The sequence below is a fragment of the Erithacus rubecula genome (assembly GCF_903797595.1).
Source record: "Erithacus rubecula genome assembly, chromosome: Z".
Lineage (NCBI taxonomy): Eukaryota > Metazoa > Chordata > Aves > Passeriformes > Muscicapidae > Erithacus > Erithacus rubecula.
Window position 1 is genome coordinate 13,944,055 of NC_136661.1, and position 72,089 is coordinate 14,016,143.

Below are 72,089 nucleotides of genomic sequence, written 5' to 3' on the forward strand. Positions count from 1 at the left end.
CTTGTTTGCTTTGGGCTAACAGAACACACACTAGCTAGCTATTAGAAATCAGATGTTCATTTAGAGAAAGTAGTTCTTCCAGTGAGTGAAACACTTAGAAATAAGTGAGGGACAAAGCCTTCCACAGCTTTGGTTTCATTCATTATTTGGTTTAAGGGTTCAATAATTTCATCACTAATTAAGCCATTTGTGCATCAATTTATTTTTCAGTTTATATGTTTGAAAGATACAATGTGATTTACTAATAGATGCCTTTCTGCTTTGCTTACCCATAAATTAAAGAGTCCTTGAGTGTCATTCGTGCACACACACACAAAAAAAGTTTTGTCTTCATGCTCAGGCAATCACAAGAACTATGCCATTAAACTACTCAGGTAGAAGGTTTTGGACTGATCAGCCTTGGGAGAAATAGTAAGATAGCACTTAAGTAATGCAAATTCAGTGAAATTCCCAACTGTTTGACATAAAAGAACAAATTGTTTTAAAATAAACATTGTGATATCTCCACTGATCTGCTTCTGCTTAAAGGACAGTCAAAATCCAACAGAGCACCAGGATAAAATCACTGCCATACAGTGTCATGGCATGCATCCAGAAAATTGTGGTCTGGACAATGCAAGGTGAAATGATTAACAAGGTGAATGCTAATCAGCTGTCTGCAGATTGGTCAGATGGGTTCTTCCTTAATATTTCTCAAAGATTTTTTACTGTCTTGTCAGATACTTTTCACTCTCATATCTGAAATCAATACTGGTGTTCCTGATCCCACTACCAATCATCCCAGGGCCTGAAGTCTCTTCTGATTGTCCTGAGACTTGTGTTTGTTATTTCACTGCTGGCAGTTTAAACAGCCAATAACAGGTAGTAATCAAAAGGCCTTACTAGACTGGAAAGTTTTTCAGTAATGTCCCTTACCTCACCTCCTGGGGGACATAAGACTTTCTTGTGAGTTGGGTCTGGCCTCCATTCCCCTTAGCAGGGAGATTTCTATAACAGCTACCCCTCTTTTCCTTTTAACAAAGGAGGCCTCAATGCAGGGTATGGGTAGTGTTGTTCCTTGAGAGTACAGCTGGTGTTGTTGTGGGACACCCCACTGTCTCAGGGTTGCTGCAGAATTCTCTGTTGATACTGTGAGAGAAATGAGATTGGGTACTGCTCACATGGGAAATTTGGAGGTTTTTTATGCTTCTTCCTAGAGGATTCTTGCTTTAGCAAAGGGAGTCAGCACAACCTAAGCTCCTGCTGTTCCTGCATAGCAGGAGGCCAGCAGGAGCAATGATGCTGGAATGTGACAGCAGTGGGAGCATTCAGAGGAGACACAGCCTGAAGTGCAGAGTAAAGCCCCTCCAACAGTCCATTGTAATGGGCTGTCACATTGCTGAATTGTCTTGAATCTGCATCTGCTTCTCCAAACAAAGACTCTGGACTTATTTCTATAGTATATAAATATGGAGTAACTCCATGCCTCTCAGTGGAGTTATTCCTCACTTACCCTTCTTCCATAGAAAAAAAGAGTTTGACCCAGATAAACAGGTGAAAAAGCAAAAAGATTGGCAATAGGTTGTCACACTCCATCACTCCATATGGAACGTGACCTTCTCATTAATTAAAAAATGCAACAGTTGATTAGCTCTAATTTGATTCCATGCTTAACTCCCTTCTGCAGGAAAGAGAATTCGGGTAGGAAAAAGTGAGAGTAAAGGAGATATTGTTCTGTGTGGAAGTTCCATCTGTTATGGATGTTCTGTGTTCTATTTTTAACTGTATAAGGACAAACCTGCCCAGGCAGTGACATCTGCCCCAGGATGTTAAATTTTTTAAAATGCAGAATAAAAACCATAAAACATCAAGAAGGAAGATCTAATGTACCTCAAAGAGATTTTTCCATTTAATCTACATGAAGAATTTCATCTTCTCCCTAGGCAATCTATTTTTCTACAGTTCTCAAACTAGCAGGAAATCGTGTCTCTAGTTTTACCATATTATTATCATCAGACTGAAACAATATTCAAAATCCTCAACAATATGCCAGTGAAAAATATATTATTCTCACTTGCACCACACTGTTTTTATGGCAGGTGACTGATGTCAGAATTGAGACACATTGTTTTTTGAATGACATAACCCAGACTTTGTATATTTATTACAAAGAGTTTAATAAGTCCCATATGGTCTGGGGTGTGGGAGTACAGTGAACTTTTCAGGAGACTATGAAAAATCACATCTGAAAACTGTTTCACAGCTAGGAATTGGGTACTTGGGAGATGTTGATTCTGCCTGTTGCTGGATGTGAAGGAGCCAAGCCCTTCCTATTCCCCAAAGTCTTATTTTCCCTTCCCTGGATGTCATCACAATTACCCAAACATTTCAAGGTGAGGGAAAGGATCCCAAGCTGCTTGAATTATGGAAAATTCCTGTTCATTTTTCTTGTGCACACTGTCATGCATCCACAGGTCATTTTCTCAGTATCTCCCATTCCAGCCTATAAGTAGGAGGAGCTGGAAATCAAATCAAACCTGCTTTCTTTCTTACATTTGCAGAAATTCTTAAACAATACCCTTCCATTCCCAGGCATGTGAGCAGCTTCGCTGACATAAACAGGATGAAGCACATAAGGTCTGAGAGCTGTATGTGTGCAAAGGATTGCGGCAAGAGAGAGAGAGGAATTTTTTCCACTAAGAATTTTTCAAATTTCTAAAATACCCAAAACACAACTTACCTCATCTCAGTCCATTGGGATTTGTTGTGCAAGTATATTTGTACACAGCTCATGTAATTGCAGTAAAATTTGGAGCAATGTTGCTCTATATCATTAGTTGCTGACTTCCTAACAGGTTTTTTCTTTCCATGAAAAATTTGAACTTCAGATCTACATTGCCCACTCCGACAAAGTACATTTGAAAATAAATGGAAAGCTTACAGCCACGGTGTTAACTTGGCAGCATTATCTCTTCTGGACAAAAGCTAGTAAAGCATAGCTCTATGTCTTGGTTTAGAAACATAAGCACAAGCTACAAGGACTGGCATTTTATGTATGAAAACTTTCTATGGTGATGGCACATAGACTTGTAAATATGGGAAGATATTTGGGCCTAAGATGTGGGACTGGAATTATATGTAGTGCCTTTTCCCAGACTCTTCCCAGGAGAAGGAAGGAGAAAGTCTGACACAATTTAAAATTTTATTTTAGAGTGAAGCTTTCCTAAGATCTTCTGTGCTGGTTTCAGGCGCTCGGGGGAAGGGTGAATTCCCCTCAGGGCAAGCACCATGAGGCTGGGGAGTGGGAGGGACTCTCCCGTCTCTGGGAGCTTCTCCTGTGAGCCGCTGGCACCAATCAGAGAGCTGATTTGGTGATGGACAGCTCGGGAAACCAATGAAAAGTTATTTTGCTTTCACAGTAACTGAAGTTGTGGTTGGTCTTTCGGCTTCCGGCCTCTGGAGGAGCGGGGGGGTCCCCGGCAGGGGCCCCGGCCCAGCTCCGGGGCTCGGTCTGGGGCCCGGCCTGGCTGCCCGGCCCGGCCCCGGCTCTGTGGGCAGCCCTTAGTCCGGCCCCGGCTTGACTCGGCGGGGCCGCATGGCGCCCCCCGGCGCCGGCCGCATGCTTTCTTCTTAAGAATCTGGATACAGTTTTAACTTCTTAATGCCTGGATAAGATTCTTAATCTCCTGAACCCCCTTAATGAGAAGGAATAAAGCATGGAGTCCACAGAAGTCGGCGGTATGAAGATAAAGTTCCTGACGGGAAGAGATTGAAAAGATGCAACTGATGAGTAGCTGAAAACCTTTTTTTGTGGGGCTATGAGGGGATTGTGACTTCACTAAAATTACTTTAAACTGTGAAATATACTTGGGGAGGATGGGTGCTTGAGTTGAAGACCTTCCTGCCTCGGGAAATGGAGCTCTCTGTTTTGGGACTGGAATATGAACAGAGACATTTGATAGAGAAGGAGATGAAGAGGATTTTGTTTTTCAGCAGCCTGCCTTTAAAAGTAGTACCCCATGTGTGCCTTGTAAGCCATAACACAGCTCTGGAAGGACTGTGGGAATGAGAGGAAGATTCATTGTTCTGTAAGTTCCCGGTGAATGCAGACTGTGAAGGTGAAGACACCCCCTAAGACTAAAGCAGAAAAAGGAACTTTTCTCTCTTAAGTGAACGGAAATGATTATTTGAGTGGATAACTGACTGAAGTGTTCTCTGTATGTGGTTGGTAAGAAGTGTGGAATGAAGGGAGGAAGGAATAATCTAGGAATCTTATCCTGAATAATTTTTTCTTGTGTTATTAATAAATTTTTTCTTGTACTTTCTTTTTAAGTTTTGAGCCTGCATTGTCTTTACTCCTAAATCCTATCTCCAAAGAAAATTAAATATTTAAAATTGGCAAACTCTTTAGTCACACCGTGACATATTCCTATCATCTTCAAGGAAAGTATAGCTCTTTCCAGAAAAAAAATTGCATTTTTGATGTTTGTCATCCTCTGTAAAACATATGCTTATAATAAGGGCCCAATTCTGTTTTTGTGCAGCAACATGTACCCAGAATAGAGAGATGTAATTTGACCTTGAAAGCTGGCTCAACTGGATTTGTTGCAGACATAGCAAGTGGTAACAGTGTAAAGAAGTTGGCCTTCAAGATAGTTGTGTGAGTGCCTCTGCATCTCTTTGTCTAGGAGCAGCAGATGCCTGGGATAACCTAACTAGACTGGATTTATCCCTGTGGCTTTCCCACAGTGTGAAAGGCTCTGAATAAAGCCCTGGAAGCATCTCTGTTCTGAATCCCTACCCATCACCGCAAGCATCAGGAGACTCCCTTGCTTCAGTAGCTGCAGGGTGGGTAGTAAGTGTTGGAGTCAGTGAGCCAGGAGTCTCTCTTAATTCTTCAGAGAGAAATCAGAGTGCAGGGATTGAATTAAAGCCTTTGGATGCATTGATGTTAAGCCACTCACACATAAGGTGGAGGTGTAAGTTTCAGTTTTAGGATAAGTACATGAGTCAGTAAGTTTTAGAATGAGCTTCAATGTTTTTCGTAAGTGAAAGGCTCAGATGCCAGAGTAGAAGTGTGAGTTCTAGTGAAGACATACTAGTGCTCTGCTGCAGGACACTGCACACACCCCTGCACTGTCTGCAGAGATGGCAGCTAGCTCAGGAACTGTGCCAATTAGCTGCAGCTGGTCTCTGAGTCAGAGCAGATTATTGAGTGCGTTTCAGAGCCTAGCTCTAGTGCATCACTTGCTGTAAGAAGTGGCTTTCTGTTTAATCCCTTCTGTTTCACCTTGACTGGCCTCAGATGCACAAGTGAACAGAGGAACAGACAGCAAAGCTGCTTCTTTCTCCATTTCCTCTGATTTGTACCTGGCTTCATTGAGACACTTGTGTTTCCACTTCCCTCACATAGGCTCTGACCTGTCCCAGGCATCATTAAAAGGCAGACTTTGTTTGTTGATATCACTACCACAACCAAGGCAAGCAACTTGCTTCTTATTTAAAATGTGCAGAAGTCTGATCTCTAAGCTGCATGAGTGGCAGAGGACCATCTGCAAAATAAATTGGATTAAGTTTGTTTTCTTTCCTCCAGGTGTTCAGCAGTACTTTTGCTGAGTAGTAGCTAAATGATAAATACATTTGGAGAATGGAATAAGGAAATAATATTGTTGCTAGTGTTATCAGGCTAAGTCGTTCTAGTGGTGATGCTAGATAATACTCTGTGATGAAATTATGCTAATGACATCGAGACTTCTTGCAATGGTGGATAAGGCACTTTCAGGTTTTGGTGGAGGGAGAGAATGGATTTAGAAAGTTAAAAACATGTAAATGTACATGTACATACAGATAACATTGTGAATGGATATGTTACCTATTTATAAAATATGTTATACAAAGAAAAAGTCATGCTGAAATTCCTGGCATGTGATACGGTTTTAGACAAATCCTTAGGCATTCAGGCTTTTAAAGTCTGTGTAGAAGTGATGTGAGCACTGGGATTCACAAAGATCTTTTTTTTAGTGAGAATGTGTCAGAGAAACTATTTTCTTTCCTAGAAAACCTATCAAGTCTCCTTATGTTCAAGCCAATGTGGAAGTCTTTTCATTCAGAGCTCAGAAACACATTTAGAGGTTATGGCTGATACCTTCATTGAGCTCTTGATCTACCATTATAAATACAGGCCTCCCTCCCATAAAACTTGTTATCTTCTGGGCTGTATTTTCTGTCTGGGGTTAGACTAAGCAGCTGAGACCACAGCTGCCTTTTTCACTGTTTCTATCCAGCCGGTTTGCACTGAGTCTGTCTCCCACAAGTGGATTTATTCCCAATCAGACAGTACTGCAGAAGGATCCCAGTGACAAAATCCCTTCATGTAGGCTGACACGTCGGGGCTGAAGGTTCTGCTAAGAGCTGTGCTGGCTAAGCCACAGAGAATGTGTCCAGGCATTGGCTTTTCAGCAGTGCCCTGGGAATGGGAGCACCTGAGTGAGAGGCAGCTGCCTTAGCATTGGAGTTGGAAGGATGCAGGCTGGTATGGTGGGGCTAAGGTTAGAAGAGGAAACAGTTTGGGAAACTTTGTCAGGATCTCAATTTCAGCTTAAGTGAAAGGCAGCTGTGAGGGTTAGTAGTCCTCCTCAGGCTTAGCCATTCAATAATACAAAATTTTCTCCTAACTGGAGCAAATTCCTTCCTCTGGTGCCATAAGGGAGTGAATGTGATGCTTCTCTCAAATAAGGACTGTGATCCTCTAAGGATAATTTCAGTTCACTGCAGGCACTTATTTTAACCATTATAGAGGAAGGGTATGAGGCTCACACTAGCCTATATCTGAAGAGGGAGGATTTTACATAGTCTATTAGGGGCTTCAGGATTATTTAGAGATGTAAATAGTTAGACAGAATTCATCTACACTGCCAAATCATGCATTTAGTATTTATCTGACAGACCAGCAGTGCATGGACTGCATCAGAAAATCTCCTTCTAGCCCTGGGATGATTTTGTCAAAGTACAGGTGAGCCAGTGTGGCAAGGTTATTGCAGATGTAGCTGTCACTGCTTTGCTCTAGGACTGGAGAGTCCCACCTCCAGTGCTGTCAGTCAGGAGCCTTTAAATATACAAAGTGATATTAAGAAAAAAACACTTTAAAAATGTAATTCCATTCAATTCCCTGCTGTGAATTGAATAATTCTTTTTTAATATACTATGCCATAAAAAAATTAAGCTTCTTTCATTAACATCAAAGTAAGGCAACTGTACTTTATCTGGAGGACATGAATGCCTAAAGCTGCAGTTTCTTTTTCACCAGCTCTCAGCAAGTGGCCATTTAGTCTTAATTGCTACTCACAGTGTAGTCCAATTAAGAATGGCATTAGCAGGCCAAGAACTATTTATTAATCAGTAAAAGGTATGACAGACATCTCTAGTTTTGCCAGAGGTTTCAATTCACCTCTTTGTGTGAAAATCTAACCAGCTGGAACACTCTCCAAAAAATGCAAGAGTATTATCAAGCTATCAGTTACTTAAAAAAAAAATAAATATACATGTACTTATGTAATTGAGAAGTGCAAAATTTTATAAAACATATTTGGAAGGCACGAGCTGTTAAACTGATGGAGCCAAGTGACAGTGTTGAGAAATACCTCCAAGCTTCTTTGAACTGGAGGTAACTTGTAGGAAGACACCTTATGGTCTGACACTTTGTGCTTGTCCAGACAAAACAGATAGTCCTTTTCTGCTGGAAGACTACTTTTTTCCAGGACAGGAATATGAGATGAATTGTGGAATTCCAGTGGAAACTTTCTCCTATGCTTGAAGGGAGCAGTTCAGAAGTCACACTTATCAATCCAGCTATTTCCTATCATTACTGATACTTGCAGTGGCAGCTTCAGTAAAGTAATTTATCTAGTATTTTTTTCTCAGAAAAAAACTGCACTCTGCATGGCTGCTTTGTGGTTATAGTTTCAAATCAACACATGCTGGTTGTGCCTCTTTACATGAAGGGAATACTTGGTGCTGTTTTTCAGTCTGACTTTAAGATCTTATATGCAATTTTGTCTGAAGTCACCATATTTGTAATACCAGAAAAGGGAGATAACAAAGTGGGCAGGTAGAAAAGTGCAGAGACCTTAATGCAGTTTATTTCAGGATGTGGAGGAATGTACACAAGACACAGAAGCCTGCAGTGGGATCACTTTGTTGGACTGCACAAGTGTTAACCATGACCTTTTCCCCAGCAAACTCAATCCACCCTCCCTTGGTGGGAGGTGGCAGGGCTAAGCAAGAAGTTCTGCCTATAAAACAGAAATCTTTGTACAGGAAGCCAACTTAGGAAAATCAACTTGGACAAAAACAGTGCAGAAATATCTCTTATCACATGGTTGAAATGCAGCCTTACTCATTGAATTTTATGAAACTTGACAGATTTCAGTAATTCTGAGTCTCAGGCAAAACTCATGTTTTCTTGATACATTGCAAATGAAGATAGACTCTTTATTCCTACAAGAAAAGTGTTCAATTTTATCCAATCTCTATTCTTAAGAGAAAACAAGATGGGTACTTTTTTATATCACAAGCATATATATATATTCTCTCAACCAAGAGTTTCCATACCTGTGTCCTTGTTATTTCACCTGCTTGCTTTCTCTCTGAGAGCTTCACTTATGTGTGGGGATCCACAGGATGGGCTCCAGGTGCTTGTGAGGGAAGCTGATCTGATGGATGGGCTTGTCCCCTTCTCTGAGTGATACATTCACCTTATTTTCTAAAGGACTTTGATTATCTGCCTAACAGATAGATCTGAAATTCAGTGTTACAGAAGAAAATATACTGTGTTCTTGTTCTACAGTATATGTGTCACTAGTGGACCTGTAATTTAATTACCTTATGCAGGTCATTACTTTTGTCATTAAATGACAGATCATTTTCAACAGGCTCTAAGTAGAGCGCTTGACTCTTGTCAATCTAAGGTGAAACTCATGGGACTTTCCTAAATCTGAAGTTAAATTTATTATTATTTCTGTTCTCTTTGGTGCAAGAATTATTTGCAGTGATGCCCTCACCCAGGGTGTTAAAATGCCAGCTGTATCTCTCCTGGGTTTCTTTCCACCCCTATTGGTGTGTAGGTCTTTAAAAAGTAATTAGATATAGAATTAACTTACAACTTGTCATGAATCACAACTATTAGCACCTTTGCAAAGCTAAAGTTAATGCAATATTCACAACATAATCAACAATAGGATTGAAATGTTGAAACAGGTGAGGAATCCCCCCACAATGTGTGGTGCAGTCCCAACAAGCAGCCTTGCTTTGTCAGCTGCTTTGTGAGGTTAAAAACCATATCAGTCCAGAATCCAGTTCAGGAGTGCTGTAAATCACTGGAAACACCAGGTGAAATTGTGCCCCAAGTGCAGTTAACAGATATATATTGTTATATATATTTATATATATAACATATATATATAATATATATATAATATATTGTATATATTATTATATATGGTATAATATTCATGGCCAGGACTTCATGCCTATTCTCAGGAGGAACTTTTTACTGATTTACCTCAAGTGAGAATCTGGTGCTGAGCAGACCCAGGAGTTCCCCACTGCTTGCTCTGCCTGCAGGTTTCCTTATCCTGTCTAGAGATAACTGCTGTGTTTCTGCCCATTTCCAAACCCAAGTGACAGTGTGTGCTGTCACATAATTTTGTCTATCTGTGGGCACTTTTCTGCTTAGTTGATGGTACTGAAAGTTCCATCACCCAAAGTATGGGAATGGGATTACCTGCTCAGAATAGAGTGACTGGATGGTTGTGAAGAATAAGCATCATTTCTATGCTTCTTATAATTGAAAAGTTTATTGTACAGCTTATAAAAATTAATGTCTAATAATTTTCCAGTGGAAGCTTGTTTCAATTAAAATGTTTAAATATGATAGGATTTATTTTCTCTTGAGTTGTGATCTCACTGTCTAAGTAATGATTTGCCAGGTCTGGAGACATCTCCATACAGAGATTTTTAGTTTTGTGCACTTTCCACTTGGAAACCCGGTAACATTTCATGGCAGAGGATCCAAAAGAGCGTGGAATTCACCCTTGAGTTCTAAGGACAACACATGAATCAAACAGTTGTCGGGTTACCACACCGAAAGCAGGATTTTTCTTACTACATTATCAGCTCTCCTGATCCAGTGGAAAACATAGTTATGGTTTTTCATTTAATTTCATTCAATTTCATGTGAGTTGCTGGACACCCAGAAATTGTGTCTAATGAACACAGGTGTGCAGTGACACTGACCTTAAAACCACTGGTTTCATTGTATATGCCTGATTGCAATATTTTGTATGTCCCTCTTTGATTCTATCACATTTATTATCTAATCTCCTTCCCCACTGTGGCCTATATCAGCACCATACTCAGGGGGTCCAGAACCCTTGAAACTTTTTTAGAAACTTTTCACCATATGAATATGGGTTTTAGTCATACAGCACGAAAAAGACTAATGGATTAAAACATTTACGAAGCGAAATCCAAAATAGTTGCACACCTGTTTAAGAGGATCTTCCTCCCAGAATATGCATATTATTTCAATCAGAAATAATACATTGAAATCCCAGGTCTTTGCCACTAGGTGGTACACACATTATGTCTGTAAGTTGTATATGCTCTTGTTTGCAGATAAGGTTTGGTCTGAATGCACTAATGACAGTTTACATAAATGCTGAAGTCTCCAGGTTTTCCCTGGTATAGAGTTTTGATATGCTTGTTAAGCCTCTGATGTAACTGTTGGATTCTTAGTTACCAGATAATCACTTCAGGGGTTTAGCAAACGTTTTTTTTTCCTTGATTCAAGGAAATAAAGGTGGTGCTGTGGTTATGTGAACCTTTCAAACTAGGACACTCTGGTTCTGCTGCCAGAGGGGGTGGTGCCACCTACTGCAAAATGTTCATTGATTTAACCAGGCAGAGCTGGGCTGCCAGTCTGTACTGAAATCTCAGCATCCTAGAGTGTCTCTCTGGCCATGGCCCCCTGGATCAAACTGAGGGCACATGTTCCTCTCCCTCTGCTGTTACCTTCTTGTCCTGGTATCTGGGCAGTGGTGCTGCATGGGTGCCTGGGGGGCTTATCCCACCCACTTCAGGGACTTAGGAGCTGAGATGAAGCATGCTGGCCCTGAATTTAAAAGTTAGCTTCTGTATCTGCTCCCAAATCCTCCACGTCAGCAAGACTTCTCTAAAATCATCATGAGTTTTCAGCTGTGAAAACATTTAGGGCCGAGCCCAGAGCAGTGCTCAGGGTTTAGAGGTTTTCATTCCCCTGCTGAAATTCTAGCAGAGATTGATTATTTAATCTATTCTCTAAGTATGAAATCTTGTAAGCAACACATCCAAAATAATTATGAAAGTAAAACTTACTTGCATCCCTGCAGAATACACAGAGCTATTGAAAATTGCAACAGTCCTGAATTTCTAGCAGGAGAGCTGAGTAGTGTGTTTCAGTAGAAGGTGCACTGAGAGATGAAATCACTCACCTGCACTCACACTAGGTGCGTGGAACCATCACTGCAAGCATCAGCAATGACAGCTGCTTCTCAAGTGGGAAGAGTTTCTGAAACACATTTTTTATGCTATTCTGCTATGAGATTTAGATTTAGATTATAAGCCTGACATTTACATCAGCCAAATGCATGTCATGGCTAAAGGATCTTTATGCCAATATTCAAAATCAGATATTGTCATATTCAGCTATATTTTCAAAGGAGAAAAATAACTGTGTCCTCTAATAGAGAAGTTAGTCAGGCAGTTCTCCTGCCTGGCCTTCTACCTGGTATGTACAAATATCCTTTCTCCACAGACTTCTGTGAGTACATGGAAAAAGGACCTCAAGTCAACCTAGATCTTCTCTCCTTGGGAAGATTTTGACTAAAAATGAATGAGGCAGAGATTCAATTTCATCGTTCTTATTCTTCAACTTTGGGTCAATATTTTTTCACCTTATGGCTGAACTGGTACCTTGTATTTTTGGAAGTATTTTGGTAATGTTATGTTCCTGCAGAAATTATTTTCCCTCTCACCTCCAGGGATCCCATCTCTATCTCCAGCTTTTCCTTTGGTCTGTCTACAGTGGGGTTTGACCTACAAGAATTGTCAGTTCTATCCTTTTTCTGAAGTGGGAGGCTGTGTACCCTATCTCAGTTTTATGAACACTGCAAAGCAAAAGAGAGTCCAGGAGTACAAAGAGTGGAGATGCTGGTCCCCACCTGGCTGTGAGCTGCCATGTGCTTTTCAGGCAAAGCTAGCATGGAGCCGAACTTGGGCATTAAATCTCTTTAGATAACATGCTGATCTCTTCTGTAGCTGCAATGAAGGTGTTGACAGCAAGACTTCATTCTTACCTCTCACTCATGCAAATTTGTTTCTACCTGTTCTGTACCAAATAAAATTATTTAGGAAACAATACTATTGTAAATCTTCCATGTCTGTTGATGTAAAATGAGCTGCTAATGGAATACAAAAGGGTGCTGTATGTGACAACTATATATATATATACAGCTACAAATGTCTTCTGTATTTCTTCAAAAATTCATAGGTGTTATAGAATGCAAAGATCCACATGATCTGCTCCATTGCTAATAGTTCCTTAAGTATTATAGTTAAAAGTTGACAGATGTGTTCTAGAATATAATTTTTATATAGAAATACAATATGACAATGCTTAATTCAGTGTCATTCAACAATATATTTCATGCCAAAGCTTCACAATCTATTAAGCCAAAGACATTTACTGAGAATTTACTTCAATCCTTAGGAGGGTGAATGTAACTTTGGTGGGATTAATGTCTTAAAGTTAATTGTTTTTGCTAATGTTTTATTTGAAATGTCCTGCTGAGCAAAGGTAATGTGACATTTTGCTCACTAGGGATGCCAAGCCAAACTCCCTGCTGACATAGGCAGGTGTAACCTCACTGATTTAATTAGAAGCTGCACCTACTTACGTCAGTGAGTTTGAGATCTTGCCCTTTTGCAGAAAAGGGGAAAATGTAAAGGTTGGTGCGTAGAAACGTGGAGATAGAGGACAGAGGACAAAAGAAAGAGGAAACATCAGTGTCTGAAATGAGTTGGCAAGTTACTCTAGAAAAGCAACTAGTAAAAGTAAAAGCAGCCAAAGCTGACTTCGCCCCCTCTAGGAAGGACTGTGTGTGAAATCTTGCTGAATAAATGGTGTGGAAATAATCTGAGGCTTTAATAACCACTTGAAAGAATCAAACATATTGTTTCTGGAGCAAAGAATAACCATTGCCCTTTTGTGAGGAAGAAACTTGCTCATTAGAAACAAAATAGAGACAGTGAAAAAATGCTGATGACCTGGAGCAGGAGGGAGTGGTTCACATTTTTAAGTGTATATTAGCCCTGAAAGGGTGGAAGAGATAATGTGGAAGTGGAAGACAATTAAAGAGGTGCCTGGCCACTTGTGTCTACAAGACAAAGACAGTGTCCCCAGGAGGTGCCAGGTGGTCCCTTCTCAGCCACTGCAGCAGGAGATCTCTTGTGCAGAACAGAGCTACAGGCCTGATTGCTTTCAGTGGAAAATTTACTAGCCCTGCATTTGTAGGACTCAGACTCTTAAGGATAGACTTGATTTGTATTTTTTATGCTATAGTTATTTCCTTCAGAGACTTTGAGGCTTCTCATTACAACATTATAACTGAATTCAGGAAAGGAAATATAAAGGGTGGATCTATGGTCACTCTAAGTCCTCATTATATGCACAACAAGGGAAAGAGAGAGATAATCCTTTGAACAGAAACAGATGGATCATATCAATTTCATTTGATGATGGAGACCATACCTTCCCAGGCAAAATCTAGGGACCTTACCAAAGCTGTGGATGTGGTTGGAGTGTAGCTAGTGCAGCCTCACCTCAAGTCCTGCGTGTGGTTTTGGGCACCTCAATGTAAAAAGGACTTAAAACTATAAGTATCCAAAGAAGGGCCAAAAAAATGGTGACGAGGTGAAGCTGTGTGAGGAGTGTCTGAGGTCTGTTCAGCCTGGAGGAGACTGAGGTTATCATTGCAGTTACAACTTCCTTGGGGATGAAGAGAGGCAGGCACTGATCACTCTTGTGACCAGTGACAGGACCCAAAGAAATGGCATGGAACTCAGTCAGGGGAGGTTCAGGTTGGATACCAGGAAAGGATTCTTCCCCCAAAGGGTGGTCAGGCACTGGAACAGGCTCTCCAGAGAAGTGCTCACAGCACAGTGATCCTCTAGCCTTGGTTTTCCTGAGCCAGTTTATTTCAGACAACATGGAGAGCATCAGCAAACCCCATGGGTCTCCAGCAAGAAACTCAGGGTAGATGATAAGGATTGTTCTGGAAGAACTCAAACATTGTGCTGCATGCAGTCTGTGGCTATGTGGTTTCTTGATCCTGACTCCCCTCCTGGCCCAACCACAGGCTCTAATCTTGGAAATAGTGCTGTTGGAAGCATTGATACCAACTGGTCTGAAACTTATCACTTGTCATGGGATGTCTGAAATGTTTCTTAAAATTTTGACCACTCACAGCAGGTGAAAAGCCCAGGTAGAAAAGGTGAAAAAAACCCTTGAGAATGCAGAAATTGAAGTAAATCCCACAGAGTCTTTTAAAAAAACCCAAACTTGTGGGTATTTGGGAGAGATTAGTCAAAGGATTGAAAAAACGTGTACTCTCATCCGCAGCCCACCACATCCCCTTTCCCCACGATCTGTGGGAAGGAAATGGAAGGATGGGGAGTTACCATGTGTCAGGGGTGAGGCTCTGCCACCTGCAGAGAGTGCTGCTGGGTAAGGTAACACCCCAAGGTTTTCAATCCATGCTTGAATTCCTGATACATGGGGCACTGCACACAGTTGAGGAACTAGATACTGACTTCAGTCCAGGAATGCTATTGCCAATGTTATTGGCTGTGAATGTAATTTCAAGCTTGCTAACTTGCTTTGTTTTCAGTCTACAAGCATTCTTGCTGATAATTAAGGGACTGTGCTCAAAAGTTATATATAAAAATATATTTTCTTGAAAAGATTAGGCAATTCATTAAGATGAAATCTATGTAAGCTGAGAATCCTGTTCCAGTAGTTCATAGAGCTGGGAAGAAGAGGTTGAGGTGGCAGATTATATAAAAATAATTAGATTTTGAAGCATTTTCTGAATGGGAAATGTTTTTTTTCTATCCAGTAAGAAACAGTCTAATGCAATGTCTTGTCCTTTCGTCTTGACCATATTGACATTCATATGTCATTGTAACCATTTCAAATGCCTTACTGCATCAGGAGTTCTGCATTTAGAATACACATATGATTTTTATTGGGTAACTCCTCTGCTTACATTTTTGAAGTGCTCAGAGGTTTGCTCCAACATAAATGCCTTTACAAAAAATAGGCAACAAGATAAGATGGTCTGATGTAGTATTCTCCAGTCAGAAATGCCACTTCCTGGTTTATATAAAACCAGGAAAGAAACATTTCTATATCTATATATATATTTTATAGGTTGTTAGAGGATTAAAAATTTTATGAACAGAGGAAATCTGCGACTGAATTATTCTTCTAAACCACCCAGAAAGTGTATATTACTGGTCAGATTCTTATCTCAGACATGGTGCACAGGAACAATCAAATTTAGGTGTTTGATGCCTAGTAATGTACTCAATACAGAGGGAACACAATTTGAGCTTGAAAGCAGCAAGTTACTTGAAGTAAATAATAATGTTTGACCATTGGATTTTAAATCTTGTGACCTGCATGTGCAGGATAAAGGTGAAGTGGTGAATATTCTTAGCTTGTAAAATGTATCAATGCATCACATTATGATTATTATGTTAGTATCCCAGGAAGACATTACAGGAGTTACCAGAACAGAAGGAGAGACTGTCACAGTCATGTAACCTTATAATTCTATAAAGCTGCACAGGGAACTGAGTGATGTTCTCCTAAGAGCTCAATATAAAGGCTTTGTTCTTTGCTCAAAAATAGAGGCTTTCCTTTATTTGCAATTTACCTGAGTTTCGTCAATACTTCCAGATGTATTTGGATGAAAGTCAAGGCAAGTTCAGCCATCCAAAAATAAAACAGTTTAAAAACTAAGCCTAGAGATGTGTATGACTGAAGAAGAGATGTATAGCAGTGAAGATCAGAGATGCAGAAGAAACTGGCAAGGGGGAAAAGAGGGTATTTTTTGTGCAGTAAAAATTGGCTGTTAGTTATCTTACAGCTACGTCACAAAGGTGTGCATTTTTTAGAAACTCACTTTATAATTTTAGAAGCAGATTTAAAGATCTTACTCAACAAGGAAGCTTCTAAAATAGGTTTTAGCATCTCCTGTGCCACTTCTCACCACAGCAAGTCTTGGCAAGGGAGACAGAAAAGGTATGAAAAGTGAAGGACTGTTTATCATCCCAGAGTAGTAATTTATGTAGGAAGTTCTTTCTATCCCTTTTATCAACAAATATCCCCCCCTTTCAACACAACTGGAACTTTCACTGTCTTCATAGAGTGCCTCTGATACTCCCAACACTGTTTCTGATTTGCTGAGGCAGGTGTGTCATCCCATGAGGTCAGCTCAGCATCTCCCCTGGTCCTCACCTGCAGCAGGGGCTGGGTCAGGCAGCTGGGTCATCTCCCCTGCCAGCTGCTGCCAGGACTCAGAGCCTGGGGCAGCCTCTCCTCGCTGGCACAGCACTGCAAATGGTGGGGGGTTTGTATCTGAATATGGCCTAAATGTTTATAACATCTGTACTGTCTAAGAGGCTCCTTTGGGTGTGCTGTCTAAATGGAGGCTTTAATACCCACATGCATTGTGGTGTGAGAGAGACTGTCACAGTGATATTTATCTGTGAGCTGTCATTTCAGAAGGTAGAAGTGCTATCTTGCAAGACAGGCTTTGCAACAGTGCATCATTTATTAATTAATAAGTGGCATGTTACTTATTAGAATTTGGTTCTTTCATCGTTAGTTCAAAATCTTTAATTTAGACTGTGGGTTTTGGTTTACTAATTTTCTAGCATCAGTAAAATTCTGAGTTTTTAAATTTGGAAATAATTGTGTTGGAAACTGTGAGCTCTGTGCAGAGAGAAAGCTGGAGTGCACAACCAAATTATATTGAAGCCTGAAACTAGAAAATGCAGCCACACCAACTCCCAAAATAGAGAACAGAAACTCATAGTATCCCCCACTGAATTACAGAGGACAGGACCATGGTCAGTGAAAACAATAGATCAGATCCTAGAAGCAACAGTACAGAGGCATCGATACTCTAATTTACTAATTAGCTCTGTCCTGCCATGCTGATGGTTTTATGTTTCTTCTGGAGGTAGTTCACATGTTGCTGGCTGAAGGTTTTCTCCTGCAATCCTTATGCAGGACAGGCCTTTGTCACTGCACAGCATGGCCTGAGGGCCCGGAGTGACAGTGAAAATATTCTTCATACAATAACCAGATGTAACCAAATCACTGTACATAACAATAAGCTGACCTTCTAAACACATTCCTCAAATATTGTATAGTCTTATTGTCAGGAAGAGAACCTACAAGAAGAACTTTTTTTTTTTTTTTCCAAATAGAATCTGAGAAATCATAACAAAAAGTGGGGTAAAGAGGTACTTGGACCAACTCCAAGGGTTTGACCCATGGCTGGGTTACTGGGGCAACTGAATCTCCTATTGGATTTGCCTGTTACATATCCAATTTAGTCAACCTTATAAAAATTGTGGAAATCAGGTGCTGAGTGTGCCCCATCACCACCAGGACACCTGGAAGCTTCCAAAAAAGTCTGCTTTTTGCTTTACTGTTCTAACACTGTTACAAGGGTTTTTTTCTCTTTTAGTTAAAGGTAACAGCACAGCAGAGCAAACATTCTTCTAGACCACCAGCACCTTGTCCTCTCAGCACCACAGGTACATTTAAAGGGATTTCATCTTTAAAGGCAATTTTAGAATGTTTTGCTAGGAGTAAGCTGAAGTTCTGCTTTCCAGAATCCAAGAAGATTCTGCCTGCACACCAGGGTTTGTTCTGCAGATCTCTGGTGAAAAGTCTGTGGCTGTTAGCATAGCAGCAATTCCAGCTGTAAGCCAGCCTGTGAAGTCACATCCACAGCCCACATTCACAGTCCACATACAAATCCCTGTTTAGGGGATATTGTGTTTGCATTCAAGACCTTAACAGGATAGGGAATAAGGAAGAGTGGAAAATTGGATTGGAGTTGCCCCAAATGGTTTGTTTATGGTGTTCCAGAGACATTTTAATCATTATTTTACAGTCAAATCCCTTTGCTTCAGCAATCCCATTTTTGGTGGTCTCTTGGCAGTCCTATTCTCTTCAAGATACAGGATTCCAAAAAAATAAAAGACAAATGTCTGCTTCACTCTTATTAACAAGCTACCAGCCATCTGTTGGAGTGATTAACTTCTGGAGCACCATAATTTGCATGCATTTTTAATTGCTTTGAGACTTGGATGTAATTTGTTTCCAGATTTTTTTATCTTTTTTTATTTTTACTATTCACTCCCCAAGCAGTGAACAGTGGTGATGGTGATGTATTGGGAATATAAATACTGTAAATACAGTTTATCAATTTATAAAAGCAATAAAACACTTAAAGTTACATCTGTATCAACCCTCAGCAGTTAAGTGGTGTAGGGTGGCCATCTGTGTCCTGGGGCATCAGGCACAGTGTTGCCAGCCAGGCAGGGGAGGGGATTGTCCTGCTCTGCTCTGCACTGAGATGGCTTCAGCATGGGTCCTGGGGCAATTTTGGATGCCACAATATAAAAAAGACATAAAGCTATTGGAAAGTGTCCAAAGGAGGGCATGAGGATGGTGAAGGGCCTTGACAGGAGGCTGTATCAGGAGTGACTGAGGTCACTTGGTCTGTTCATCCTGGAGGAGACTGAGGGGAGACCTCACTGGACTCTTCCACACCTTCCTGAGGGGAAGCAGAGGGGCAGGTACTGATCTCTTCACTCTCATTCTTCACTCAGGCCAGTGGCATGACCTGAGGACATGGCCTGAATGACCAGGAGAGGTTTAGCTTGTACATCAAGGAAAAGGTTTTTTTACCCAGAGGGTGGCCGGACACTGATACAGGCTCCCCAGGGCAGTGGGCACTGCACCAAGGCTGACAGTTTACGAATCATTTGGACAGTGCTTTCAGGCACAGGTGTGACTCTTGGGGAATCCTGTTGCATCTGTTTGTTGTTTGGGGTGATGGCAAGTAAGGGGGCAGGAAGGGCTTTGCAGGGGTTTCACAGAGATCTTTATTCCAGCCACGTGTGCAGCACCCACAGCTCAGGGAACAAAGGCCAAGGGGCTGTGAGGGTCCAGGTTAAACACATGGGGTGAGCAGGGAGGGAGAACATCAGAGACCAATTACCAGGGGACATGGGGGGGTCACAGGGGTGGGGTTAGGGGAGGGAAACAGGGTGGGAGTGAAAGGCTGATGGACAGGGAGAGGGCACAGGGCTGACCCAGGGAACAGAGCAGGGCTTGCTTTGGCCAGATAAAACAGGATCTGTTATCAAGGGAAGGAAGGGAGAGAGGTTTCTCATTTCCCTAATTGGAAATGCCTTTCTGGGTCTCCACAGTATCCTTCACAGGGACAGGAGCTGGATTTTGGAGATCCTTGTGGATCCCTTGCAACTCAGCATATTCTGTGGTTCTACAATTCTATGAACTAACTTCTATTTTTTGCAAAGAATTAATTTAGAATGCCTGCCTAGATTATTTAACTTAATATTAATTATAAATTATTTGTTTTCTAGAGTTTTACTAGTATTTCACAGATTTAAAAGAATATTTCAGAGCATAATGAAAAAAAGGAAAATGATATATGGCTTAAAAAACCACCAGTCTAATCTCACTGAGATGTTGCCATTCATAAAGTTCCAACACTGTTCATGTGAGTTGTAATAAATCATAATGGAAATTGTAGCTGCATTTGTATCCCGTGATTTATCACGTAAAAACACATACTTACGCGCTGCATGAGAGAAAATAGCAGGTACAAAGTAATAAAAACAACGAATATGAAAACTCCATGTGGAATTTTTGTGGAATTTATTAACACAAAGTCTGGGTCAAAAAGGGCAAGGATAATTAAGATTTTAAATTTTATACCAGTCATTTGAGTTCTTACTAATGCAGGCTTCAGTTTGGAGTTTAGCTGTGCTGCTGAAATTTTAGGATCAGTGGGCAGACGATCTCAGGTTTTCTTCTCATTCATGAATGGAGAGAATCAGGTTACAAGAGGCTCACTTGGTTTGGCTTAGATTATGCAGACTAAAGAACAGAAAATTGACCTAATTTTGTATGCACCAGGCTTGGCAGGATCTGTGTATCACTATATGATATTGGCTCATCTCTAACTGTGGAGAGCTGGCTCTTATTTAGAGCAGACAGTTTTTCAAGGTTTTTTTTCCTCTTGTTTTCTAGGTGATTATTAGAGCCTTAAACGGGAACCCCATGCATTTTCAAAATTACATCACTTCAGTGCTTCTCTAGTACAGTAAAACAGACTATTTCAATTGAAAGTGACATAAAACATTCATCCAGTCCAATTGTTCAACCACTTCAGGGATGACCAAAAGCTACAGCATTTTATTAAGGGCATTGTCCAAATGCCTCTTAAACATTGACAAGCTGTGAGCATCAATCTCCTCTCCAGGAAACTGTTGCAGTGTTTGACAACTCTCTTTGTAAAGAAATACTTCCTAAACTTCCCATGGCACATTCCTATGCGTCTCATCACTGGGTATCCAGAGAGATCAGTGTGTCCCTCTTCACTCCTCCTCAAGAAGCTATGGAGAGCAATGAGGTTACTCCTCACCCTCCTCTCCAAACTACACATGATCAATGTCATCAGACACTTCCCATAGGATGTTCCTTCCATCCTCTCACCAGTTTTGCTCCAGCATTTCTCCAGCTCTCCACCAGTTTTGCTCCCCTCCTCTGGATATTTTCACTTCATTAGAGTCCTTGAACTGCAGTTGTACATAGGACTATGTGCTGGAGTTACATCAATTTGGTGCAAAGGATGACTGGACGGCTTGGTCCCTCATTTTAGGGGATGCAGATTACTAAAGTGAGAAATATTGATCCCCATCCCCATGTCATGATAAATGTTAAGAATTGAATTCTGGCAGAAGCTGCCAATATCTGTGGGTTTTGTTCTTTTCTCTTCCTCTTCTGACTTTTACTCCAGGTATGGAAAAAGCGGCTGCCAGTAAAGGCTCTTAATGTCTCTGGGCACCATCACATGTACAAGAAATGCTATGCAGGTGATATGTGACTTATGTCAAGAACTCCAGAGAATGACTTGGTGACTGATGTCAAATGGAATGGCCAGCAGCCACTGCAGGAACAAGCTGGAGTTCAATGTTGCTAAGGGTAGGATGTTCAGCCCTTGGCTGGGAAGGGAGTTTGCATGAACCTGATTCTATCATGTGTCTGAGGAAAAGCTAAAATAATTTCTGTGCCTCCAGTGTATTACCTACCTCTTTAGAGAGCTCCTTGGAGGTGACTCACTCCCGTCTTGGCATCAGAGGTTATTGTTCAAAGTAATGACATATCTGTAGAAAGGGAAGCAAAGTTATGGCCAGGGTCATTCTACCCTAACCTGCTTAATAAGAATCTAATTGAGACTGAGCACTTTCTATAGTATCAATTTGCCCAACCTCTTATTCAAGGACTGCACTGGGTACTTTTGATTCTTCCTGCTTTTACAAGGTCTGTGATCTGCCAATGTGGCTCAGAAAATATTGAACGGGAAAGAAAGATTAGTTCATACAGTCATCAATATATCCAGACATAGAAGAGACCCACAAGTATCATTGATATTAAACACCTGGCCCTGCACAGGACAGCCCTGAAAATCATAGCATGTGCCTGAGAGCATTGCTCCAAACTTTGAACTCAGGCAGACTTGGTGCTGTGACCACCCCACTCCCTGGGGAGCCTGTTCCAGTGTTCAGTCACCCTCTGGGTGCAAAACCTTTTCCTGATGTCCAACCTAAACCTCCCTTGACACAACTTTAGGCTATTCCCTCAGTCCTATCACTGGTCACCACTCAGCAGAGATCCCTGCCTGCCCCTCCTCTTGCCCTCCCAGGAAGCTGTGATTGCAATGAGGTCTCCCCTCAGCCTCCTCCAGGCTGAGCAGACCATGGCTCCTCACTCGGCTCCCGCCAGGCCCTTCACCATCTTCATGCCCTCCCCTGGACACTCTCTAGTCCTGTCCTTCTTACCCTGCAGCACCGACAGTTCCCTCCTGTGCCCCCAGGACATGGGTGGCCCTCCTGGCTGCCAGGGCACTGCTGGCTCATGGTCACCTTGCCATGGCCCAGAACCCCAGGTCCTTTTCATGGCACTGCTCTCCAGCCTCTCATTCCCACCTGTCTGTGCATCCAGGGCTGTCCCATCCCAGGTGCAGAACCCGGCACTTTCCCTTACTCTTGAACTTCATATGGCTGGTGATTGCCCAGTCCCCTCTGCAGAGTCCCCCGGCCTGCGGGGAGTCAACAGCTCCTCCCAGTTTTGTACCACCTGTGAACTTTGTATCCCTCCCAGTCCTGCACCCAATCATTTATGATGTTGAGGAGCACAGGGCCTGAGATGGGGCCCTGTGAATCCCCCTAGTGACAGATCCCCATCCTGATGTCACCCCATTCACTGTCACCCCTTGTGTCTGACCCGTGAGCCAGCTGCTCTCCTATCACACAATGTGTTTATCCAGCTGTGTGCTGGACATTTGTCTAGCAGGACATCATGAGAGACAGCACCAAAACTTTACTGAAATCTAAAAGAATTGCATCAACTGCCTTCCCTTGATTACCTGTCATAAGATTAAATTAGGTTTGGCAAGAAGGACTTCCTCTCATGAAGCTGGGCTGACTGTGGCCCATGAGTTTGTTGCTCTTTGGGTGTTTTTTCAACAGCTCCCAGAATAATTGTCTCCATAATTTTACCTGTCACTAAAGCAAGGCTGACAGGCCTGTAGTTTCCAAGGAATGCTCTTTAAAAAAGGCAGTGAGATTTCTGAGTAGCAAAATCATGTTTACAGTCACTGCATGGAGCAGGTGCAGTCTTTTCCAGCAGACTGTCAATACAACTTCAGGAACCTGATGACTATCCATGCACATCTAGTGCCATAGGGCTGGAGCCCTAGGGGATAGCCTGTGAAATTAATATAGCAGGGTAAAGTGACCCATGGCCAGGCCCTGGAACAGAGGGTAGTGAGTTTCTGGGGCAGCCCAGCAAATCCCAACTCAAAAGACTGATCTCGTGTAATAGAAGAATGCTGCTGCAGCAGCATGTCCTGCATTGTGTCTCTGCATCCATCTGTCTAGTGGTGCAACAGGAAGATATTTTTGTACCTGTTCCAGCAGAGAAAGAGACACAGAGGACTTGCTTGTGCACATCAGTCTTGCAATCTGAGTGTCATATCCCACAGAACCCTGTCTTGCCATATGTGTTTATGACCAATCAGTGCTGACAGGTTTTGTCCACCCATCCAAGCCCTGGTCTGTCACAGCCTACCCCAGACTGTATCCCAGCTTTCAGCAGCCCTGGATGGATGCCATGTCAGATACTGGAGATGTTGCATGGTTGAGCTAGATATGGTATTTGGCAGGAGAATGCACTCAGGAACAACTGAGTAGTTGGGAAAAAGGATGAGTTTTGGCTTTAAGTGTCAAGCATGAGCAAGATCAGGCCCTCAACAGGCAAAGTGAAGCCATGAGGAGACTGGAAAAACCAGGTGTAGTGCAGTATAATTATTATAGTTAACAAAGTTAGCTGCACAGGAACTGCAAGCATTAATTCCTACTTTTGTTTTAGAGGCTGTGTTTCTTTACTGCTCTGACCCTTGCTGTCCAGCCAGAGAGGCTTTGAGACCCACATCTTCCCAGATGCCCCTTGGGAGATATTATTCTGCAGGGATCAGCAGGGGAGACCATTTCTCACAGCCCCTTGCCCTTATTCCACATTCCATTAAGCTTCTTCAGTTCATTTTTAAAGACCTGCTGACATCACATTTTACCTCCTGTCAGCCTACAGCAAGGTTGTGGCTGTGAACTTATTCAGCAAGGTCAGGAACCCAGTGCCCTTCCTCCCCAGTTAGCACATGCTATCCTTTAATTCCTATTCTGCATTGAGATGGGTCCCATATTCATGTAATTTCTCTCCAGAATAATGTGCTTGTTCTGGTGCATGCAGGAGGGAAGGGCTGGAGCTCTGTTTGATGTGACTTCCACAGATGTAGTCCTAATGACAGCTCTTCAGCTATGCAAGAGCAGGGAAGAGACAACTTGTAAGAGAAACATTCTTCTTTAAAGAGTTCAACTCTCAGAAGAAATATCTGAAATTCTTAAATGGTTTAATTTTAACATCTGTGTTTACCAAAACTTGGTTCCAGTTAGGGGATCCAGAGATATTTTCTAATGACTTCTCTAGCTTTAAAAACGGAGCTCAGGGATAGCCATGCAATTAACTGTGACTTGCATGTGTTTGTATAGCAACAAAAACCTGCTATAGGAAAAGTTAAATTTCTACCTGAAGGACAGTGCTTGTGTATATGACTTATTCAAATGTGCATATAAAATGTTTTGACATGTTTTGCAGGGAATAATAGAGGTACACTACTATTGAAATAGCTCTGAGTACCACAAATCTATTCACATGTAATTGGATTACCTCGTGTCTGGGACCCAAAAAAAAGGCTGACAAAAACGAGCCTTAAGTGATGGAACAGATTTACACTGATTTTCATCTCTCCACATTCAGTAGTGCTGAATTCACATGCTGCACAAAAGAAAATCCCAACTATCACAGGAAGAGGAGCAAGACCAATGTGTATTGGCAGGAGTTGCTTTTCCAGCAAAGCCATGCCTTCCTCTGTCCAGGCCATTCCATAGTGCAGGAGCACAGGGGATTTTTCCCATTTAGGCCAAAGTGTGAATCTCCTAAAAGCTGCTCTGCTTTGCACTGAAATGGTTTCAGTGTCAAAGGCTGGTGTAGTTGACATCCCCCATCCACCACCATGACAGCTTTGGGGACCTTCAGCGTGTTGCAGAGGTTATCCCCTGTGGTTCAGGGGAGCAACCCATGGATGCCTGAAGGCTTGAAAACCTCAGCTCATGCCTCTGAATTTTCACTGTGGTCAAGAGCACTTGTGACTACTTTTTTTAGTTACCAGTGCTTATCCCTACCTTGCTGCTAAAGGCTACTCTGATATTTTAATCTACTTTTTTGTATTTCATTTAGTCTGCTTCTAGAGAGCTGGAATCTGGTACAACTGGATGAGGAGCTGTCTTATTCAGTCAGACTCAAGGTTCATCTTGTCTCAGACTCCACCTTTAATTATGGCTAATACCAGGTTTTCAAGAGAGGCAATAGGAGACGTTTGCCTATAGGATCTGTATTTGACACAGGAGATCCTGCTCACTGGCAGTCAGGCTTGGAAAGCATGTTTAAAAACAGATTTGTCAGCAGTAGTTGCAGCCACTCTGGGCAATCTAATGTCCATATGCTACCAAATCTCTCTTTGAACTGTATTTCTTGAGACTACATTTTCTCTCTGTCACTGACATAGGAGTCTGCAAGCACTGCCCTTACTGCTTTCTCCATTTCTCCATTCCTGCATTTACCAAGTCTGGTAGGAGCTGAAAATGCACTGGGTTTTTCTGAAGAGATCCAAAGCCAGCAAGTGTATATGTGTGTGTCTGGTTAAGAAATTCAGATCAAATTAAAAAAAAAAAACTCAAATGCTATTCACATTGTTGTGGACTGTCAATGACTCACCACACTGCTCAGAGCAAAAGAAACAGAAGAACAGTCCTTGTTGCCTTCTGCTGCCAAGTCTGTACCTTTGCCCATGGGGAGAAGCCTGCTGGACTGCTGACACCAGCCCTTAGTTGAAGCAAACCACTGTGAACCCTTTGCTAGGTGTGGAAAAACCATCAAGATACCTCGTTGCTTGTGTTTGGGGGAAGGTTTGCACTCCTTGTCTTCCCAGCCTTGCTTCCAAGCAGGGAGGAGAGAGGGAAAAGGAAGGCAGAGGAGGTATAGGAATCAATTACATGAGTTCAGCTGAGGCATATAATTTACTCATCTTCCAATTCAGTGCTTCCAATTCAGTGCTTCCAATTCAGTCCAATTCCAATGCTACAGGCCTGTTGTGCAGTTCTCTCCTCCTTTCCATTAATTCAGGGGTAAAACCTGGACTTCTGTTTCAATGAGCAAATCACTGACTTGCTCAGGTGTAACAAGGGCCTGCCTTTCCCTGCTTTCTATTTTCCCTGCCAGAACTCCTGCTGCAGCACATACCCCTGGGACATCTTGTTGGTGCTGCACCTGCTCAAGTGCCTGAGGACCATGCTGCACCTATTATTATTTCATAACTTGCAGTGAAAATTGTGAATTATCCCTCTGCAAGTGCATGCATGGCATGCCACACAGAAAATCTAATTGCTGAAAGAGTACAGGCTGCAAGTGGCACTGTGAGCGTGGGTATTCCCACCTGAGGGGAAGGAAAGGTATCATCCTTTGCAGCCATAATTTGGAACAAGGTCACACATTTTGGCTTGATCTGTGTGTCTCAAGGCACTTTAAGCATCAGCTTCACGTGGTAAAGTTAATTAATTTGGGCTTTGACTGACCTACTGGCTCCAACAGTGGCATCAGTTGTGGTTAAGGTCTTCAATAGTGAGACCCCTCCCTCTTCTGCTCCTTCTCTCTTGTACAAAGCAAGTTTCACCTTTTTGTATTGCAGCCAAGAAAAATAACTACAAATCTGGTGTGGTCCAGAGCTCAAAGTGACTGTTGTGCAGGATTTGCCATGGCAGCACCTTCATCCTCACTGGGCTGCTCTCAGCTGCCTCATAGCTCCTTCCTGAAAGCAGGATGAGCACACAGGGAAAACACTGTCTTCACTTTAGTCATAGGGTGGATTCAGATAGCATGGTAAATGTTTTAAGACTGGAAAGATGGAGCATTTTGATACAGAGAGAGTGAGTGTGAGAAATGGTTTCATAGGTTGCCAAGTGCTGAATCACAGCTGTGGATGTACCTGCTGAAAGCTGCTGGAGATGTCCTGTGAGCAGCCTGAGAGTGCCCAGTGCATACACAGGGGCACATGCAGACACTCTCACGTGCACACAGACACAGCCCATCCATGGACACAGCCCATCCATGACTGCCTGATGTGCCTTTCACAGCTGGGAAGACAGAGGGATTGGCTGTGCTTTAGAGCAAAGGCCAGAGATCAGGGTTTCCCTGTGGGAGCCCCAGAGAACACCATCTCCCAAACAAAGTAAACTTCTCACTGCACAATGTGTAAAGGAATTTGGAAAAAAACAGTTCTGCACTCTGCAGTCTTCTCAGTGCCCTTACCAGGTGTTTTCACCAGGGGAATTGGTCCCTGTGTGCTTGCCCAAATTTCATTTCTCCCTCAGTGTGAAGTGCAACATCAGCCACTCTTCAAGCCCAAGAAGGTGGCATTTCAGTGCTCTTTCACTGTCTTGCTTTGGTTTGGCAGGTGCCATGGAAAGACAAGCTGCTATAGTAATGATAATAATAGTTGATATTAACTTTGCATGGCAGGAATTTTAAAATGAGCCACAATCTGAGGCAGTTAGCAATTGACTGTTAGCAGTGAAGTCACAAGAAGACATTAGGCTGGGAAAAGGCTAGAAATTACCTAGGAAAGTTAGAGACACACCTCTCCCCCCGCAGAGATGGAGAAAACAAACAGGACAGGTTTTGGTCACATTGCCAGATGTGTGACCAGAAGGTGCTCAGTAACTGTGCTGATGTTTGAGGCAGAGGAGGCTGTGTAGACCAGGCTTATGCTTGGTACAGTCACAAGACTGGGCTAAATGTCTTTTTTTTTTTTTTTTTTTTTTTTTTTTTTTTTTTTTTTTTTTTTTTTTTTTTTTTTATTGTTAGGAACATTACTGTATTTCAAACAATCATCATAGATAAATGAAAAGCTAATAAGTGAGCTGAGGCTGCATTCTGCTTTGCAATGGCTGAGCTGTGGATAATTACAAGATTGCCTGAGGGGGAGCTGCTCCTTTACTCAGATAGAATTGAAAGCCAAAGCTTTGTGACATGGTACAATAACTTTTTAGGGACACAGTTACCCTATCTTGGTATCACCCATAGTTTGGTCATATGAGGCTGTTAGCTGAGAGAGGGGAGCACAGCAAGAACACCATCAAGTGTTACTCACTGCTAAGTTTCTGCTTGTTCTGCTTCTTCAGATTTCTGAAGCATGTCTTATAAGGATGGCTATAAATAAAACAATAATTTAGTCACACTGAAAGAACACATGGCAAGATAATTAAAATCTCAGAAGAGGGAGCCTGAGTTCATAATAAAAGGAAAAAAACCAGGAAATATCAAAGAACAAAAACTCAAGCAGTCAAATAAATCAGATGAAAGATAACTTTGCCAGTTTCAGCTGCTATTAGCAGGCTGCTTGGCAGCATGGCAGCTCCCGAGGTTGGGAGCACGGCTGGAGCAGCCTCTGGCTCAGTGGTCCTATGGGGGCTTGGTGGCTCGTGATGGTCACCAGCATCACCAGCATCACCAGCATCACCAGCATCAGCAGCATCAGCAGCATCAGCATCACCACCATCACCACCAGCGTCACCACCATCACTATCACCACCATCACCATCACCAGCATCAGCAGCACCACTAGAACCAGCATCACCAGCATCACCAGCATCACCAGCATCACCAGCATCAGCAGCACCACTAGAACCAGCATCACCAGCATCACCAGCACCAGCACCAGCAGCCCGGCTCCAGGGGAGGGCACTCTTGCTCTGCACAATCTGAGCCGCCTGAGCATTTGTCTTTGCTTTAAACAGGCAGCTCAGCTGTGACAGGTAATTTGGCACATTTCTCCCTGAGATGTGCCAAGTGATTTGGCAGATATTTCATGTACGCCTGAAAACAGGAGCACCTGCTGCTGGCCTGTGGGGAGGCCGGGCAGGAGGGGGATTTCATTAGCTGTGAATCACAGACCCTGTAACAAAACTCACTCTGGGTGTGCCAGCCAAGCCCTGCAAAGAGACACCCGACTGCCCAAAGAGGTACAGAGGCACTCACTCAAAAACACCTTTCTCCCCAGGTGACAGCATCTTTGCAGCTGTCTTGGGCGATGCCATCACCTCGTAGTGATGAGGAGTGTGATTAATCCGGTTTGTCAATCACACCACGACTGCACTCGCAGGGCAGACACAGGTGGATATGATGTTCTGGGTGCAGAGAAACTTGTGAAAACTCCACCTCCTCTTCCAGGAAGACAGTTTTCCTTTTTATGGGCTCCTGAAGGGTCTCCTGAAGTTTAAGCCGGAGACAGAGAAGAATCACTAACAAAAACTTTATTAAAATATATGTAGAGACAATACAAAGGAATTTATAACAGGACTTAATTGTGAGTGTACCAGACTTCTGCAATCAAACCAATTGATTGCCCTGAATTCATTTTATGTAAGATTTTTAGACTAGGAAAAGAACTAGAGAGCTTTCAGGGGTTGAACTAAATAATAATAATAACCTAAAACATATGTAAAATGCTATGAAAATTATGCATTGAAATGTCCTTTTCCTGATGAAGTAATTTTTGGTTTAAAATACTAATTAAAAATAGACCTTAATGCAGACAACAGTCTAGCCTATGTGTGAATAAGCATTTTGGCAACTCTAATCACATAAATTGGCAGAAAACTGTACTGATGTCAGTCCAAATACTGTGCAGAATATGAATGCAATAGCAGTTGACAAAATTAAGCAGATTTTGCTCCTTTCTTCCTGTCTGAAAATTTGCAGGACAGACAGATGGCCAAAGCTGGACTATGCTTTTAAGTAACTGACCTTTAGCACTTCCCACTTTGAGTCATAGTTTTGGTCCTGTGTTAGTATCCTATTAACTTCACAAGCAGTTTGGATGAACATTTGATTTTCTCGTAATTGCTATCCAGTAAAGTCCAATGTCTTCATTGAATTATAAATATTTATTAAAAGCCAAACCAAAGCTGTACAGAGCACCAAGAGAAAAGCGAGCAGGGAGAACAAGAGCTAAGCTCATGTGTGAGGTTAGAGGATGGAGAGAGTCCCTGGGTGCAGCAGACTCTGCAGGGGCCAGACCCTGCACGACCAAGCTGGGGTGCTATTCGTGCTAATGGTTCAGACATCATCACTTCCAGCAGAGTTCCTCATGTTTTCATGCCACATCTGTTCTTTATAAATTGCCTGCTCACCCAAAATGCCTTCTGAGAATATCTACAGAAGAAATTTTAAAAAATTAGGGTTTTCATCAAAGTAAGCAAGCATGCAAGATCAAATGAAGCATTTTGTTCATTTAGAATACTTTCCTGCCCACTGCCAGTGATGAAGTCCTGTTCCAGCAGACTCAGGGTCATATTTGCATCTCAGCCCAGCACAATGAGCACTTTGAATGCTGGTGGCAGAAGGGCTACAGTGGACATCTTTGCCTGCTCTGAGTGACTCTTGGGGTGCCAGAGCTGGCCCCAGGGGTGCCTGACAGCCTGGGCACTGGGCATCTTTTGGAGATTGTCTGGATGAGGATGGGGTGACAGGCATGGTAAGGATTGGCAGTGCACTGCTGGCCCTGGCAGTGCATTTTATTTTCTCTGGAGGTTTCCCCTGTCTGTTCTCCTTTTTATCCAGACAGCACAGAATATCCCGACCTATAAATCTTTAAAATCTTATAGTGGCAAGCCAGGTGCAATTTCAGACTGTAACAATTTAAACTAGTAAATATTATTCCTTAGAAACACTGTAACTCTTTTTAGTAGTTTAAAAAGTTAAAGATTAGGAATTTGTGGAAAGATACATTCATTTGATTAATTTTACTGGATTTAAAGTTTATGTAGTCCCAAACCAAGAAAATGCCTTGAGCCAGTCACTAAAGAGATTAAGGGTGGCCCTGGTCACAGGAGTTAGACCTCCAGTCTATCCAGACACATCCTTGGAGCAAAATGGATTCTTGGAGGAGTGCATCAAATGAAGCTCACTTTTAGTTCAATTATAGGCTTCTAAGAAGATGCCACTATGTATATCCAGTCATTCTTAGGATCACTGGGTTATTTAATGCACCACATTAAAAAAAGTAATCAGCAGGCAGAAAAAATTCCCCCTTGCTCTACTTTATTCATATCACAGTTGGTGTTTCAAGGAGACAGAACTAATTTCCAAAGGCCAGAGCAACAAAACTCGAATCTCTTGTCCAGTTTTATCTTGGGCACAACCTGGCAATAACTCCTCATGCTCTGCTTCTCCCATACGTTAGGTAGGTAAGGCAAGGTTGTACCCTGTACTTGTAGTAGACAGAATGTGGCAAGAAAAGACAGAAGTGTGTCTTCCTGGTAGTTTGAGATGAGTATATATACATCAGTTACTAATACAATCTATTGCTCTTTGAATATACTCTGTGCATCTTGTTTATCTTTTTATTTCATGTTTTCATGATGAGCAGAAATTGATACATTTGTGAGGAATATGAATAGCAGAGCTTTAATTTTTTCAAATATTAATTTTTAAATATCTGTTTTCACTTCACTTGAGAAACAGTGATTAAATGAAAATTAGATCTTTTAATTGTAACATCTGAACAGGACTTGAGATATTGACCTTGAGGCACACACAAGGACTGGATCACCTGCACCATTTTACTAATTTCCTTTGTGTCCCGTTTCAAGCAGAATTATACATTTTCTTACAATTTGTCTTTTTGATAAAATCTCTAGACTCATACCAAAATAGCCAGAGAATACTGCCTGCTGAAATTGCATAACTATGTTAATTTTTTTTTCAGGATAAATTGTGGAAAGTGACATTGAATTAATCCATTCTTGAGAACATCATTAAACTATAATGAGGACAAAGTGGTACAAAATATATTCATTCTCACGAATTCTTCGTGATTGTAACCAGAATAGCAAATGGCAGAGCGTGTTACTTTTTACAATAAAAATGTAATAATGGCAGAAGCCCATTCAAGTTGTAATTTGAATTGACTGTTGCAGCAAACTTACAAATCACACGGCCTTATTTGAATAACAGACTGTGTTTTTGTAGAAAACAAGAATGATATGAAAACTCCTGTAGAGGTACTAGAAGGATAGTGGTCTGATCATGTACTTGTAGTGTAGTAATTCCCTTTTTAGAGACAGGATGAATTAACAGAAATTAAAGAATACTAATTTGTTCTAATATTTGGTGATTTAAACACTTTAAAATCATGTTAAAGCTGAAACAATAGTATGTCTGAAGGGGAAAGGAAATAGGTAAGGATGCATGATAATGAAGAAAATACTCAGCCTGGGGAATTGATCCAGGGAAATGCTCAGTTTGTCCATCCATTCAGGAACTGTTTTCCTAGCTCCCCTGTGGAAGAGATGGTTGTGATCACCAACACCTTCCTTCCACTCTCATGGCATCCCCAGTCAGAGCAGCTCCTGGCAGCACCTTCAGGCTATTTCAGCTGTGCTTCAGCACAACACAGCTCCAGGCACAGCTCTCCAGACAGCTCTGCTTGTCCCTGTGTGCCTTGGGGCACCAGTGCAGGGACTAAAGCAGCACACGAGGATGCTGCTGGGAGCTGCCTGGCTTCCTCATGGACAGCCCTAAGGACACCTCTCCTGGATTTACACCATAGCCATGGTGCCCTGATGCCTGTGTGCAAGCATGCTACTTCCAGCCTCAGAGCTGGTTTGCAGTCGTGACCATGACCCCACAGTCTGTGCCAAAGAGTCTCTGCTGGGGACAGTAATTCACAGCTCTTAGTTTCTGTTGTCATGTTTTATTGTAGGAGTGAGGAAAACATCACTGTGATGAGGAAGGGGACACATGGAGACAGAAGGAACTGGCAGTTGCCTGTTGATATTGGGAGAGAGATCCTAGAATCATAATGAACATAGGAAAAAATCCCCAAATTATCTACTTTCATGACAGTTTATTATCCAGCACAATCCTAAACCCCTCACTGAGGTGTGAGGGAGGGGGTTTAACAGAAATTAGTCCATGAAGAGAAAAGGATTTAAAATTATTGTCAGTGTCTTGTTCTAAGTATTTGGAAGATAAGAAGCACTTCTCACCCCAAACCATGTAAGTGGAATTCATATATGTGTGCATGTAGTATGTGGCTTACAACTAGAATGGGAAGGTGATAACCACTTTATGGCAAAGGTAATGATTCTCTTATTATTGCTAAGTGGAAAGAAAACCTGTCTGATGGTAAAAACCAAGTTATTCCTGCTTTTAATGCTTGTTTTGGGGAAAACCCTTAATGTTCAGCTACTTAAAATGAAGCAGGGAGCTCAGTTGATAAAGATGGCTTAATGATAAAAGAGTGACAAACTGGCTCTCAGTAGATCCTGCAAAGGTCCCATAGTGCCAGCCTGCTAATGATAATTTTTCAGAGAGCTGGCCACCTCTAGCATTTGGCAATGCTGCAAAAATGCCAGTTGTAATTAAACAAGTTAAAAATACTTCTTCACAGCTTATTCAGGGTAACAAATACTTCCTGTTCTGTAAACCTGTGAAAACTAAAGCAGCTCTTCCCCCTGAAATATTGTTCCAAAGTACTGGTTTCATTTTAATGAGTTGGAAGAATTTTGCACAATTTTCTTCAAACCTTTTCCACCAAAAATGTTGCCCTTGTTGTCCATGTTCTGTATCAGGGACTCACTCTGCTGAGTCACTGCAGCTTGCTGACAGAGCCCACTCCTGCTCTCAACTACAGAGCCAACTGAGCCAGTTGGTTCACAAAAACTACTTTATCTAATTAGCCATCTCTATTGACAGGTAGAGGACAGCTCTGCTGTGAAAATGGTGCTAGACTAGGAAGGGTCAAATAAAACAGGAATAAAATAGGAATAAAACAGTTAAGTAATGGTAAAAGAGAGGAAGCTCGCTCATCACAGGCTGTCAGTAGAGCCTAATTTCCCTAGTGTGCATTTTGTCAGGGTAAGTACAAGCAGCTGTAATCCCAGCTCAGCAGCAAGGTGGGCATACATGAAGTGAAGGAGCCCTCACTCTGCCTTGAGTCACAAATGAGAAGTACATCTGGGATGTATGAAGATGGGACTTGCAGTGGGCCACATCACTCTGCTGGCAAGGTGCCCCCAAGATATCTACCTGATCTGCTCTGCCAAGATGACCAGGCAGAGAAAATCAGATCTGACTGACCATGAAACCCTAACCTTGCTGTTTCATGTGCAAATTGATTTCATGGCTCTCAAAACAGCTTTCTGAAGGCAGTGTTTCTTGTGTACCTCTTAAACATACTTTTTTGGCACTGATGTGTAAATAGCTGGGAGACAGGAATAACATTCCTGAGAGATCTCAGGACTCATCCATTGTATGACAATATGACCATTGAAGCTGCTCTGTTTCTGTTCCACTATATATATGTGAGTTGTTATTTTGCCCTTATTCTCTTCATTCTCCAGTAAATTTTCTCAGTTAATGAAGTTCCTGTGTTCTCTGTACTGTAAGTTAATGAGATGGATTTGATGATGTGACTGCCTGTGATAGCATCAGGCTGGCCATGATGGCTGCTACTGCCATCGCCAATCTAGTGTTCTAAAGTTAGGGAAAAAATTCACCATGCTTTATTATTGAGAAATTCAATTTTTCAATTGGAATTCAATTTTTCCTAAGGAAAACCAAATAATTTGGTTTTCAGCTATTTTAATTTAGATTTTGTATTTTGTTTTGGTTTTGTGTATGTGTGTGTGTGTGAGAGAGAGAGAGAGAGAGAGAGAGAAAGTCAGAATTTATATTAAGGCTGTAAGCTGTGAACATGAGTTAACTTCAGAAATTAGTTTTGATACTTGGAAACTTAAGGAGTTCCTCCTCACAATTGCCCTCAGAAATCACAGAGAACATGAACTGATGCCATACAGCATTACATTTGAGGAGATTTATTAAAGCTAACAGAAGTGATGGTGATGTGTAAAGGTGAATACTGATGCAATCTGCTCACACAGTGATTCTACAATCCCCTGCCCCTGTTCCCAGTGTCTGCAGATTACACTGTAGACAAGATCTCAGGCCCTTCACACCTAGGGTACAGATCTGTGCTTTGTCAGCATGTTTACAAAGCTCCCCAGCTTTCTGAGACTCATCACAATCGGTTTTTAATTACCTGTGATACTTCATTTACAGTACTCGTGTAGCTATGAGAGAATTAATTATATGCCCATGGTATTTGTTAATGTAATTAATCCCCTGCTTTTAGTTGCTGAATCAAATTACTTAGTGCATTTTTTCTTGTGTCACCCTATGACAGAGAAGCCCAGAAAGGTATGCCTGGATTCTCCAAAAAGAAAGGTGACTCAAAGATAATTTGCTAAACAAAATTTTATTCTGTCCTGAAACCATAAAGAAGCAGAAGGCCCAATAAGGTTGGTGGGTTTGTGAATGCAAAACGGGTAAAAAGGAATTGATTTTGCTTCTTTTACTTCCGGAATGATTGGTCATCTTGGCTCTGATAAATAATTTATTAATTAACTTTATTGATTAACACTGGTGTTAACATTGAAAGTGAAAATATTGGGAAGTAATAAAGGAGTTGGCAATTAGCCATCATGCAGGACAGAGAACAAAGGACAGGATCTGCTATCTTCTCACTTTGGTCTCTCTGTTTCATGCCAGCCTGGGGCTCACTTCCCACAAAGGTGAGCTTCAAACTGCCCCTAACAAAGCCTCCCACAAATGTCCTTGTTTCTGCTGCCATCTCCCATGCAGGCTGAAAAGATCTGCCCTGCCACTTGCTCCTGAGTATGAGGCAGCCTCACTGCTGGCTTCAGAGCTGCAGCAGAAGATGGAATCACAGGATGAGATGGAAGGGAGGGCAAAAGGAAAAGAAGTGTGGCACAGACAGAGCAGGACTGGATGCTAGTTTTATATTGGGAGACCCCTGGATATCTGTGTGCTGCTCCCTGAGCTAAAGAACAGGACTCCAGGGATTCCCATACAAGAAAAAAGTCAAGAAACTGTCAGACAGCTGTCCTGTCATGTGGGAGCTGCAGAGCATGTAGGAAGAGGTGGGAGGAAAGAAGTACATAGTGCCCACATCTGTTTTCAGGCTATCAACTGGGAAGTAGAACACACAGCTGGAAGATCGACAGGGTGCTTTGTCAGAGAGCTGACTGCTGCAGTTGCATTAGCCAGTAGTGCCAGCACATCTTGTTTAAACCCATATCCAAGCACAACTGTGCCCATGGTGAAGGAACAATGTTCTCAGGACATCCTGAGGTGGAGATGACTCTCATGGAGCAGAAATCAGGATGTGAATAGATTTGTTTCTCTTTACACCTTTGCACCCCTGCCTGTTTCTGGCCTGACCTGCCCATGCTGTCAAGACACAACAGCCTGACACCACAGCAAGGACCAGGATAGGGCTATTGATCTTCTCTGCCAATTTTGGCCCTTCCTCCCTGCTCTGTCAGACTGGGTGGCTGGGTGGCATTTACAGTATTTACAGGTCCTATGTGCCCCTTGCTGTGTTGGTTAGCCCAGGCAGCTCACAGTGTGCTGCTGTCCCAAAGGTCCCAAAGTTCTTGTGCTAAAAGTTGGCAGGACATGCCAGCATGAAACTGGCCCTGCAATGACAGCCCCTGTCCTTGAGCACCGAGAACTGGAGGCTTCCATCACATGGAGAATCATCCTGACCCCACTCTTATATTGTTGAGATGAAGCAGAAACCCTACCCTAAGAGACTCTAGTCCTTCAAGACAGCGCCTTAGACAAATACCTTGTACCTAAGCAGTTAATTAATTTTAGAATGACCTGTTAAAGGTTATATAATGTTCTCACATTACAGCTAAGTAACATCTCCTGTAAAAACAAAGGTGTTTAAGCAAATAAAAGCCTTGCAAAAATAGCACTTGGGAAAGTATATTTTTTAAACTTCCAATTATGTTTATTTTTGAAGCCCTAAATGTAATTCATGTGTTGAATAAATACCCTTCCCATATTGTAATTATCATTCACATCACAAAGGGTAATTATTTCTCTTCTGTTCTTTAGCAACATCAAAATTGCAAAGTCCATCCCTTCAGACACTGATGGCAGTGTGTCTCCCTGCAGGACAATGGGAGTGGAAAAGAGGAGAAATGCATGTCACATCACGGTTCTGAGAAGCTTGTGTTGTGCTGCCTGTTTCAATGTTGCAGCACACCGAGTTCAAAGCAAATGGTTTCATTACAGAGGGACATTTGTGATGAATTGTTGTCGTAAGGTTTGCCAGGATTGGTGTGCTGTCAGTGGCAGTCATCCTATAGAACACATTCAAATTCTAGTGCATATTAGAGCTGTCTGTGAGTGGTTAAATGGTGGCTATATGAATAGATAAAAATGTTGTTGCTGATATAGAGCATTTGGGTAGCAGTTAATAAAGCAATCCCTTTAATCCTTCTATTTCCTAGGTAAATAATATGAAAATCCATATGCACACTGAAACCTCTCCATGGCACTCTCAGCAGAAAATTCAGTACAGGGATGCAGAGCCCAACTCTGACTTACAAAGAAAAAAGCTGTGCAGAGGGTAAGAGCTGAATAGGAATAGGAGGGGAACAGGGAAATAGAGAGTTTGGTAAAGCTGGGGACTGTCCTGAATGGTGAGGTGGTGCTGCCATTCTTCAGCCTCCAACATGGGTAACATTGAAATGTGGCCTCTTGAAGCCCAGCCATGTGAAGGGTTTGGTTTCTGTGATACTGAAACTGTAGAGTATGTTAATCAGCAGCCTATATGGTGGCAGAGAAACTCTCACTCCCAGCAAATGACACTAAATGAGGAAGATGAGCCTGGGCAGGCAAGAGCTGCACTTCAGTCTATAATCACCTTAAAGGTAAGCTGTCTGAGGAGGTGAATCCAGACAACAGAGATTCGAGCCATCAGTAGCTCCCCATGGGGCTTATCCATGAGAAGCAGAGGGTTTGTCCACTGGGCAGGACAGCCAGAAGCACAGCACAGCTGGGCAGTGCCAGGCTATGCCACCACCCTGCTGAAGTGTGGAAGTGAAGGGCTTGCAGTGGACTGCAGGAACAGGCACTTGCTCTGAGCACAGCCAGATGCCCACTGAAGTGCATCAGATGGAGTAAGGCTTTTGATCAAGGGATGCTTTCATTCCTCTCTACTCAGTGATGCTGCTCTCCCAGGATAGAGCCCATCTAAGGAGGGATTTGGAAATGGGGTCTAGGAGATGACTACCAGGATGGATATGACTGCCAAGGAGAGGCTTGAGGGGCTGATGTTCACTCACAAGAGATGAGGCAAAGGAGTGACCACCTACAACAACTCAAAGGGGGTGTAGAAACATGACAGAGCCAGACTCTTCCTGAAAGATGGCACAGAAATCAACAATGGCTGTAAACCGTGCCTTGAGATGTCAGAGGAGACATCAGGAACATTCCTTTGCTCGGTGTGGAGCTCAGCACAGAAGCAAGCTATTCAGGGAGCCTGGAAATCCTCCTTGAAGGTTTGCAGGACTAGAAGGAGTCAGAGAAAATGGGTGGATTAAATGCTAAATTAAAACAACTCTACTGACAGAAAAAAAAAAAAAAAAAAAAAAAAGAGGTGTAAGAGTAACTTCTGAGAGTTACTTTTTGAAATTCAGCATTGGAAAACAGCTGTACTCAAAATGACTCTGCACAGCTGTGTGATTTCACAGCAGGGATGCTGTACTCTAAAAGAAGCATGTGCACATTGAGGCCACATCCAGCAGGGTGGGGTTTTGTCACAGGTCCTTCCACTGTGCAAATGTGAATTGCCCAGCTCCCTGAGTGACTCTGTTCCTCCTGCTCAGGGGAAAGGGTAAAAGGGTGCCTGAGGCAAGGAGGAAAGGGCATCTTTAATGAGATTAGGGCTGCTGTATGCCTTTTAATGAGGCACTGAGCATATGGTTCCCTCCTTCCATTGAAAGACAAGAAAGACTTGATCATTCAGCAGTGCTCCACATTTCTGCCACTGTGCTGCAACCTGAGCAGAGGTTTGATTGCTGTGGATGGAGCAAACAAACCTTTGCCTGTGATCAAACCTCTGCCAAGGATGTAGCAAAGAAGCTGGGACCCACACCAGATCCACAGCACATCAAGTCCCAAGTGTGTTTCCATCCTGCCAAGGACCCTCTACCAAGGTTTGGGAAAAAACACTGAGAGGTGTCCCAGCAACCAAGGGAGGGCACCCCCTATGCCTCATTTCTGAAACTTCTTCGTGTGTTCCACTGCGGAGTTTAAAGAGTAAGCCTTGAGCACCAGGTTGTGTAATTTTGGTGTTTTTGCTGGGCAGATACACCATCTTACTGAAGGAAAGGACTAAAGCAAGCACTGCAACCTACCTGAGCCATGAGGAAGGACATTCATTCACTGGTATTTGGTTTTTTTATTTTTCTAACCGGGGGAGATAATCACCCATGACAGTGTATTCTCCCATATATAATTTCCAGCAGCTTTCCTCAGAATTCCACATTATGAAATCAATCTCTATTTAAGTAAGTGAGGGATCTTTATTTCTCAATTTTTAATGATGTGTTTTGTGATTTGTTACAGCCTTCAGTGTTGTATTATTTATTTATTGTGCCTATATGGTGCCCTGCTACATGGTAATAGAGGAGATACAGAAATTAGAGACCCAAGCAAAATCAAGTCAAATAATTTTGCTTCATCTAGAACTAGATCCAAAATTAACAAAGGAGCAAAACTACAATGCAAAAGCAGTACCATAATGGTTTTGCTCCTAAGTTTTAAAGGACCCAGTGGAAGCAAGCTACAATACTCAGAAAGATCAATTATCACTGGAAGAAAAATTAGTTCTGGATCTTAACATATATCCCAAGGTATTTCAGAAATAAGTAATTTGCTCTTAAAAGTTAATAATAAATTTGCACACTCAAATGAAACAAATAACAAGGTTTTCCTTCCATCCATTTTTTACATTGTCCATGCAAAGGTGTTCCCTTTTCAAAACACACTCAAAAGTCTTCAGCTCAGGAATAAAGAAGATCAATTTATCTCAAAAATGCCTGCATTCACTAGGTGATATCTCAGCTCCATTCATTTGGTAGCAATGCTCCCGTGAATTTCAGTAGGCTACAGTTTATCTTAAGCAGCTAAATTATTTATCACTGAAACCTGAAAGCATGAAAAGCAGGGGTTCTGGGCCTTGCTTGCAACTTGTGCTAGCTCTTGGGAAATCATGGTTCTACCTGCTCAGGAACAGCTACAGCATGCTGCTTCCTCATAGCTGTGCTGCAAGGAGCCCCAGGGGCAGCCCAGGTCCACAGCCCCTGCTTTCCACGGGAACAGGGCACTGATCACACCCGTGAGTGGCAGGGGGTGGAGGAAAGCCAGGCATAGTGTGGTTTACTGACAATGACCAAATGAATCCCCATCCTTCATGGTGCTGGGGTCTGGTATTGAGAGGAAGTGGAGCTGCCAGGAATCAGCAGTGCAATGACTTTCCCTTCAAGAAACCTTCACTGGACTAAACTGGTGGAGCTGGTTCAAATTTCTCATGCTTTGATCACTCAGTTTACAAACTTCAGCATTTCTGACATCTTTCTGCAAAACTCCTTGTCTCATTCACTTCCATCAAGGTTGCATTTGAAGAAATTTTCGGCTGATGAGTCTTTGTTCTGGTTTGAAGGACAGGTGTCTGCCAAGAAAGGCAGGAGCTTCTATTTGAAATGGAGAATGTAAACCTTGTCCCTCCAAATTATTATAATTTTGAAACTAAGGGGCTCTCAGACAAAGATATGGGAATTAGGAATAACAGTTCTTTACTAGGAAAATTAAAATAGAAATACAGTATTACAAAGAACAATCCCAACCCTTACAGAGTCAGAATACAGCCTGACACCCTGTCAGTCAGGGTGTTGGTAGCAGTCCCATTAAATGGTGGCTACAGTCCTCCTGCAATGGCAGATGTGGTTCAGCTGGAGCAGTGGTCCTGTAGAAGGGTGCAGTTTTCCTCTGAAGATCCAGGGATGTGGAAAGGTCTGGTTTTCCTCTGGAATACAGTGGAAAGAAGCTACCTTGCTGTCCAAAATCTCAGTTTTTATCTAGGTAGGAAAGGCTTGGCTCCTCCCCCTGGCTGGAGCATCTCCCAGTGGGATGATGTAATTTTATCAGTCATACAGTGAGAATCAATGGACATTAACAGACAATATCTTCCTGGAGGAAGGATGGGTTGTAGAAAAGATGATTGCCCCACCTGGTTTTAAAGATGGTCCATTAGCAGATGATACGTGCTATGGAGATAAGGAACCACTGCCCCACCCAGTTTTAGCGGATGATGGTGGAATGCACATTTCTTGTCACACCCTGTGTTGCAACCCAAGACACCAATTTCCATGTTGCTTCTTCCCCAGCTCCACAAGCACTCCTGTCCTGCAGAAATACAACTTCTTTCAAGGCTATTTTCCTGTGTCTCTGATGCCTGTCACTGCCTCTGAATGGCGTCCTAGCTGCCAGGCCAGTCTTTGATGAATGTCATATCATGGCACTGTGCCCTTCATCCCACTGCTGGGTGCCTGCCTGCTGGACTGCTCTAAGTCTTCACAGATGACAATTTGTATCCTGACTATCAGGATAATTAGGATGTTGGTTGAGCCAGCAGCAGAGGTGATCATGTTGAGCCTTTCCCTGACTGCCTATTGAGATGTTCTGCTTTCTCAGACACTAGAATGAGAGCAGGACAAATTACTTGGTGTAATTCCTTCTTTGTGTAGCTAATGAAATGGTAAGGGTCTAGGCAGGAATTACAAACCCAGCAGTGAGAGACTCAGAAATCTCAAAGTCCACTTGAAATTGTTCCAGAGGGAAGAATGCCATCTTATTGCCCCCAGAGCTGGCTGTCTGAATCATGCCTAAGAGGAAATTCCAAGAAAGTAATCTTCAGATCATAGGTTTCTGTGGATGGCACCTCCTTCATGCACTATGTAATTGTCACTGGCCTTGGCATCAGAGTCTGGTTTTGCCTCATATGGAATAAAAACTCTTCAGTTTTAATTGAGAATGGCATACAGACAGGGCAAAGCAATCTGAGTGAGCTTTCTAATTTGGTGACTCACTGACTGACCTCAGTCAGCCAAGGCTGGTTAGAGCCAGCCACAGCTGTCTCTTTTCAGCTCATCAGTGTCGGATGTGAGTCTTTGGTGGGGAGAACCTGAGCCTGGCTCCCTTCAGAGTCAGCCCTTACTGTGTCCAGACTAGCCAAGCTCCACGTGAGCAAGGTGCAGTGGATCTCCCACCGAGGCAGAGCATCACTGCCATTTATGCTCTGACACGTGAATTTGGGCTGGAAGTGAGAGCCTGTTTTGTTTTGTGGTGAGAGTCTAGCAGCAGACCCAGAGGGTGATGAGTGTTCCAGCACTCAGGAGCAGAGCCCATGCTGCCTCCCTAGACAGTGCAGCTTGCCTTCTGACACTGCAGCCCTCTCACCAAATTCTACCCCTGAATGAGAGGCTGTAGCACACCAACCAGACAAGCTGCTTCCTCCTTGCAGGGCGGTGTGCCAGTGCTTCCTCTGCAGACCTGCCTTGCACCAAGCACAGGGCCATAAGAAGTGTCCTGCAGGACTAAGATCCATCCAGCCCTCCCTGCATTGTATGAGCCTGGCCATGACCTGCCTGGCCATCCCCTGCTGCTCCTGTGTGCAGATTTGCACACACTTCCCCAGAAGAGAGGGCTGTGGGAAGGGACTCCAGAGGGTGCCTCTCCGCCCAACTTTTCTAGCAGCACTTTTAGGATCTTCCATCCTCTAATTTGCCTAACCCCACACGGGGCCCACAGGCACTGTCCATCTCTTGTGACAACAAATTCCTATGCCCACCTTGCAGAGAAATGTTTTCCTTCCCTTGCTTTAAACTGATCTCTGTCTAGGGCTCCCTGTTTCTGGTTTTATGGGATTTGAGATTCAGTGAATCACAGCATTGAAAATACCTTATTGCTGCCTACATAGTTTTGTAAAGAGAATTGCTTACTTCTATGGCTGTGCACTAAACACCCCAAAGCAGTATTGGAGATTTTCATTCCCTTTGCTGCTTAGGAGAGCTGGTAGTCACAGAACTCACTGCTCATTTAAGGGAGCAGGTGTTTTAGACCTGGTTTTTGGTGTCAAATTGTGTTTTCAGATTATTCATTTCTGTGTTTCACACAGGTCCTTTCCACAATTAACAGCACTGCCTGAGGGAAAGGAATTATCTACTTCCTTGTCTTACATGCTTGCAAAAATACTGCCAGGTATTTTTGCAGTATTTTGCAGGTATACACCTGCAATTTTAGTTGAAATGCCTTTGAAAAATCATAGTCAGTTTTGAAAACTACTTATGATTGTTTTAAGCTACATAAATACTTTACTTCTAGTGATGTCTTGATGTGGTTTTGAATTAATCATTCAGACACTATTCTCATTAGTGCCCTTCCTGTGAGTTAGACCTGAAAATTGTGGGGCACAACTTGCTGAAAAGTACAAAACATTTTGATGACATTATTCAGAAAGTTTTGCTATAGATACAAAGGCTTCACTAATTATTCCATACTAGCACGCTCTAAAGAGTGGGAATCTTTATCAATCTGCCCCAGAAGTCTGCATACCAGTTTGTCCCTCTGGAAACCAGACCAAATAACACAGGCTGACCCTAAGGGTACTGCCTGCATATAAATTGGCCCAAATTTGTAAGGTGCCTTGAGATAAAAGTTGTTATGAGGACTTTGGGAATGGAGCCAAAGCATTTCTCCCTGATGTAGCTCTGAATAATTCTGTGCAGCTCTATCACAGGAATAATCTTTCTATTCTCTTAAATCTTCTGACTGTGTGTGTTGCTCTATTTCATCTTAGTTGTTAGAAAACAACTAGCTCAAGAACTTGAATCAGCAATAAATCAACTTTTTTAAACAAAAAAACATAGCACACCCAGTAGATGAACTGACCTTTAGCCCTGAGCATAAAACCGAGAAGCACATTACTGTTTGTTCTGTGACACACCAAGCAACTCTCTACTCCTTTGCATCCTCATGTAGTGCTCCTGGTGTGACTCCTGGCTACACTTTCACAAGGCCACAATGATTCAGACTCTGAATAAACTGTAGAGTTCTACTCCTGAAGTGTGTTAATAGGTTAAGCTCACAATTGGTAATTTTACAGTATTTCAAAAGATGATTTTATATTTATGCATTATTTATTTTACAAATCTAGCATTGTATATAATTTACAGCAGTGTTAAGAGTATTTATCATTTATTATGTTCCTATGCTAATATATATTATTTCAAGCAAGACTTTTAGCAGTGTTTTTTGTTGATTTCAGTGACTGGAGTTAATATTCTGCAGAGTAGACAGTACTGTCCTGTGGTCTGAGACAGCTGAAATCTAATTACTTTGGCCAAGAAATGTTATTCACTTTTGCCTGAGAGATATTTTCTACCTTGGGGATGAATTGTGGTCAGCTCTGTCCAGGTATAAACGACCATGGAGAGGGATGCAAGGCATCTGCTCCTGTCATCTGTGTGGTGTCCTAGTGCAGAGTCCCATTGACCAAACTTCTTTTCCTCTGCCTGAGAACCAGACCCACAGACTGCTGCCCCAGCTACAGACATCCAGTGAGTTGTGGATACAGCTGTCCCCACCATTTTCCTCTCTTTGAGGGAAAACCAGAATCATCGTAAGTAGAAAATTGCACAAGCCTCAGCTGATGCAGACACTGGCCTGTTAGGGAGGTGATTTCTGGAAATTACATTGGTATTGCAGCAAAAGCTCTAGCTTAGAGTTATTAGACCTTCACAAAAAGGCCTTGCTGAAATAATTTTTTTTTGCTGGAGAATAAAACTATATGACAAAGACATGTCCAGTCCTCTGTGGTTTAATCTCAGCAATTGACCTCTTGTCTTGTAAGAAGAGAGCCTGAGTGGTCTGTCTCTGATAGGAGCTACTCTTGGGCAAATCAGAAAAAAATGTTGAAGACTGAAAAGGGTGGGAAGCCACCTTGCAGCACAAATAGGAACCCAGCTTGAATACAAGTTTCAAAACAGTGGAGACCACAGCCCCATTCCTCCTCAGGAGGGCTGGCAAGCTTGAACCATGGGTGGAGGGCATTCAGCTTTGATTGCTCTTCAAGACCCACCTTCCATTGCCACCCTGTCAAATGCACTGCCAGCCCACCTCTGCATACCTAGAACCATGTCCAGTGGTCTGATGTAGTTGGGCTTGTTCAAGAAGTACCTGTCCTGCAGCAGGCCCATCTCCTTTCAGCTCTACCACCTTGGATGTCATTTTTCCAGCCTGGAATGCTTTACTTGAATTGTCTTCCATCACTTGTCATTGCAAGAGGATCTGGAGTTAATTCACACACTTTTCACTAAGTGGTGCCTATTTGCCATGCACCCCTTACATCTATTAGGTGATGAGGACATCTAAATCTTGAAGAGAGTAGGTTAGGAGTCTTAATCTAACTAATGTTTAATGGGAACACTGTGCTAGGTGGGTTTGAGATATTGTCTGAGGCTTCAGTGTCTTTTGTGGCCTAAACTATTTGGATGTCACTATGTCAAACCTCTCTGAGTTATCCAACTCCCTTCATGTCTGTGGGGTGTATTATTTGTGTCCTGATTTTTCCAGTTACTCTGTCTTTTTATCTTTGGTCCTCCCTATTCTCTTCAGCTGACTCTCTGAACCAAGGCCTCTCCATTGTGCTTTTCCTCTTCTGGTCTTCCCAGCTTGCCTCACTATTCTCTCTCCTTTGGTTTTTCTGTTTGCACCAAAAACACTGAAACTGCCTCACTTCATCTCTGTTGACAAAACTGTTGTGCACACTCATTGATCTTCACACTTATCGTGTGACTCATTCCTACTAGCAGTAGTGGAAAAACAGCTGTTTATCTCAATTAAATTTTGATTGGCAATTAGCATCTACCTGTCACTATCATTCAGTTTTCTCCAGTGTGCCCTTCAGCTACTTTCTACGCTATTTTTTCACCTGGTTTCCATGAGAACCATCTCAGTATATCTATCCTGCCAGACCTATATTTGGTTCCTGTCAGGAAAGAACAAATAGTTTATTCTCAGGCAAGATTTGAGGCTTCAGCTGTTGCAGCAACACTTAGAATATGGTGAGATGGTGAGAGTCACCTCATCAAAATGCATCCAGGACACTCCACATGCTCCATATCCTGCTATACCATGATAAAGGGAAGTCTATCACATAGTACACTGTTGTTCTACACCCAGCTTCAGGTGACAAAAGCTCTACAGATGTACTTCAAAACTCCAAGTGTAGCAAGGAACAAGAGCAAAGAGGATGCTCTGGTAACCTTTCCCTTGAGAAAACAGCTAGCTTCCTTTCAGTTCTCACCAAACAGCCTGTGTGATGGGCAGCTGAACTTCAGATGTGCTCCCTTCCTTCTGTTTTGTTGATTGGCCTTCTGAGACCTCCTTTTGGAAGTTCACTGAGCCATTCTCTTGCAGTTTCTCTGAGAGAATGAGTGGTAAGGGGTTGGGCTGCTCTTCTCCAAGGGACATGTAGCTCCCTAGCATAGAGAAGCAAAGACTGCCAGCAGACTGGCAGCCCCTTAGGAGTCAGGGCAGGACATAAACCCCCACGAGTGGCAATAAAGCACAACACAGGGACCTCTCAGTGCCCTCAAGGCAAAGAAACTGTAAGAAATTAATGATGATGCAATTTGTGTGAAAGACATTGCTGAATAATGCCATGCTATATACAGCCTCTGAGAAAACTACACTAAAGGACTATTTACTTCACAAAGCTGTCCCTTACAACCCAGTAAGAGTATTTTTTAAAGCCATTATTTGAGCTCAGCATATGTGAGTGCTCTTAAACAGTAATAGTTCATTTTTGTCAATGAGTGCATCAAATCTTGTCCACTTACATCCTTATGACAGCATCAGTTATTATGTCTTTAAAACATGGTGGTTCAGATGGTATGGAGGTGTATGGAGGTGCTGGTTTCAGTTCAGCACCTGTTCCAGCTTAGGGAGATAGTCTTACACTGTGGAGAGTAATAAACAGCTGGCAGTCACTATATAGTACTGCTCTATGAAGGTTTGTGAGAACATATCCTAATTTCATTTTATATCTAGCCTGAATGGGAGTGCATGACACAAGGGCCAGTGCTTTGCACCAGCTAAATTGTCTCAGTGTAACCTTGTAAAAATCCAAAGTTTAAGATATATCCATGAAGACTTTGACATGCTTAGTGAGAGGCCCATGTAGCATAGCTTGTAATTACTTATTCCATGTATGACAGCAGTGTGGAAAGAGTCAGACTCCAGTTCTTGAGGAAGACAGTGGGTACATCAACTTCAGCTACCATGAACAGTAGATAAGACATATGTGAAGTACTAAGTAAGAAAAAATAGTATGTATTGAAATATTTTTAGCAAGTATTTCAGTAAATTCCCAGCTCATTCACCATTTCTTACCCCACCTGGATTCAGGGAAAAGGTGGCTGAAATTAACTCTCAAAACACTTTATGACAATAAGCAAAAAGATGGCCCATGCTGTCTTTGCTCATCCTTCTTTCACTCACTTGCATGGGAGTCTGCTGGGAAGGAGCAGAGATGGAAGAATGAATAAAATAGGCAAAGGTACTGAGAGGACAGAAGGAGCTGACTGATAGCCAGGACAGAGAGATTGACAGTTCCCAGGTGCAGAGAGTTAAACAATAAATGCTCTGCATTTGCAGAGTGGAGGAGGTCTAAGAGTGGATGGGACATGAGGATGACTGAATCACTGCCTGGAGAAGTCTGTCTTGTTTTGAAATTTCTTACTGATTGGTTGGACTAGCTGAAGGGAAGGTAAGTCCTAAAACTTGTCCATCTCTCTGTTATCTTGCCTAAGAAGAGATACTATTTCTCTCTTGAAAAGTGTTCATATTCCATCTTTAGCACCACTGTTCCATCATTCCATCACTGCTAGGAATGCTATTGAATTTTCGGCATCTTTTGCTGTGTTATATTCTTGGTGTTTTTTTCAAATGCTGTCAGCTACTTGGCCTGGGTTGAATTTCACCTGTAGTCTGAAGATAAGAAGGTCTGTCTCCCACACATGGCCCATTAAACTTCCTAGAAAAACTCCAGATACAAGAATCTGGTGAAGCAGGCTTCTTAAATAATTTGGTACTGTGGACAAGAAACCATGACTCATAACTCAAACAGAGGGTATGACACTTGTGCAAACTTTAGGTGTTTTATTTCCAAATTGTTACATCACTGGATTTTCTTTGAATTTCATCTGTTCTTTGCTCAGTAACTTCCTGACTTACTTTATGAGATTTGTGCCAAATTTGTACAAATTTGTGTATTTGTGCCTGACATTACCAGAGAAGTGGAAATCCCCATGCATATGAAGCAGGAAAAATTGGGGTAGTGACAAGACAATGCTGCTTTGTGGAGTTCCTGCCTGTCATTAAGAAGGTCTTGTCAAATATATTCTAATCCCAAACAAAGCTGATTGATGTTTATGCTTGCTGTAATTCTGAAGCTAACATAGTTGTATACACTGATGTCTGTCACTGACCTGATTGTGTTTGGTCCAGCTGAGTAGGGGAAAACCTCTGCCCTGGGAGGATGTTGCCATCACCTTCAGCAGAACTTCATCACAGAGAAGTGGTCATCAAAAATACACTGAAAAGCCTGAGAACCGTGTTAAAAATCCTAAAATACCATTATGTTTGTCAAGCACAGTCAGGTCTGCTTAATCACAACATCCAATTTTATCAGCTAAACAAAAATAAGAAGAAAGTCAAATCTTGTTCACATGTCCTATTAAAAAAGTTTCTGCTTTGATTTTTGTGATGCTGAGACAATGTCAATAAAACAAGCATGATTTAATCAGCTCTGACTGTTCTGATCTGACAAGCACCTTCATTTGGAGGATGATTTCTTGGCTATCCATAGAATATTCATGGGATATACAGGATATTCAGCTCTCCCCCTATACTTGCCAAAGATTTCTGCTGGAATTATAGGTCTTGTTGCCTGACATGTGGAAGAGTAATATTAACCATTCCAAACACATTTCAGAATAACAAATCAAAATGAAATTATGATGCACATTCAAACATGTTTTTCCAAATGTTTGCAGACTGTTGTTTCTTCAACAATGGGAGGAAGATTCCCTCTCTCCAAGGGATGGCTGCTAGAAAGCTGTGTGTGGGACACAGCTCTAAATATTCCTCTTGTGTCGGCCGCTTACTCGATAACCAAAGGCATTTGTGGTTCACAAATTTAGATTTTGCACCTCTCTCTAAAACCAGAAAACTGCATGAATGCCAGTGGTGCCAATCAGTATTTTTCTGCTACTCTGTTGCTTCCATATATTTTATGACTTTACCTATCCCAGGCTGTCTGGGCTGTGTACAGTTTCTAATATCCTTTGAGTCTGCTTATTACACAAGAAATGCTAACTGGGGGAAGATAATCACTCCAGTTTACAGAAGTATTTACAAATGTGGAACACCACTTTTTCCTGCATTTGGGAACTGTGTGGCAAAATTTGATTACTTCGTATTTGACTATTATAGTGTAATTAAAGTAAATTATTTTGACTTCTCCTGATTATTTTTAATCATTGAGAAAGTCAGTGAATTCCAGAGTGGTTTGGGTTGGAAGGGATCTTAAAGATCATCTAATTCCATCTCCCTTGTTATGAACAGGGGTATTTTCCATTAGATGAGGTTTCTCAAAGATCCATCCAACATGACCTTTAATACTTGGTGTGTCCATGCCTCTGGACAGCCTGTTCCAATGTGTCACCCCCTCTACAGTAAAAAATCCTTCCTAACATCTAGCCTAAATCTTCTTTAGTGGAAATCCTTACTCCATGTCTTATCACTATCTGCCCACCCAAAAAGTTACTCTGCCCATTTTTTACAAGGCCCCTTCAAATACTGAAAGGCTGCAGAAGTCTCCATGGAGCCTTCTCTTCATGTGTAGCAACCCCAACTTTTTCAGTGTGACTTCACAGGAGAGGTGTGAAGCTTTCTGATTTTTTTTGTGGCATACTCTGGGTCCGCTCCAGCAACATAATTTTGTTGACAGATTTTTATAGCATCAAAGCTGGTTTACTCAGTAGCTTCTCTCCAACATGCTAGCATCTAAACAGCTGCATGAGGTATGTGGATGGTGTTGCTGGGACCCACAACTCAGCTGGCAAGCCTGGGCTGGGAGAGGAGAGGGCTGTGCTGGCAAATCCTCACCACAGCTGTGCCTCTGCAGCAGATGTGGGCTTAAGAAGTCCTCGCATAATCACATCCAGCTGAACTTCAGGTGTAAGAAGGTTTTAATGTTTTTTGGGGGGGATTTTTTTTTTGTTGGGTTTTTTTTGTTTGTTTGTTTGTTTTGTTTTGTTTTGTTGTTTTTCAGGTTTGTTTTTTTTTTCTTCTTCTTTTTTCTGTTTTTGTTTTTTCTGTTGAGAACTAGGTCCTAGCACTAGGCTCACTATTACATCTTAAGGTGATTACATTGCAAATAAACAAACTATTTTATACAGAATCTTACTGGGAAAACATACTTTGCCTAGTCATATCCCTCCAAAGAACAAGAATTCAGGAAATTTAGGTTTTACCCAAAAACCTTGTTATGTCAATTTTCTTTTAATTGAGGGATACCATTATAGATAGAAGAGGAAATGATCAGAAGATTACTGTCTACTGTTTTGAAATACTTACTTGAAACAAGAGAGTGTTTGTCTCTTCAATATGGACATCTGAGCAAGCAGCCTCCTATTCACAAACCATGTATCATGCTTGAATTTCTCAACTGTTACAGAAAGTAAATTTACTAGGTCTTGGTTTTCACTGCTTTTGTTCCACTGAAGACAATGGAAAAAATCTTCCATTAATTTAATGGAAATGTGATTTGGCCCCTAGTGTCTCTACTTCTCTATTTTTCCCACATTTTCCTTTTGAAAAACAGACAAATGATGCATCCTGAAAAACAGCATCTTGACTAAGGCTGGAGAAAGATTTAAAAATTTATGGAGAGAACTATTACTTTTCTGTGCATACAACTGTACACAGCTCTGAAAATTATAGTTCCTATCATTTTAACACATCAAAGGAATTAGCTCTGAAAATTATAGTTCCTATCATTTTAACACATCAAAGGAATTTTTAAAAAGGTGTTACTTTCCAATTTCTATTCTTGTCAATAATTTAGCAGTTTGAGATGCTGTAAAAGTAGTTTACTTCATTGTCTCTATTTTGGCCCAGTGAAACAATTCCCAGATTTGTTTGGGTGTTTTTTTGCCTAACTTTCAGCAATGAAAAAGGGAATATGTCCTTTGATTACACAAATTTACCATGGAATCAGTTTTAGGAATTCATAGATGAAAATATCAAAACACATCACTTAGAGCTTATGTAACAGAGGAAAAGAAAGGTTCAGAGAACATCCCCTGAGAATGCACTCCCTCAATTTCTTTCCTGTTCCTCTGTGTCAGCCTGGAGACATTGAAAGATAAAAGAAAAATATCCTGTTTAGTCAGTGTTGCCTTGAGCTGACTCTGCATTTGTTGCTAAAGGTAATTTCAAATCAGAATATTTGACCCAAAGAGGAATATGATGGTAAACCCCCCCTTTTTTTCACGATGTGTACATATGTCCAAGCCAGCTGTGGCTGATATTGGGGTTGGCTGCCAAGCTGCAGCACTAACCAAATTCCTGCCTGGTCTCCACAGGGTTTTACCTAGCACTTTCCATGTAAAATTATACTGCTTCTGGGAAAAAAAACGTGGTGTATGCTGCTATCAGCCACTCTAAGGACTTAGAGAGAACAGTTGCCTGTCTCAAGCACAGTTAAAGCCACAGAAGGACTTTGCCATCAGATAAGCGCAGAATGGAATGAAATCCTATATTTAAGGAACAGGGTCCTTTTTTTTTCTGCTCTGAAGCTCTCTCAATCTCCTTTCTACTCTTTCTCTTTCTTGTATTCTTTGTTTTTTCCCTCCACTCATCCTGCACTCCATAGCTTCTATCTGTCCCCAGAGGAGCCATCCACCATTTAATTGAGGAGTTAGTACCTTTGTATTTGCATGCTGGGTCATGGCCTGAGTCTGACTCACATCCAATCAGAAAGCTGACCATGGAGTTTTGGAGCATTTCTTCTCTCTGTGCTAGCAGTCCATACACACTCAAACATATCTCACCAAAACTAAGGATTTAGGCTCCCATTTTCATTGAACTTTCAGCTGCTTTTGCTGCATGAAATTGTCTATTTCTCTACTCAGCATCATGTTGCAAGCTTTCTTGTGCCATGTTACCTGTAATTACCACCACTGTCAATGCATCAGTTGAAAATGTGGAAACCAGTGTGTTCCACCCAGACAGCCCAGTCCTGTGCTGCAGTGACTCAGGAAAAGCCTCCTTCCAACAGATTGGCCACCTGAGGCTCAAGCAGAAATTACATCTCTTCCCTCTCATTTTCTTCCCCTCCTCATTCATGTTCAGATTGAAAAATCCTCTCTGCATGTCCTTACACTTTCAGCTTTTCTCTGCCAGTGTGTGCAGGCTCCACTGAGCATCAGCCAGCCATGCAGGCTGTCAGGGGAGGGCACATCTTTCCTCTGCAGCACCACTGCCCAGGCAATCCACCACTGATTCCTGTGTGGCTTGGACAGAGCAGCTCTGCAGTAAAAGAGTTCACTGGAGGGTTTGTGGCATACCCATGGCTAGGGGAAGCAGGTGCTTGGGTGGCAATGCCAGGGTTTAGGATGATGGGTGATATCACCACACGTCTGCTACATGGCATGTAGCACCTTTTCCTGCACTACAAGCAATTGTGCACTGCATCCTAAATGCAATAAAACAGTCAGCAATAAAACTACACAGAGAGGCTCCCATTGGATGGCAAAAGACAGAGAGTGTGCAACTACTATGCTGTATTTTGGACTAATCTAACTCCTTGGGATACAGGGGATGACCCTCTTGTTAACAGCTCTTAGGGAACCTTACAAGACTGGGAAAATGTGATTCACCATCTGCATTTTACTATTTTTGCTGTCTTTATCTCTAATTCAAAGTCTGTTTGTGTTAGCTGCTGACAGAAGCAGTCAGATCGAGTGTGCTCATTCCACTTACTGCTGGTTTTGGATTGAAGCTAGACATGGTGGTGGTCCATGGCTCAGTGCAATAATAATTTTGGGGTGATTGAGTCACAGCAGAAGATAAATGGCAGATCTGGGGTGGCCCTGGGGCTGTCAGACTGTGTGGGTAACACAAACATGACTGTTTCAGCAAGGCAGACTTGCTCTCTCCAGGTCACCCGCACACTGGCACTGGGGGCAAGGTGAAGGGAAGAGCTGGTGAGCTTTGGGAAGCTGACACAGGGCTCCTCTACTGTCTGCACACCAGACTGTGCTAATCTGTCCCTCTAGGTGACAGCAACTAAGCAGTGAAGCTGCTAAAAATCTCTGTGTGAAGCCTGGAAGGGCTCAACCCCTGGTGCCATGTCCTACCAGCACTGTCGCTGGCATTGCCTCTGTCTCCAGTGGCTCTCACATCACCCTCTGCCAGAAGGTAAGAGCTGATGCTCAGTGACAACATCTGACCAGAAATATGGGACTCATGAACCTGGCTGGAGCTGTTTATAGAAAACACTGGGGCAGATAAACAGCCCAAAATCTCCTCATGGCCTGTGTGTGGGATTTGCTGCCCCATAACTCCATAACAAACCACACCATGAAGCAAGTTGGATTTAATGATATGAAAACTGTAATGAGGTCCAAAACCCATAAAATGACAATCTCATCTCAGTGAGATGGTGGACTATGTTTTGCATTCTATTTAGTTCAGTGCAAGTCCGTAATTCATGGTGAGTCATACGGCACACCTCTTCCTGTGGCTGTTGAAGATAATGAAAAAAGAAAACTTCCCTGTTTAAGACACCCTGTTACCAAATGAAAGAAGTTTTTGGGCCATCTCTTGGGAGTATCTCTTCCAAAGAGTGTTGCTAATATTGCCATGAGGCACCATGGTCATTCCTGAGCCAGGCTTTTCATTTTTCAGCCAGGGAAGAGAACTCCAGTCGCCCAAGTGATGTATATCCAACAGTTCCCTCTGCATGCCAAATTCAAATTAAACAATCTGCAGCTCCAAATCTAATCACCAGACTGAGAATAACCAAGGTATCCTGACACCCAGCACTACTCTTTGCTCCCCTACAGCTGATTGCCTCTAGGATGCAACATATGTTCTGTGTGTCTCTCAGGACTGCTCTGTGTGCAGCATAAACACCTAGGTGCTCCTCCATGTCATATCTTGGGTGTTCTGGAAGCTCTGAGACCATTACACTCATTGGCTGGGCCTTGGAAATTAAGCTATTGCTATTTTTCTCCAGAGGAACAGCCCCTAGCTTGAAGTGAAATCTGATCATGTCTGCATTTTAAACTAAGAACTTCACTCAGCTGGGCTGTTGCACCAGCATTTTGCACTCAAACCTCTGCATCCTGTCACATCTGAGCAGCCAGACAGTGCTCATGGATGTCACTACCTTCTCTGCAGCTTCTGAGAATAAGGGATGCTAAGCCAAGAGCAGTGCCAGGCCCTTCTGCTGACGCTGGGGTCAGAGGAATTCACATCTCACTGTTCTCCATTTGGCACCAGCATCTCCTTGAAGCTGCAGATAAAATTTACAGTAGTTGCAGCTGTACTGCAAAGTTTCACAAATAAACAAGTTATCTTCTTGAGTCATTGCATCAGACACAAAAATATGGAGCTGCAGGAAGATTAGCAGACCTCTGTTCAGATCAGGAAACATAGCAGGCAGCTGCTTGTTTGATCCTGAGCATCAATAATCTGCTGACAGAGGGTCCTGAAATTATCTGTCTACAAATCCTCAGTGATAGAGCAGTCCAGTTCAAGTAAGGAGTGTCAGCTGAGACCCTCAGATTTGGCAAGGAATTTCTTTGCTTGCACAGACCTAAAATAAATACAATTTTACAATGTAGATCTAAGTGTAACTTTAATGACAATTTTGTGCATTAATTCCTTTCAAGTAGTCCTTGTCATTAATATCTTCCATTGGCAATACAAAGAATGCATTAGAAGAGAACCTTGCCTGCTGAAGAAAGTGTTTGGCTTGTCCTGGTGTTGCCAAGCAGTATTTGTAATCTTCAAGGACATTTGAACAAAAAAGGAGTAGATCTCCACAGGTTAAATTTAGTTTTATAGTCAATACCCCTGCTTGCAATCTAATACTGCATTCATTAGTTTCAGTGTCTGTAATTAAAAATTGCAGGAGAAATGCTCAGAATATTCCTAGCTTTCATTTATGAGTTCTGAACACTGATCAGTTAAAGGTTCACAGAACTGGCTTTCCCTGTGCTTTGTTTTGCCTAATGCCATATTTTGTCTGAAAACTTTTTTTAGCTCAACACACACATTGGTGTTTATAACAGCTACACTGGTATGGGAAAGATATATAGGTGGTATTTCAGAATCCTGTGTCTTTACCTTCAGGGTTAATTTTGTTGTGTCCAGCAAAAACAGAAGAGCTCAGATGGGCACATGAATGAGACAGAGCTGTGTTCAGAGCTGGGTACAAGGAGGCTGAAGGTGGGTGGTGCTGGAGGTGAACAGACAAAGAGGCAGGCATTGGCAGTAGAGGCTCTTCAGCACACATTGACCAATTACCAGCTATTAGACACGTGCTGGAGTGTGCCACATTTGGCTCTTGGTAGGAGCAACTTCTGTTACTCCTGGACAAACAACTTGTGTAACTGTCCTGACTGAGATGTCCCAGGTGGATGGGATGACAGGTGAGATTAAGGTTGGGCTGCATAGGCAGACTTTAACTGGTCCTGGAACAAGGTGCAAGAGCAGGTGCATGAAGCACATTTAATTCTCCCTTCCTTGGGTAACTGAACCATCACACTCTTAGGAAAGGGCACTGCTGTGCTAGATTGCATCTGGCATCCCCACATCCTAAGGTTTAACCAGGTGACTGCAGAAGTGGTGAAAGAAGCCTCCAGCTGCCTGACTCATGAAGTGCTGCACATAGTGCCCTGCTGATGAACTGGCTGAGCACCTCTGATGAATAGCAAACAAAGGAACCAAAGGTGGCTGGACTCTGGACCTGGGAGAAAGGAGCTTGGTTTGCATGTTTAATCCATCATCTCCCTATGTCATTACACTGGCAGTAAGTTGTGTGAGGAAAATCTTGTCCGGGTCCTGAGATTGTCTGCTGAGGCAAAGGACTCACATGTGAAAAGCTTCAGTAGCCAAGACAAATGTTAAACTCCATTCTCAAAGACAAACTGGACGGGAGGCTTGTCTGGTCCTGACACAAAGCTCACACTGCCTCACTTGGGGCTCACATGTGGCTGTAGGCCATGGATATGCACACATCCACAGGCACACATCTATGAAACACAGTTATTGGAAGAGAACAGCAAAGCTGAATGAGCTTTCCACATCTTCTCTTGAAAGCACTTGCATTTTTCTAAAGAAATTCCCATTTCTTTTTTTGTTTTTGTTTTGGGGGATGTTTTTTTTGGTTTTTTTAAAAAATTTCCTAAGATTTCTTGTGTCAAGCTCTAGGTTCCACATAAGTTCAAGGTAATGATATCTGCCAGCTGTGTAGTTGCAATACAGAGGAACATTGAAGATCTGTGTTAGTTTGGGATTCACAAAAAGTAATTCATTATGCATAATGATGATGTTGGCAGTGCATGCCAAATGGTTAAGTCTAATGTAGCATACAGTTTCATTAAGGCACAACAAAATTAATCTATCCCTTCCCACCAGGAGGTTTAAACAAAAGCAATGGGAAGGAGATGCGTGGAAAAAACAGCAATTCATTAATGAAATGAAGACATGCAAAGTAATTAGGCTTATAACAATAGATTAGAGGACTAAATTAACCTTTTTATTTTCTGTCCAACATGCACAAGTCAGAACCCTAGCATTGGGTGTTATGTAAATGAAACTTTAAGTGTCTTCCAATTTTCTTCCAGGGAGGAGATGAACAGGAAGATCAAAATGAAGCTGCTAGTTCCTTTGAATAACTTTATTCCGGTTTGCAGAAACTGCCCATGGTGACTATTTGCATTCAAAACCATACTTTGGATCTCCAGTGGGAAATTGCAAATGAATAAAAGAGAAACAATTGCCACTAAACTGGTATACAATAATTTGTGTAATTAATTATATTGAAACTAAGGGACCAACCTAAATTAATGGAGGTGTAGAGCTTTCTCTTGTTTTATTAGATATGCCAGTTAGTCCTGTTTCCCCAGTACCACAGGTGTCTATTTTAAACCACTTTGTGCCTTAACAGATGCTGCTTACTTTAAGGTGTAAAGGAAGGACAAATGTTTGAAAATACCCTGCATTCATTCAGGATAAAAAAACAACCCAGATACACAGACCTTTGAATAAATCAAGTAATCAAGAAATTTCCTGGCCTTCTGTACTTTAATTTTTTAAATTTAGCTGAACACAACAGGAACTTCCCCTCTATTTTCTGCTTACAGCTCTCAGCTCTGCTCTAGAGAAAGGAACACTAAGCACTCAGCAGTGCTTAGGGGATGAGGTGAATTTAGGGCAAAGGGGAGTTTTGGGAGAAGGTTTGAAATGACTGCAACTCTGAGGAGCACTCCCACCCCTCAGGCTCACTCCAACCCCACCTATGTGGATCAGGAGGGTGGTCTGCCTATAGCATTGCCTGGATGTGAGCAGTGAGTCATGGATGTCACTTGCTACCCAGCCTTTTGTCCACTGAGTACCCAAAGCTGGAGCACTGGCATGTTTTGAGACTCATGTGAGAATCCACAGGACTATCAAGTGTATAATGCCACATCAAAAGCATCAGTGCATATGCTGAGAACCTGACACTTCCCTTTCCAAAATTACTCTGCCAGCATCTAGAATGGGAGATGAGGTTGGCATACAGCAGGAACATCACAAGAGGATGTCTTGCAGGCACCTTGAATCTATGACCCCAGGGGAAATGTATCATACCAAACTTGGCAGCAAGTGCGTATCCCAAAATGGAACCAGGATTCATAAGACCTCAGGCAAGCAGCTGCAGCAGCAGAGCAGGTGACTGCACCCAGCATCTCACCACAGCACAGGGATATGGCACAGAGATGGGCACAAGCAATGGTCTTGGTCCAGACTGGGGCAAGCTGAAATCTTCCCTTTGAATTGTTTGTTCCAATCCAGGATTTCATTTCTATTTTCTACAACCACAAATATTTTAGGGCACTGATTGTCCTCAATCTAGTGTCCTTGTACCTTCACTGACTTCAAGGTAAATGTGTAACTTTAAGTGCCTAGATTCTGATGCCTGAGGTAGGAGACAAGGACATACTGATTTTGCTATGGCAGTGATAATTTGGAAGGCACTGACACACCTCCTCTGAGTGCAGTACAACAAGTTTTGTCAATATTTAATACATCTCACTAAGTGAAAGTGGGACACCTCTCTCTGTGTCCTGTCCATCCTCTTATCAAGCTGCCTAAATGAGGAATACTCATATAGTTGATGAATTGGCTTTGGTAATACTGCTTCAGAGCTAACTGACAAGATTTAAAATGAATGGACTCCAATGTCATTCCTTAGGTACTCACTTTGTTCATTGTAATTGACTAAGAAGATATTTAAAAGATAAATGTGAAAACAGTATTTTTATTTTATATTTCTTGAGTGATGGTGGCATGTCACTAAACTGGATCTGTGCCTGCTGTAATCTAATGGGCACTCCAAAGCTGGTGACTGGAAAATTCAAGAATCTAGAGGTAAATATTGCTAGACAGCAGCCAGAAGTTCTCTTCATCTTGAAACTATCTATTTGACCATTCTTCATTTTTAAGGTACAGCTCATCTTAACCTCTTAATTGCAAAGATCTGCTAAAATGTGATTGATACAGTGTAGATAACAATGACACTTTGGTAAAGATATTCTATTTTAGAAGGAAATAATGGTCTTATGGAGATGACCTAAGGGCTCCTGAGGTAATAGAAGCCTACAGGTGAACACTGTGAAAAATCTCAGAAAGACTAGAGACATTCCACTAAAAAAGCTACATAGATGACAACACAGCTGAAGTGCCTCTACACTAATGGATACAGATGGACAACAAACAAGTGGAGCTGGAAGCCACTGTGTTGCTACAAGCTATGAACTACTAGCCATTTCTGAAAGCTGGTGGGATGAATCCCATGATGAGTGTGGCTGTCAATGGCTACAGGCTGTTCAGAGGGGACAGGCAGGGCTCTCTGTGGGTTGCCCTCTACATAAGAAATTAATGGATTGTGAAGGGCTGGCTCTGAAGAACAGGTGCAAACAGGTTGAGAATTTTTGGGTGAGAATCAGAGAATAATAGCAGAAGGAACCTTTTGGATTGTGCCTGTTACAGGCCCCCTTATCAGGAGAGCCTAATGACTAAAAAATCTTCTTGCTGCAGCTATGGGAGGCATCATGCTCTCAGAACACTTCAACCCCTAACATCTCTGGCGAACTGTAGGCAATCCAGGGGACTGCTGGAATGCAGGGAGGATAATTTCTTAATCCAGATAAATCTTAATCCAGCCCTGACAGAGGGGATCTGTTACTGGATCTGATGGTGAGAGCAAGTGAACTGGCAAGTGACATCAAGGCAGGAGGCAACCAGAGCTGCAGGGAGCATGCATTGGTGCAGTATCTGCAGTATCTGAGTGGAAAAGTGAAGAGCTATGGATGATGTTTGTCATGACCTACCCCCTGTTGGATGTAAAGTTGGACATGACCTGCAACATACACTCAAAGCCTGGAGAGCAAACTACATCCTGGGCTGAATCCAAAGACTGAGTAAGAGAGAGAGAGGCTTCTGCCCCTCTGCTCTGCTCTAGAGATCCCACCTGGAGTGTTGCATCCAGCTCTGTGGTCCTCAGCACAGGAAGGACATCAGTTTTCTGGAGCAAGTCCAAATGAGACCATGAAAACAATCAGAGGGCTGGAACATCTCTCCTGCATAGAAGGACTGGTAGAGTTTGGGCTGTTTAGCCTGAAGAGAAAACATTCCAGGGAGACCTTAGTTCCCCAGTACTTAAAGAGGCTTTGTAAGTGAGGTGGATTTAGTGCTGTCCAAATCACCAGTGCACCCACTGGAATTGATTACATGCACACAGATGGTTGCCCTACTAAACGATGCCCAAGTATGACATGAAGGATCTGCAGGTTTCCTCTTTGTCAGATGGAAAAAAAATCCTGCAAAAATGGACATAAAAAAGATTAGTGTGAACCATTTGATTCCACTTCAAATTTGTTTATATTTATTATTTTATTCTAGGCATTTGCATCCTCAACCGTTACTTAAAAACCACATTTGCCAAAACCTGTAACTTATTACTTCAGTCACAACTTGCACAGTCACTGAGATAACAGCAAAGAAAGAAATTTTAAACTCATTTGGATGTCAGAATTTCACAGTAGAAACCTACCTCTGTGGATATCAGTGTCACCCTTTCAAGGAACACTGTGTGAGGTGGTTTGAAAGAAACTGCACCCGGGTGAGCAGCTCACTGGATGAGAGAGGGTAATGGAGGTGTCAGGGGAGTCTGGCTGGTGGCAGGCAGAGGACATTGCAGAGAACAGAGCTGGCACTTAGGAAAATGAGATAGGAAAATACATCTCAAGTGAGTGTCCTGGTATGTGGATGGCTAGATCAGTAAACTCAAAAAAGAGTCTTGTGTTACTTTACTTGCAGCCTACGGTATAAAGATACCCATGTTGCTGGCCAACATCCAGAAAACCACACAAGAAGTGTAGTTCTTAGTCTTTGAACACTTTGAGAAATGGTGGATCAGGGAAAAGCATTGTTCCAGACAGCAACTGTTATTGCATACTACTGGGAACCAGGTAAGCAGCTTGGATTTCTCATGCTGCTGCACCATCAGCTGCTCAGAACATGAGTGGAAGGGTCAACTCTCCTGGAAATGGTGACAAAGCTCACACCAGTGCCAACGGTGTAGATGAGGCCATAAAGGCATCTACAGGTGATGACTCCTTTCTACATAGATAATTTTTAACTGGTTTAAGTAACCCTTGGTCCCAAAATTATAGGAAATCTCTTTCACATAGCACAAGGATAGTCTGCCTCAAGTTAGATCTAGAGCTAATGGGAAATTGAGAGTTAGTTGGGCACAACAATGATGTTCCATGACTCCAGAACTGGAGGTAAAAAATCTCTCCAGCAGGCTGCAGTCTCCCAGTCAGTAGCAGCCCTGTTAGGGTTACCTGTTGGGCACACTTGCCCTCTTTACTCCTGTAATATACGAATATAATGTAATTCGTGTAAGAATTATACAGTAGTGTAGAATAATCAATGTTTGTAGGACCAAAATAATAAAGCTCAAAACGGACCACAGACAGTAAGGACACAGATTGCTCGATTACATCATTGTAACATCCAACATAAGCAGGACTGCCCAAGTTAACAACTTGATAGACCTAGCTGCAACAGAGATGGGCCTGTCTAGGAGGCACCCAAGCTACAAGGGCCCGATAAGCACCCTTGATTAAAGAAAATCAACACTGCAAGAAAAGTACATCTGAATGCCCGTTTCCAGTAAACCAAAATCTGCAAGTTACATCTCAGTTCCATCTTCCTGTAAACCTGAACTTGCCTTCATCAGAATTCATCATCTCCCAGGATATGGTTTTGTCCAGCCCAACACGGTGAAAGAAAACTACATGAATATGCCGAATGACAAGAGAAGACAAAGACCTCTGCTCTGGGCAAGGAAAAACTGCATAAAAACTGGACTAACCAAAGCTGTTCTGTGAACATTGGGGGATCTGTTGTGATATAGATCAGATCAGAGTGTGTTCACCAGGTGCTGACCCCTTTTTTTGATTGTGGCTATCGAGGACCGTGTTTCGGTCGCAAAATAAATATCGCTTATTTTAATCGTAATTAATTAGGCTTGATCTCGCTTTTATCTATAACACTCCCTTCCTGAAAACAACAAACAGACCAAACCCCCAACCTCTCTCTTTTTCTTTGTTTTCTAGCTGGAGAGTGCATCTGAAAGCTACCAGTAATACTCTTTCTTTTGGTACAGGTAAGGGACCATACTGGGCTTGAAGAACAGTTAAGACAAAGGAGTAAGAGATTCTTTTAGGAATATGGTTAGGAGAAAACCATAGATCACATTATATAGATATATGTCCCTATGCTTTCTAAGATGTTTACACATTTAAAAGTGTAAACAATGCTTAAAGTTTTAAAACAGTTATTTTAGGAGGAATAAAAAAACCTTTCTAGAAAGTCTTCCAACTAGCAACCAGGACCCAAATGATATACATGAAGAAACTGGGAGTCAGGCACTTTTTAGGTAGCAGCATGAAGTAATAGAATTCAACTAGGTAAAATGATTCTTTGTCATCAAGGACAGAGTGCTGTTGATGTGTGCCAGGGAAGTGCTATATTTACCTCTATGAATAAATGTAATTCACAAACCTAATAATTGTAAAGCTATGCTTCCTTTTACTTTACTTTTTAGCATATCTTTTATTCCTTTCCCATTTCTACTGGCTGAAATGCTCTGTGTTGTGTTGATGTGGCCAAAAATGTGTATTCTGTCACCATTTGGTACAGTTGTGTGGGGAAGTGATTTCCTTATCTCTGTGGCTAATGGGCCATCTTTAAAACCAGGTGGAGCCATCATCTTTATCTTTTCTACAACCCATCCTTCCTCCAGGAAGATACCATCTGCTGCTGGGCCATTAAGTCCCACTGTATGATTGATAAAATTATATCATCCCACTGGGAGATGCTCCAGTCAAGGGGAGGAGCCAAGCCTTTCCTACCTAGGTAAAAACTGAGATTTTGGACTCAAGATTATCCATCTTTCCACTGGGTTCCAGAGGAACACTGAACCTTTTCACATAATCTCTGGACCTTCAGAGGAAAACTGCACCCTTCTACAGGACCACTGCTCCAATAGAACCACATCTGTCACTGCAGGAGGACTGTAGCCACCATTTAATGGGACTGCTACCAACACCCTGACTGACAGGGTGTCAGGTTGTATTCTGACTCTGTCAGTGTTTTTGGGATTGTTCTTTGTAATACTGTATTTCTATTTTAAAAATTTTCTTAGTAAAGAACTGCTATTCCTAATTCCCATATCTATGTCTCAGAGCCCCTTAATTTCAAAATTATAATAATTTGGAGGGAGGGGGTTTGCATTCTCCATTTCAAAAAGAAGCTTCTGCCTTTATTGGCAGATAACTGTCCTTCAAACCAGGACATGCTCCCACGAAGAGAAGAAAATGTTGGTCAGAGCAAGAAAGGTAGTGTTCATATTTTTCTCCAGTATAATATAAAGAATATGTCCATCTCCTCAACACAATTTTTTACATGGTCAATGTCTGCTTATTTTTTCAAGTTAGAAAAGAAGCCAGAAGCAGGTACATAGTGCAAATTACCATGTGGCTCTGTGGCTGGTGCTGTATGGAAGGTTTGGCTTTTGTGACAATGTATTGTGCTTTAATGACTGTAGTCTGATAGAGAGCTATAGGACCATTCAGTCTGAAAAGGACAAGAGAATCTTTGGCAGCAGACTCAGTAGTTTGATGGGAACTGGTCCTCCTCTGAAGAACTCAGAGGATGAGGTCCAAAGAGGCAATGCTTGTGCATTACTTCCTCCTGGTCATTTCAGCCAGTGGGGTGACAGATGCTCCTTGACTGTTTCTCAAGGGGAGAATCATAGGGTTAACCACATCAGGGGGGTGTATGGTTGTGATGAACCTCTTAAACCCTTTTCTGGGGAAGCTGGAAGCACCTCTCTTTAAGTGCCTGTGCATAAGAATGGACACAGCACAGAGGAATAAACAGCAAGAACTAGAAATCTCTATGTGAGGCAGCAGGGACATGATCTCATTGCAATTACAAGACATGGTGGGATAGCTCACATGACTAGAATGTTGTATGGCTGAGTACTTTTTAGAAAGGACAGGTGAGTGAGATGTGGTTCTGGAAGTGCTCTTGGTGTGAGAGAGCAACTGGAATGTATCAAGTGCTACTCAAGCATAAACAAATGAGTTAAAAGCTTATGGGTAAGAATTAAGGGACAGACTAATATGCATGACACTAATGTGAGTGTTTACTACAGGCTCCTGATCAGAACAAAGTTGATGGGGCTTTCTGTGAACAGCTAGAAGCAACCTCACAATCACAGGCCCTGGTTCTCTTGAGGAACTTCACCATGATGTTTGGTGGACACAACACAACACAACACAACACAACACAACACAACACAACACAACACAACACAACACAACACAACACAACACAACACAACAACACAACACAGCACACACCATCCTAGAATTTCTGTAGATCAATGGAGATAACTTTTTGACTTAGGTGGTGGAGGAACCAACAAGGGAAGATGTGTTGGTGGACCTTGTGCTAACAAACCAGCTGGCAGATGTTGTTAAGCCACTCTCTATCACCTTTAAAAAAATAATGGGGAACTGGAGAGGTGCCCAATGACTGGAGGAAAGCTGCTGTTCAGTAGGGCCTTGATAGGCTGAAAAACTAAGCAGAGAAAATCCTCATGAGGTGCAAGGGGAGGGTCCTGCAGCTGGGGAGGAATAACCCCAAGTGCCAGCACAGGCTGGGGCTGCCCCACTAAAGAGCAGCTCTGTAGAGAGGGACCTGGGAGTCTTGGTGGATCTCAAGGTGACAATGAGCCAGCAGTGAGTCCTTGTGGCCAGGAGGCCCAGTGGGATCCTGGGCTGCATTGGGAAGAGTGTGGCCAGAAGCCAAGGGAGCTGATCCTCCCCTCTGCTGGGCCCTGGTGAGGCCACACCTGGAGTGCTGTGTCCAGTTCTGGGCTCCTCAGCACCAGAGAGACATGGAGCTCCTGGAGAGGGTCCAGTGGAGGGTCATAAAGATGATGAGGGCTCTGGAGCATCTCTCTTACAAGGAGAGACTGAGAGAGCTGGGCCTGTTTAGTCTAGAGAATAGAAGACTGAGAGGGGATCTCATCATTTCACATAAATATCTAGAGGTGGGTGCCAAGAGGATGGTGCCAGACTCTTTCCAGTGGTGCCCAGACACTGGACAAGGAGCAGTGGTCATAAACTAAAACAGAAGTTCCACCTCAATTTGAGGAAGTTGAGTTGAGGGTGGCAGAGCCTAGAACAGGCTGCCCAGGGAAGTCATGGAGTCTCCCTCTCTGGGGACACTCAAAACACAGGTGGACATGTTTCTGGGTCAGCTGCCCTGGGTCACCCTTCCTTGGCAGTGGGGTTGGACAAGATAATCTCCAGGAGTCCTTTCCAACCCTAATGATTCTCTGATTCTGGGACTCGTGGATTCAGGATTAATGCTCGTGTCTTCTGACCAGCACTCGGATATTATAAGTGATCAATTAGATGTGAGGCATCTTGTAACAGAGGTCAGCATTGCAGTTTTTTCAGGAAAAAATTAAAAGTCATCTGCATAAGACTGTTGCAAACAATTTTCCTCTCTCAGTACTTTTGACAGACTGGAAAGCAGCAAGTAGTAAATGGGTAGTAGGCAAACCTTACCTCCCTCCAAGGAATTTAGAACCATCCAAATGATACTGTACTTTTATTTTACAAATATGGCACTTCAGAAATTGACTTAATTTAAACTCCCTGTTTGGAGTTTGGTTTTTGCATAATAATAGTGTGAGATTGTAGTTACTGCTGCTGCAAGGTATGTAAATAAATGCAAATTTGCTCAAAAACTTTCCTGCTGGCAGAAATGGCCAGGCCTTGCTCAGGAGAGAGTTCCCCCTCCTGCACTACCATTGCTGTACAGGGACTGATCTTATAAGAAATAAGAAATTACACAGGTTTTTTGACACCACTGACATACCCAACAGGCAGCAAGAGAAGATGGACTGACACATTCATCTTGTTAAAACAGGTTTCCTTTGATTTAGTGGCACATAATTCCCCATGATTTCAGTGGATATAGTTCTTTGCTAGAACTCATCTGAGAGAAGAGTGGTTTTTAAAATGGTTTCAAAGACTACTGTTACATTTAGCCCACTTCAATAACTCTTCTATCATCTCTTCAAATTACTGCAATTTTCTGATAAATTCAATAAGGAGTCCTGAGATGAAGAGCTGCAAATGTCAAACGAGTGCTCCTGGGGTCGCTGTGACTTGTGTCCAACGCAGAACTTCACTTATGAGCCTATCTGTTGGTGCATCACCCACAGGGCTCTCTGGCCCACTCTTCCTCCTGGAGCTTGCTGACAATTCATTGTGGGAGACCTTTAGGACACCACACAGAATGAGCTGTAGGCAGAGGATTTTTCTTATTACAGACTCAAGTGTTTTGACTACAAAATTGAGGATGAACAAAAGGAGCCACACAAAGTAACATCAATCATAACTCCCTTTCTTTTGTCAAATCTTTCACTGAAGCCTAGGGGAGGACAGAGAGGGTGTGGACCCATCAACACCCTGAGTTGAGGCTCATCCCGTGGTAGTGTGGGTCTCTCAGGCTTCCCAACAAATGCACAGAGAGCAGAGCAGGGCTAGGGCTGCTCTTGCAATACAACTGCAGGTCAGTATAGACATGCTCTACAGACTGGGCTCTCTTCATCACAGCTTTCTCCATGATTATTGAGGAGAAAGATAAAATTAAATCATCTGTGTCATTAAAATTCACTGTGTTGTTGTATGGATGTAGTTCCAAAGATAGTGCCCAACAGCAACAAAAAATTACACTGCCACCTAATATTCTGGACTACTTTTTCTTCTCTGAAGGGCAGTGCTGCAGGCTGCTACACAAAGATTTACTCTGGGTAGCACCTTAGTGCTTTTACTGCTGAAACATTTATAAGCCTGTGAGAATTCCAGTTTGTCACTAGCATTCATTGCAGTAACAGTCAAGCAGTAGACAGACTGCAAAAGGACTGAGTTGGTCACAAATAATTCAAAATCTGTGGGTTTTTTCCATACAACCATAGCCAGCTAAGAAGAAAGATAAGAAAAGGATCAGCTAGGAGTAGAATCATAGCAATTTACTAGGGACTGTTCTGTGAGCAGCATGAAGGACAAAGGCAATAGAGAAATGGGTTTATCTAATGTTAATCCAAAGTGGCAGCTCCCCACAGATTTTAAAATTAAACTGGAAAGGGTTCATTGCTTTTTTCCATGTTCTATCATCACTTTTTTCTCCACCTTTTTTTTTTTTTTTTTTTGGACATCATTTCTCCAGGCTCTACAAAGAGATCCAGAAGTGATCCCCACTGCTTTTCTTGCAGTGCATCCTAATCAGATTCCTAATTAGATCCTAAGCACGTTCCTAATCAGGTACTTCAGACCTGAGGTCATTGCTGCAGGATGCTAATGTCATTCTCAGGACCATACCTATTGTAAGATCTCCTTTGCAGTTAAGAAGGGCACTCTGGAGCAGCACCATTACATTCCCACATCCCATCTCACAAGCAGTAAGGTGCACATGCAGCAGAACTTCCACCACCATTCTCCTGCTCTCCTGAGCTCATTTTGGTACACACAAGCCAAGCTGTTCTCAAATTCACTGATGGCCTGCAGCTTTTCCAAGTGAGAAGGGAAAATCTGCAATTCTTTGTGAAAATCAGGGAACTTCTCAGCTGTGCGGCTTATATGAAAGCTCCTTCCCTCACTATTTTGGTTCAGCTTATAACTTTTCCACTTTTATAAATCTGCAATGTGAAATGAAGCTCTGAGAACATACCACACAGGCTCCAATGAAGAGCTAGTTAGTACAAAACTTGGCTGCACTAGAAAAATACGTGTTTCTTGCCCATAGTGTGGCATTGCAAAGGGCTTTACAGACAGAGAACAGACCTGAACCTTTTCTTCCCAAAAGTATTGAGGTGTGAGATCCGAAGGCTTGTCTCTTTATAAGAATTAAACTGACATACAAATTAGGTATGTAGCCTTAGATTACCTCTTAGTTCTGCTGATTTATTAGGCTTTTTCACTCCTAGCATATATCATCATGAACAGTCTTCTGTTTCTACCTAGGTGTTTATTGCATTACATTTATAATCTAGGAACATAATTATTAGCAAAGTTGCCTTATATATGTACACATGTAGGTCAAAACACATCTAAGAAGCAAAAAGGAGAAGATAAGAAGAATTGTGTCATTTAGCCAAACAAAAGCTGGTTACAGTGACCTACTCAATTTCTAGAAATCTGAACGTAATACATTAAAAATAGAAATAGAAATAGAAATAGAAAACTGAAAATCAGGTAAAGGATTTTGGTATGTGTAAAGCCAAATGCAAAAGTTGATGTTTATGTTTGACAATACATCTGTCGTTTACAGACAGACATCCTCCACAAGATGTATATCTATGGAGTTATGAGGAGAGCTTTTAATCAGGATTTTTTAATGCTTCAGGTGTGTTTACAGTCATTGGTGCCAGTTCAGCTCTCGTCTCAACAGCCACAGGACACTTCATGCATGCTAGAAAGGAAGCAAAGAAAACCAAATTTCATTGCAAATGCTTTGGGAACAAAACATTGCTTCACCACTGGCAAATAGGCATGTCCTGTTCACAAACTTGTATTTGACATCTTGGCTTGATATAGAAGCAAAAAATTGTTAAGTGATACCTGCAAGGAGCAATTTAGAAAATATTTTTCCTCTGATTTTATTATGCTTTAAATTATATTATCAAGTTCCCCTGTCTTGCTTGAAGAAGGAAAGAATATATTATTTGAATGCCCTTTTTACAAAACACAATGAGTTCATTTCTACAGAGAATATTTCTTAAAGTCATTATATCACAAATTACTTTTATGAGTGCAGCATTTGCCTGCCATTTTTGCAAGCAGAATATCTGAGAGCTAGAAACCCATGTTTTAAACTGTGTATGTTTCTCACTCTGGAATGGTGCATGTGTGCTCCATCACCATCATACACAAGGAGCTGATGGACAACCAAAAGGGAGGAACATTAACATCTTCTGTAAATGCACATATCTCTGAGCTTTGAGCTCACATGTCTGACTCCTAGGAAATTAGGTGATGCCTGTGTGGTTTTTGAGAAAGTTCCTCTCATGCAAATATGGAATATTGATTTAAAAAGAGGCTGTTACACGTTTTATCTGGCTTCCACTGAAATCAGTCCGAGTCGCTCACTTCAGCTAGAGCTCTGTGGAAGTATTTCCAAATAACACAGCCTATACTTTCAGAAGTAGCTGTATTCCCCTTCTTTTTACAAGCATTTACTATAATGTCCAGCTAATCTCTTGTGAAGATTCTGAAGATTTATGAGCTGCCACTGCTGGTTGGTCTATGCTTACCAAAGGCCACAGCATCTAGAGCTGACTTGTCCAACATTTTTGCAGTGTGTATTTCAGAAATCTTGTTTGCTGAGAACACCATAGCATAATAGAAACTCTGAAATAACACCAGGAGACATTGCTCTTGCCTAGCCTCAGAGAAGCACGTGCTCTAATTCTTCTAAAGGAAAACTAATCACATTCAGCATATGAAAGAAAGAGCTGGGTGCAGTTGGAAATGACATGATCATTTGCATTGGAGATAAAAATGAAGGGCCATTAATTTTATAGCATTAAATGAAGAGAAGTATTAGACCTGTATAATTAACTTCAATGAGTACATTTCAAAGACATTTTCACAAATGTATGTAGGAAGTGCATATCTATATATATACTGTTGAGAGAAAATAATTATATTCAATCTAATTTTACAGACTGTATCTGCAAATATAAAATATATATACATACTTTGACAGGTTTCTTGTTCTTTAAAATTTGTTTAATTGCTCTGAGCCACTAATGGATATAATTTCAAAATGGCAATATAAAGATTTAATTGCAGTTATTGATCTCTAGCCATCTATTGTCCTCTGAATATTAGTTGTGATTTAAAACCGATATGAATCTTACAGTACTGGTCATACTGTCCAGCAACTTATTAGCTACTTTAAATGTACTTAACTAATTTATCTTTACATTCTTGTCTTGGTTTTAAGTTTCAGAATTTGGGGAGTGGGAGGGGAGAGTATTGTATTATTATTTGGTATTTCTTATATACTGAAAAAAATTTACTTAAATTGGGAATAAGCACTGCCAGCTAGTAGTAGGTGGAGAGGTGCTCCAGAGAAACCAAGAGATGTAAACAAATACAAAAAAACCCGATGAAAGAGTCTTCACAATAAAATTTATTAAAGGAATGTGATGTTTTACCAGCTCTGATGTTGGGAAAGTATGACAAAAATCCTTGCTGTGGATCCAGAGCTGCCACTGAGGTTTCTTCTGGCATTTGTTGTACACTCAAGGTAGTACCTTGCAGAGGCACTTTGTGTGAAACCACTGCCTGATCTTCCTCAACCACAGCCAACCTTCCTCTCCCCATCTCCTCTACAAACACAGTGATCTTGACCCTGTGTCTGCTGACCTGCCTGCTGCAGTCACCCTCTTTATTTTAAAGAAAACATCCAGTTATTTATTGTTATTTGTTGATGGAAGAAACTCCCCATAAATATCCATTTTTCTCCTTGGAACCTTGCCTCCCTACTCTCCTTTGCCATGAGTAGTGCTCTCTGAAGGTCACACTGGTATTATCTGTGGAGACACATGCCATATCTATATATACTGATGGTCAGCTGGGGAGGTCCAGGGAAAGGCCAAAACTTTCCTTGTGCTGCTGACCTTGGCTCTGTGCACGCCCAGCTCCTGTGAGACAGCTTGGGCTACTGTGTCCCTGCTCTCTCTAGTCTGGTCTGGGCTTGGTCTGCTCTCAGCAGTGGTTCCTTCCTATTTCCTCACCTGCCTGTTGTGCACCATCAGTGCCTGGTGCCACAAATACTCCTCAGTGCTCTGGCAAACAGTGGCCGCATGTGAGGGAAAGGGTGCACATATCACTCTTCTTAATCTTTTAGTTTGAAGGAAGCAATATCCAGAAATATCTCAATCTGTAACCAAAAGATAAAAAATACTAAAAATAAAAAATAATTCAGATCAAATGTATACTGGCAAATGTATCTGCCAGCCACAACATGAAAAGTGACAGCACAGGATTAGGAACATATATCACAGAGTTTTTGTACAAAGTACTTATATATGCCAGAACTGTATTAAAACAAAAGAAAAAAAAAAAGGAACAACATTATAAAAATCATAAAAATTATAAAAAAATATAGTGAGCTCAGCAACCTTAAAGGACAGATTTGGGCACAGTCAACTCGTTTATAACTGGTCATGACTATTTCTGTATCTGGATGTGAAAAAAGGGGCTCCAAAGAGCCTGACTTCAAAAGAACAGGGTACAGAAAAAGGACAGGGAAAGAATTCTTTTGACGTGGTCTCAACAACTCATCATAACATGGTCACACCTGATCTGAATAAAGGCCCCTCCTGCAGCTCTGTCTCCTCCTGACTGTGATGTGCCTCACTGCTTCCATGGGTGTCAATTACTAGAGGCTTTACTTTGCTCCAGTGTGTTTCTCCTGAGTACCTAGGGGAAAAAAAAAGGATTTTTGTCTGCTTTTCCGTTATACTCCAGATCACAAAGATTTCTTGGTTCTACACAGGGCTTTTTATTGTGCACTCAGTAAGTAAGTATATATTTTTTTCTCTTCACAAAATTTTACATAGACTGCTGGCTAGATGGAGGTGAGGCTTTTGAGAGAGTAGTAGAGCTCTAGTAGTATAGAGTTTTCAAGGCCTGGAGATCCTTTGCTTTCTTGGAAACATTTTTATCAGAAATACCTTATTGGTTGGGTGACACATTGGTTTTTTCCCACATCAGAGATGTCAGCTATGTCTATGTGGAAATGTTGTCTACCACTTGACTTTTTTTTAAATATGCTAGGTTTGTGTCCAGACTATATGGCTCTTTCAATGTTAAGCCAAAACAAGGCAAGGGACTTATCTAGTGCTGACAGCAATGTTGCAGGTTTTTGGCAGGTACAGTACCATACTAAAGCCCAGTCAACAGTCTCCACCAATACACATGAAACTGCCTATCCAAATATGATGCTCAATTGACTTCCTTACTCCTTTAAGCATTATCTCAGATGACTT